The sequence below is a fragment of the Lithobates pipiens genome, unplaced genomic scaffold (assembly GCF_037356315.1).
Source record: "Lithobates pipiens isolate NorthernLeopardFrog02 unplaced genomic scaffold, aLitPip1_a1.2 Scaffold_19, whole genome shotgun sequence".
In the NCBI taxonomy this organism is placed as follows: Eukaryota; Metazoa; Chordata; class Amphibia; order Anura; family Ranidae; genus Lithobates; species Lithobates pipiens.
In genome coordinates this window covers 56,948,995-57,021,083 of record NW_027507764.1, presented here as the reverse complement: position 1 = coordinate 57,021,083, position 72,089 = coordinate 56,948,995, and the positions used below count along the sequence as shown (strand labels likewise).

At 45.1% G+C, this 72,089-nt stretch overlaps 1 protein-coding gene across 1 annotated transcript; it reads left to right on the top strand.

Moving 5' to 3' along the window:
- Window positions 1-34,517: 34,517 nt before the first annotated feature.
- Window positions 34,518-70,783, top strand: GNGT1 (G protein subunit gamma transducin 1). The gene is made up of 3 exons (XM_077490775.1): window positions 34,518-34,823; window positions 34,929-35,027; window positions 70,375-70,783. The coding sequence occupies exons 2-3, from the start codon at window positions 34,932-34,934 to the stop codon at window positions 70,498-70,500; spliced, it is 222 nt and encodes a 73-aa protein (XP_077346901.1). The 5' UTR covers window positions 34,518-34,823; window positions 34,929-34,931; the 3' UTR covers window positions 70,501-70,783.
- Window positions 70,784-72,089: the final 1,306 nt, after the last annotated feature.

Genomic DNA, 72,089 nt, shown 5'->3' with positions numbered 1-72,089 from the left:
ACAGCACAGGGATTGTGGGAGCCCCTCATAATGAGCATAGCACAGGGATGGTGGGAGCCCTTCATAATATGCACAGCAGAGGTACAGCCCCAGGAGGAAGTCAGTACAGCACAGGGATGGTGGGAGCCCCTCAAAATAAGCAGCCCCAGGAGGATGTCAGCATAGCACAGGGATGGTGGGAGCCCCTCATAATAAGCAGCCCCAGGAGGAAGTCAGCACAGCACAGGGATTGTGGGAGCCCCTCATAATGAGCATAGCACAGGGATGGTGGGAGCCCTTCATAATATGCACAGCAGAGGTACAGCCCCAGGAGGAAGTCAGCACAGCACAGGGATGGTGGGAGCCCCTCATAATAAGCAGCCCCAGGAGGATGTCAGCATAGCACAGGGATGGTGGGAGCCCCTCATAATGAGCATAGCACAGGGATGGTGGGAGCCCCTCATAATATGCACAGCAGAGGTAGAGCCCCAGGAGGAAGTCAGCACAGCACAGGGATGGTGGGAGCCCCTCGTAATAAGCAGCCCCAGGAGGATGATGTCAGCATAGCACAGGGATGGTGGGAGCCCCTCATAATAAGCAGCCCCAGGAGGAAGTCAGCACAGCACAGGGATTGTGGGAGCCCCTCATAATGAGCATAGCACAGGGATGGTGGGAGCCCCTCATAATATGCACAGCAGAGGTGCAGCCCCAGGAGGAAGTCAGCACAGCACAGGGATGGTGGGAGCCCCTCATAATAAGCAGCCCCAGGAGGATGTCAGCATAGCACAGGGATGGTGGGAGCCCCTCATAATGAGCATAGCACAGGGATGGTGGGAGCCCCTCATAATATGCACAGCAGAGGTAGAGCCCCAGGAGGAAGTCAGCACAGCACAGGGATGGTGGGAGCCCCTCATAATAAGCAGCCCCAGGAGGATGATGTCAGCATAGCACAGGGATGGTGGGAGCCCCTCATAATAAGCAGCCCCAGGAGGAAGTCAGCACAGCACAGGGATGGTGGGAGCCCCTCATAATGAGCATAGCACAGGGATGGTGGGAGCCCCTCATAATATGCACAGCAGAGGTACAGCCCCAGGAGGAAGTCAGCACAGCACAGGGATGGTGGGAGCCCCTCATAATGAGCATAGCAAAAGGATGGTGGGAGCCCCTCATAATATGCACAACAGAGGTACAGCCCTAGGAGGAAGTCAGCACAGCACCGGGATGGTGGGAGCCCCTCATAATAAGCAGCCCCAGTAGAAATATGACACCGCTCAACCTCTTCAAACAGGAGGGTACAGGCATATAGTACGGTGTGCTTTTTTTGGACAAGGAAGTGAGCCAAATGAAGAAAGAAGGTCTGTGTGCTCGATTAAAAAAATTGTTTCTAGACATATACATGGTCTACTGGTCACATGTGTTGAATTCCTCCGAGATCCATGCCTCATTCATTTTTAGAAATGTGAGGTAGTTAACACTGTCATGAGCTAGGCGAGTACGCTTATCGGTCACGATCCCCCCTGCTGCGCTGAACGTCCTTTCGGACAGGACACTGGACGAGGGGCAAGCCAACAGTTCGATTGCAAATTGGGCAAGCTCTGGCCAGAGGTCAAGCCTGCCCACCCAGTAGTCCAGGGGTTCATCACTCCTCAGAGCGTCCACATCGGCCGTTAACCCGATGTAGTCGGACACCTGGCGGTCTAGGCGTTCCCTGATGCTGGATCCGGGTGACACCTGTCGATGGGTCGGCTGAAAGAATGACCTCATATCCGAAGTCACCAACACATCTTCAAACCGGCCTCTTCTTGCAGGCGCTGTTGGATTGGTACCCACAACTCCTTCGCTGGGAGTGGGAATTGCTCCTCTGCCAGTGCACGCAAAAGCAGAATGCAGCATTTCTCGAAGCAAGGCCTGGAAGTGCTGCATTCTGACAGCCCTCTGTGACGGCGGTAACATTTCCGCCATTTTGTGTTTGTACCAGAGGTCTAAGTACGTTGCCACCCAGTACTGGTCCTTGACCCTTATGCTTTTTATACGGGGGTCCCTATTAAAACACTGGAGCATGAAGGCCCCCATTTGCACTAAACTGGAAGCGGTGTGGTGGCCTGGCTCCTGCTCATCATCCAGGATAATGTTGTCCTCTTCATTCTCCTCTCCCCATCCACGCACAACAACAGGGATCCCAGAAAGGTTTAAAGCATGCTCTTCTTGCTCCTCCTCATCCGCCCCGGCACCATCCTCCTCTGACTCCTCTTCAGACTCCTGTTGTTGACTTGTCTCAGATAGAGTAGCCCCCCCTGGGAATTCATCCAGCATTGTGACATCCTCATCTTCCCACTCCTGCTCCTCCACAGCTTGATCAATGACACGACGCAATGCACGCTCCATAAAGAAGGCATAAAGTACCATGTCACTGATGGCGCCATGGCTGCGACTGACCAGTTTGGAGATCTCCTCAAATGACCGCAGAAGTCTGCATGCATCGCGCATGAGCAGCCACTGGCGCCGTGAAAAAAAACCCAGCTCCCCAGAACCTGTTCTGCCGCAGAGTTCATACAGGTAGACGTTAACTGCACGTTTCTGCTGGAGCAGCCTATCAAGCATATAAAAGGTTGAGTTCCATCGCGTCGGGCAATCGCAAATAAGACGTCTGACCGGCAGATTGTGTTGCCGCTGAATGTCAGCAAGGCGAGCCATGGCCGTGTAAGATCTTCTGAAATGGGCCGAGATTTTCCCTGCCTGCCGCAAGATGTCCTGGACCCCAGGGTATTTGACAAGGAATCGCTGCACGACCAAGTTTAAGACGTGTGCCATGCATGGCACGTGCGTGATTTTGCCCTGTTTCAATGCTCTAAGCAGATTGGCACCGTTGTCACACACCACTTTACCAACTGTCAAATTGAGCGGTGTTAGCCACTGATCTGCCTGTGAACGCAAAGCTGAAAGGAGTGCCGGGCCAGTGTGGCTCTTGGCTTCCAGGCACAAAAGACGCAGCACAAAAGACGCAGCATGGCATGGCAACGTCTCACCTGGCATGTCGAATAGGTTCTGGGGAGCTTGGGCGGCGCAGCGGAAGAGACGCTAGCAGCGGCAAAGGAGGAGTCAGCCGAGGAGGAGAGGGAGGAGGATGGAGTAGGAGGAGGAGGAGAAGAAGAGCCAGGCCTGCATGCAATCCGTGGCGGTAAAACCAAATCTACACGGGTGCCACGGGTTACATGCTTGACGGTTGTCAGAAGGTTCACTCAGTGGGCAGTAAAAGGGATATACCTTCCCTGCCCGTGTTTGCTAGACCACGTGTCTGTGGTCAGATGTATCTTGGCACTGACACTGTGTGCCAGAGATACATTCACTTGCCGCTGAACATGGCCATATAGCTCTGGTATGCCCTTCCTTCCTGGGACCTTCCATTGTGGTGTTTTCGAAAGGCCTCCGAGTCCACCAGTTTATATGGCAGTAGTTGGCGGGCTATCAGTTCTGACAAGCCAGCCGTCAACCGTTGGGCAAGAGGGTTATCCGGCGTCATCTTTTTTTTACGCTCGAACATTAGGCCCACGGAAGCCTGCCTTTTTGCAGAAAAACGTGAGCTTGGCGTGATGGAAGGTGGAGTGGAGGACAATTGTGAGGAGAGAGGAGAAGGAGAAGTAGAAGACGAGGCTGGATGGTGAGAGCCTGGAGTGTGGCTTTGTGTGTTCCGTTGCTCCCACTGGGCTCGGTGATGGCTGCTCATGTGCCTTCTTAAGGCGGTCGTCCCTAGGTGAGTGTTGGGCTTACTGCGACTAATGTGTTGACTGAAAAGATTGCAGATGGCAACGCTATTGTCAGCAGAGGACACGTTGACTCGCTCCTGATACATTAGCAGTCTGCTTTGTCCCTCCTGTGCAATGTAAGTTATTCCTGCTTCTCCTCCCTATCTGCTGGTCCATATCTCCCTCTGATCTCCCCTCCTCTTCTTCTCTTGTGGGCACCCACGTGACATCACTAGACACGTCATCATCAACGTCACCTTCCCCACCGCTATAAGTAGAGATCTCGGAGTAGGCAGCAACACCGGGGACCAACCTCCTCCTTGGGCTGATCTGGGTACTGTCGTCAGACTGCTGAGTGGCGGTTGTTGCTACCCCCTCTTCCTGATCAAATACCAAGAGTGGCTGCTCATCAGAAATGTCTTGGTATGGATCGGAAAATAATTCCTGTGACTCAAGCGGAAGGTATGTGGTGGTGGTGGTGTTGTTGGTGGTAGTGTCTTTGGCGGTGCACATAGCAGAGAGTGAAGAAGAGGGTGCAGATCGAGAGGATGAGGAGGGTGCAGAAAAGTAAGGCTGAGTGAGACACTCAACCAAGTCTGGTGCGTCCTTTAAAGTAATTGAACGCACCTTCTGCAACTTCCCACTTTGGCTCAAGCCTGTTGCTCCTGCCCTACCCCTACCACCCCTGCCTCTTCCTGTGCCTTTCATTTTTTAAATGACCCTGTGACAAAACTCTCAGTCCCTATACTGATAAAGGACTGCTGCAGCAGAAGGGCAGCAGTCAGCAGTAGTGCACCTCAACCTTATATATTGTGAACCTATACCAGTCTTTAAGGAATAGCAGACTGTACCTCACTCAACCCTATGTACTGTAGTACCCTATACCTTACCAGTCCTTATAAGGACCTTTGTGGAACTAGTAGGTTGTGAATGATTAGCAGACTGTACCTCAGTCCCTATACTGATAAAGGACTGCTGCAGCAGAAGGGCAGCAGTCAGCAGTAGTGCACCTCAACCCTATATATTGTGGACCTATACCAGTCCTTAAGGAATAGCAGACTGTACCTCACTCAACCCTACGTACTGTAGTACCCTATACCTTACCAGTCCTTATAAGGACTTTTGTGGAACTAGTAGGTTGTGAATGATTAGCAGACTGTACCTCAGTCCCTATACTGATAAAGGACTGCTGCAGCAGAAGGGCAGCAGTCAGCAGTAGTGCACCTCAACCCTATATATTGTGGACCTATACCAGTCTTTAAGGAATAGCAGACTGTACCTCACTCAACCCTATGTACTGTAGTACCCTATACCTTACCAGTCCTTATAAGGACCTTTGTGGAACTAGTAGGTCGTGAATGATTAGCAGACTGTACCTCAGTCCCTATACTGATAAAGGACTGCTGCAGCAGAAGGGCAGCAGTCAGCAGTAGTGCACCTCAAACCTATATATTGTGGACCTATACCAGTCCTTAAGGAATAGCAGACTGTACCTCACTCAACCCTATGTACTGTAGTACCCTATACCTTACCAGTCCTTATAAGGACCTTTGTGGAACAAGTAGGTTGTAAATGATTAGCAGACTGTACTTCTGTCCCTATACTGATAAAGGACTACTGCAGCAGAAGGGCAGCAGTCAAGTATAATATTCTTTCTATATTTGGAAGAAAGAATATTATACGTGTACAAGCCTATTACCATACCAGTCCTGAAAAGAACCTTTGTGGACCTAATAGTAACAGCTACTGATTAAACTGACTGTCCCTCACTGCCTCACACACAGCTTCCTGCCTGTCCCTATTTAAACTGACAAAACACAGGCTGCTGGAACAATAACTTGAATAGCACTTTTGTGGACCTAATAGTAACAGCTAATGATTAAACTGACTGTCCCTGCAGCACACAGCATCCTGTCCCTCTCTCTACACTGACAAAAGACAGGCTGCTGCAACAATCAGTAGCACAGCAGTGCCTCAAACCTATATCCTGAACTACACCTAACACCTATACCAGTCCTGAAAAGAACTTTTGTGGACCAAATAGCTAGCGATTTGGGTCACTGCAGTCTCTCCCTGCTCCACACAGCAACCTCTCCCTATAGTGACAGAAGAAAGAATGTAAAATGGCCGCCGGATCGGGTCTATTTATAAGTTAGGGGGAATGTCCAAGTGTCCATGTGCTGTAATGTCTTAATTGGCTGCCCTGTACCCCATGATGGATGTGTCATCATAGGTCAAAGTTCTTTTACATAGTAAACACGGAAGTCCGCCGGGCGAACGGCGGCAATAGTCCGCCGATCGGGCGGACGGCGAACAGCCGAAATTCGCCGCGAAATGACCGCCGGGCGAACCGTTCGGCCATCCCTACTCGTGTCCTCATCAGTCCTTAGATCTGGTGTCTCCATCAGTCCTCCTTACATTTGGTGTCCCCATCAGTCTCCCTTACATGTCTTGGTGTCCCCATCAGTCTTCCTTACATGCTGTGGTGTCCCTATCAGTTCTCTTTACATGTGGTGTCCCCATCCATCAGTCCTCCTTACATGTTGTGGTGTCCCCACCAGTCCTCCTTACATGTCGTAGTGTCCCCATTAGTCCTCCTGACATCTGGTGTCCCCATCAGTCCTCCTTACATGCCTGTGGTGTCCTCATCAGCGGAGTCCTCCTCACATCAGCGTCCGTCCCCAGTAGCAGAGCCGGCCTCACATCAGTGTCCCCATCAGCAGAGTCCCCCTGTGTGTCCCTGGCAGCAGAGCCCTCCTTCATGCCACGTCTGTCGTATTCCTTCCAGCGGCAGCTAGTGCGTTCCCGGGTTTCTCTGTGTATTCAGTGGAGAGGGGAGGGACCTCCCCTCTCCACTGAACACAAGGCGATTAGTCCTCATGGTAGCATCTTCTTGTAGCCCGTCGGCTGTTTTTGCTAAAACATTCCCGATTTTGGGACAAAAAGCAAAATCCCAGGAATTTAATTGGGACGAGCTCCAATTTGGATGAGGGTCCCACATCGGGATTACCCGGGAAAATCTGGACTGTTAGTAAGTATGATGGTATAGACACATGTTGGGGAGGGGACAGGATGGTGCAGGAGACAGCTGATCTATATCAGAGCGGAGAGACACACTATTTCAGCTTTTTGGCATTTTGTTTGGCTTTCTATAGAGTGGTGCACTGAAGCACCCAGCAAATGTGAGTACCCTGACAGCGGGGTTATGGTTTATTAATAAAATTATTTTACAAAACGGTATCACACTATCAATACCTTTTGTGATTTGCACGAGTGTGGAAGCAGCAGAACTGAGCAGCCCAGGACTCCATAAGGCCGGGTTCACCACGACAGTCGGACCACTTTGGATCCGACTTTGCCCTGCGACTTGAAGTCTGACATGCATGAACAGGGATCTGACTTTGATCCTCGACAATACCAGGGACTGTGTCTGCTATGAATCTTTAGGGGGAACTCCACACACAATGTAAAAAAAAACAGGCACGGGTTCCCCCTCGGGAGCATACCAGTCTGGCATGTATTTTAAGGGGAGCCCCCACGCCGAAAAAACATACAGAGAAGACCCGGAGAGAGGAGAAGAACCGGCAGAGGCAGAAGACATCGGCAGAGCAGGCAGAAGAGCTGGAGAGGGGAGAGGAGATCGGAAGAGACAGAGCTGCCTTAATAAATTACTTTAAAAATATGTGTAATGTGTTTTATTTTTGATTTTATTTTTAGGTGGATGGGAAGGGGTACAATGTACCCCATACTCATTCACATAGGGTGGGGGACCGGAATCTGGGGGCCCCCTTGTTATTTGTCACGTCAGGAGAGGGGAGCGGACATTGAGGGCTGATTGCGGTGACCCCGGAGCGGCGCTGCATGGACCACAGCTCTTCATTCAATCTCAAAGGCAAAAGGTTCCCTTTCCTACATCCACACCACAGGGACCGGTGAGAAAGAGCGCACTGCTCAGTACTCACATACTGATAGCAGAGACCTAGCTGAGACTGAGTCACTGGAAGCAGGATACTCAGTGCATAGCACCTACACTGTGTGCTGGTTTACCAAGACTGTTGTTAAGTGCACCAGCACTGCTTATGGGTCCCAACATTAGCAGGCAGAAGAACACTGTAAAGGACTACAGCCTATAAAGCCATTCTGCAAGCCCCCCATTAACAACTCACATAAAGATTACTTCTATCCAGTTAGCCTAGGCCTAGCATAGTCACCCTTAATGCAAATTGGCAGTATAGCCTCTTGAATGCAGTAAACCTATTAATATTACTGTACATTGCTGCATTCACATTGATCTTGACACTGTTTCCTGACCCAGCATTATTATTACATACCTGGTATTGCCAATTTCTGTAATATTGTAAGCTTATCTCACTTAACCTAGTGTGTCAGAGAGGCTGAAGTCATTCAGAGGGTCGAGGCAAAGAATAAAGAACCCATCCTATCCATGCATTTTTCATTGAAATAAATGTAAATGCATCAAAACACATGCAGCTGTCGGGGTCTAAAGGTGACATGAACTCCATTTGGATGGAACAGTCATGACGGCATTCATTTACAATGTTCAAATGTTCCAATGTTCATTGCAGGCCACAGTGACACAGGACATGTTTCTACAGAATCTGGAGGTGTTCCCTATATCGATTGTGACATCATACATGAACAAGATATTTTCAGATGCCAACAGCAAGTTCCTCTAATCTAAGAACAAAGAAGGAGTGAAGATTCACTTCCGCATATCATATATGGTGTACAGCAGCAGGAGGCTATCAGCACAAGGTTTCCTTTCCTGATACATTTTATAGAACTTTGCCAATAGTTGTTCACCTCAAGGGTCAGTCCGCCAAAAAAAAAACATATTTCAGGTTTAGGTAGGTTTAGCATCTACAAAACTCCTTAGACCCAGTCTGCCCAGACCAGCCTTTCTCAAATCAACACAGAGGAACCCTTGAAATTGTTCTCCGGTCTCGGGGAACCCCTGCTAAAAATTTGAAATCTGGAACTCATAATACATTAGTGTGATGGTCAGTGGGAAGAAAGGTCCTTACACTTGTGGTCATTGGGAAGAATTACCTCCTTACAGATAGCTAAAAAGATCAATGGTGTCAGTGGGAACTTATCTGAGAGGCAGAAATTGCCCAATGCTGAAGGAACCCTTAGAAACCTTTGAAGGAACCCTGGTTGAGAATCACTGGCCCAGACAGTACGGTCAACTGTTGACTTGGCACCATCCATGGGCAGCTTAATGCCACGTACGAATTTCGGCCAGCAAAAGACAGATGAGAGCTTTTCATCGGAAAATGCGACTGTGTGTATGATCCATCGGAATTTAGCTGGCCGCAAAAATTTGAGAGCATGTTCTCAATTTTCCTGACGGAAAAACTTATCGGAAATTTGTGTGTATGCAATTCCGACACGCAAAAACTCACACATGTTCAGATTTGACTAGGAGACGGAAGCTATTGGCTACTGGGTAATGAACTTCCTTTTTTTAGTCCCGTTGTAGGTGTTGTATGTCACCGCATTCTTGACGGTCAGAATTTGGTGTGACCGTGTGTATGCAAGACAGCTTGAGCGAAATCTCCTCGGAATTCCTTCGGGAAAACCATCAGATCTTTTTCTGACCAAAATTCCGATCGTGTATACATGGCATTACTCTTCAATACAATAAAGGAGTCAAATCCAACACAATTTTACTTCAAATAATTGCCGTATAGAGAATGTTTTTTTTTCCAGTCTTTTGTGTAAGTATAAGAAGACAGTGACTTTCCTAACCCAGACCCCATGAAGTACTAAACAGACTTAAAAACAAACCTAGTGCTCATAGGCACAGCCTAACGCCTCAGGATTTTTAGGACAGACCAGGTGAGTATTTAAAAAGTATTGTTTATTGAAAACATTTAATAATCTATACAGTAGAAATAATGTATAAAATCAATTACAGTACAAAAATACAGGCATGAATGTAGGTGCCCTATGGTATAAAGGGCTATTGCACATAGCTATAGGAGATGACGCCTGACATGTTTCCGACCCTAGGTCCTTCTTCATAGGCTGAATGTCATCTAAAGCATACATACCTCTATAAAGTAAACATATTTAAACATTAGTATAGTAGTACATTTTGAACATTGGTCAACCTATTGCATGGAATTGAATATCTGTGCAATTACAAGACATGAGCATGGAAGGCTAATACTCACTTGCATGAACCGACCACCAATGAACCACAAGGGAGACCTGGCAGGGATGGAGTTGACCTGCCATGTAGTTGTTACACGGTGGGACAGATGGTAAGCTCTGAGATAACAAGACACCAAACAACAGAGGGCAGGAACTGGATATGCCCAGTGTGACTGCGAGAGCTCCCAATGATAGAAGTAGCCACTCCTGTTAGGATAGGGTCAGCCATAAAGTCCAAGATCTTGAACTAATGACTTCCTGTCTGTAGAAGGCAAAGAAATATAAAATAGTAGATATATATTCCCTAAACCGACTTAGGGAATATGGTGTGAGGATTGTGTGCGCTTCGCTATAGCTGCTGGTTCTAGCATCCTGGTTTTGGCTGTGCCATTCTCCTTGTCTGTCTGTCCACCTGCAAGATAATTACTGTGGACAGACGCTGGGCGGAGACTAAACTTGATTTAAACCAGCCAAGCCTGCAGTCTCATGCTTGTGATAGAGTGTGTAATACCTGATCAAGTTCCCTGTCTGTCTGCCCTGCTCTGCTGGATTGGATTTCCCTGTGTAGGATCTTGGATTGGATAAGGACTATTCTCTGAACTCTGCCTGCCTTTTACCTGGGCTGTCATTGAACCACTCTGCCTGTCTGCCAAATGCAAGTATCTGTTTGCTTTGCTCAGTTTACGCCTGCCCTGGCGTGGAAGCCAGGCACTATAGCATTGTGTGTAAGTCCTGGGGGCAACCGAGTACCGGTAGTACTGCTTGCCTTATTGCAAAAGGGGCTGCTATAGGTGGAGAACAGAGTACCGAGCTATTGTGTCTGCCCTCCTGCGTTAGGGGTAAACATGACACATGGAAGAAGCGGGAAGGGTCTAGCTAGGACTGAACTAACTAGCACTAAACAGAAGGGGGGCAGTGGGAGATGCCAAATCACATAAGTAAACAAGTTGTATTGGCTCTAAACTGCCACTAGTTATCAGCATACTACAGAACAATGATAACCTGATGCAGTTCAATACAACACAGAAAAACTACACACAATGGGGACAGAGCAGTGATGTAAACCACATGAAAATTACATTTGTATGTATGTATATAGTAGTGGTGAGCCTCCAAGGAAACTGTAATTTTGGACACCACAGTTGACTGTCTGAAAAATGAATGATAAAATACATTCATATGAAAATTCTAAGTACATTCGATGACTCGATGAATATATGTAGGTATGTCGTCTGCCCCCTGGTGAGATCTCTGCACAACTGCAGCAGGCATTATTAGGTCCTTATGGCTTTTCTTTCTCTTCAATAAAATCCACCTTCATTACAAATGTAAAGCAATTCCTTTCACTGACTGAGGTCTCATTTACACCTGTGCCTTTTAATGTGGTTGTAAACCCAGACATGAATTATGACCAAAGCATATCCCACCATAGTGTGTACTTGTCTCAGTCCAGAGCACTAATGCCGCATACACACGATCGGAATTTTGGCCAGCAAAAGACTGATTAGAGCTTTTTGTCAGAAAATTAGACCATGTGTATGCTCCATTTGACTTTTGCTGCCCGAATTCCCGTCAGCAAAAGATTGAGAGCTGGTTCTCAATTTTTCGGTTGGAGAAAGTTCCTATGGGAAATTCCGATCATCTGTACCAATTCCGACACACAAAATTCCTACGCATGCTTGGAAACAATTTGACACATGCTCGGAAACATTGAACTTAATTTTCTAGGCTCGTCGTAGTGTTGTACGTCACCGCGTTCTTGACGGTCGAAAGGTCAGCAAACTTTTGTGTGACCCGTGTGTATGCAAGCCAAGCTTGAGCGGAATTCCATCGTAAATCCATCCAAGATTTTTCATACGAGAATTCCAATCGTGTGTACGGGGCATAAGTGTCATTTCTGTCTGCTGTTTTCTTGTACACCAAGAGAAAAAAAGGAAAAAAAGGGATGAGGAAGAAGCTTCAGCACACAGCCTGTGATTGACAGCCTCAGCTCTGTTCCTGTGTGCTAAAAAAAAAACTAAAACACAATTTAACCCAACTTTAAGTCAGTCAGTCATCATTTTTAATGAGCTGCCACTGCACCACAATGCACCCAAAATTGGACACAACCCATATACTGCGATTCTGTACTTGCCAAATATGCTGCAGAAATCTCCCTCCACTGTCTGGCTCCATCCATTTTAACTGTGGGCAGCTGAAGCTGCTGCCGGTTCACTTCCTGGATTTACACAGACACACAGAGGCACCTCCAGCTCTGCAGCTCTCATTGCTTTCATCTAATAGGCTTCAAAAAAGGGTGGGCTCAGGGTGCAGAACATTGTGCCATGAGCCCACCCAGTTGTGTAACAACAGCAAATGAACATTTGCTATTGTCACACTGATCCTCCTCTCAGCCAATCAGGAAGCTGGTCCTGAGACCGATTGGCTGAAAGGACAGGTGATTCTATTGGGCACCTAGGGGGAGGAGGGAGGAGACGCACAGCAGAAGCTGCCATGAAGAGGAGGAGGAATCGGCTGTAGCCCGTAGGAGGGATGCCGGGCTGCGACCTAGATGGGGTAAGTGAAGGATGACCGACTGACATCTGGTTGGGGGGGTTGTTTGCCGCCCCCCCCCCCCCCCACAACAAAAAACACCAGCGCTCACTGGTATACATTGGGCATAAAAGCATTCCTCCCAACTTTTTGAGATGGAAATGAGGGACACCCATTAGCAAAAGTATGTAGGCATAGGACACGCCCCCTGCCACACCAATTAAAGGAGAATTACACACAAAAAAAAGATTATTTAAACCCACAAGTACTCTTTTTTAACCACTTCTATTCCTTTATATTGGCTTCGCAAATTTACAAATGCAGCAATTTAGAAATCAGATGAAAGGTTTAGCGCTGGGAAACACTTTTCGATAGATAAAAAGTGCATTTTATGTACAACTATATGGATCAGACCAAAATGAGGGACAAATGAGGAGGAATGAGGGACAGGAGGACTGTGTTCCAAATCAGGGACAGTTGGGAGCTATGCTAGAAGAAACATGCATAAGCTTGCGGACATACACCGCATACTGTTTGCATCCAGGACTTAGGCCGCGTACACACGGGCGGACTGTTCGCCCAACTTTGTCCGCTGAACAGTGTTTGGGCGGACAGTCCGCTCGTGTGTGGGCTTTCAGCGGACAGTTTCAGCGGACAGTTGGACGGACAAGGTTTTTCGGAATTTCCGAAAAACTGTCCGCTGAAACCTTGTTTGAGCGAACAGTCCGCCCGTGTGTAGGCTTATTCGTCAAACAAAGTTGCGCGCATGCTCAGAAAGGATTTTCACGCCGAAAGCTATAATGCAGTGTATAGGACGTCGTATTTTTCGTCCCGTCGTACGTGCCGTTCACGTCATCGCGCACGGTTTCAGCAAACTGTTCGTCCTTCGTGTGTGGCCATGTCCGTCCATGCTAAGTTTGAGCGGACTGTTTGCCGAAACTGTTGGACGGACAAAGTTGGGCGAACAGTTCGCGCGTGTGTACGCGGCCTTACACATGCTTATACTAGAAGCACCAGATACCTTTGTATAGTAAGGTGACCAGATTTTTAAAATGAAATCCAGGGACATATTTTTTATTTTTTTACTAGTAATGGCAGCAATCAGCGACTCATAGCAGGACTGCGATATTGTGGTGGACAAATCGGACACTAATGCATACTAATGTACACACGACCGGTTTTCCCATCGGAATAAGCTCCAAAGGTTTTTCAGACAGAGTTCCGACACAATCACACCAAAGTCCGACCGCCTAGAACGCGGTGACGTACAATACGTACGACGGGGCGAGAAAAATTAAGTTCAATAGCCAGTAGCCAATAGCTGCCATCTCGTACTTGCTTCAGAGCATGCGTCGCTTTTGGTCCATCGGAACAGCATACAGACGAGTTTTTCCAATAGGAATTAGATCCGTCGGGAATATTTAAAACATTTTCTATTTCTAGGTCCGTCAGAAGTTTGGAAAAAAAAAATCCGATGAGGCCCACACACGATGGCAATATCTGATGAAAAGATTCCGTCTAACTTTTTCTGTCGGACATTCCGCTCGTGTGTACGCGGCATTAGTGACACTTTTGACACTTTGTGGGAACCAGTGATACTAATACAGTGATCAGTGCTAAAAATATGTCACTGTACTAATGAAACTGGCTGGGAAGGGGATAACATCTAGGACAATCCATGGGTTAAACGTGTGCCTAACAAGTGTTTTCTCACTGTGGGGGGGGGGGGGGGGTGCTTTTACTAAGGGAAAACATAGATCCCTGTACTTGCTTTGCAGGAACACAGGATCAATGTCTTCCATACTGACAGAATGGCGAACTGCCTTGTTTACATAGGCAGACCACTAGGCGAGTCTGCTGGATCCACTGATTGGCTCTGATACATATGCAGGATCACGTATGTAAGTGATCCTGCGCAGAGCGACCCCCCTGTAGCAGTAAATCTGCTATCAGGCGATAGGAAAGTGGTTAAGATCATCAGCATTATGATAACTCACAGGCAGGGGGCGCTCTATCATGGCTCTGGCTGGCTCTGTCACAGTGTGTCACATAACATGACTGCTTGGTGCTGATTTTGTGAACTTATGACCAATAAGTGCCCCCCACTGCCTGTGAGTTCTGATACCATCCATTATGCCAGAGGGACAGGCACAGTGCAATGTAGTCTATTCACAGACACCCCCAAAGCACACCTGTGATAAAGCCTTGAAGGCACTGGCAGCCCCACGATTGGATCTGCTTCCCCTCTATTCCTTCTGCTGGACGTCATCCGCTGAGCTCAGCTGCCTCTCTCTGCCCATCGCCGCCACCTGCCTCACAGCCTCTCAGGTCTCACTCTCCAGCCCCCAACTACTACTAGGTGGGGAGCGGAGGAAAATGACTCTGCCGGGGAAGGAGATAAGCAGGCAGGCGGCTGGCCGGGATTTGAACCAAGGCAGGAGAACATGTGAGCGGAGCTGAATGAGTATGTGCCGGAAACTGAAGAAATAGTCCATCCGCTCCGACCAGCACATCATCATCAGAAAGGGACACAGATAATGGAAAACATACAGACCCCCTAAGCTAGTAGGAGTGGGGGTGTGTAATTCAGATTTTTTTTTTATTCTACACTGACTGTCTTTGAAAATTGCCCCAGCTCCTGTTGAAGTCAAATCCGGGGAAAAAAACGGGGACAGACTTGGTCCAGGGACAGTGTCCTCAATCCGGGGACTGTGCCCTGAAACCGGGGACATCCGGTCACCCTATTGTATAGCTGTAATTCATCTGTACAGGGGGCTGCGCTCAACACCTGTGGCTCCTAGGTGCCATAATAGAAATATGGTAGTACCTTGGATTACGAGCATTATCCATTCCAGAAGAATGCTTGTAATCCAAAGCAATCGTATATCAAAGTGAATTTCCCCATAGGAACTCCGCTAATTCGTTCCACAGCCACTGATTGTCTATGGCTATGCAATACCACATGTGGTCAGATGTGGCCAAATGAAGTACTGCACACCCCAGAGGCTTGAATCCTGCTCTTCTTGTGAGACAACGACAAGGGAAAGCATAATGGATGGCATCGCATAGTAGTCCATTATGTGTCACTTACCTGAGACAGGAGCCAGCGAAGTCACCGCTGTCCCCTGTAGTCCGGAGCATCCATCTTCATCTGCATGCGCACGGGAGCCGCCACTCACTCAGTGCGCCTGCACACCGCTGTCTACGGCGCATGCGCTGTAGACAGCGGTGCCTGTCTTTCGGCAAATATCTCCTAAACCGTATAGGTCTAGGAGATATTTCTTGGACCTACAGGTAAGCCTTAATATAGGCTTACCTGTAGGTCAAAGTGGTTTGTAAGGGTTTACAGCCACTTTAAACAAAACATGAATACTCACAAAACAAAGGGATTAACAAGCATCAAGCATGGGACAGACTGTATGGGCAGCACAGTGGTGTAGTGGGTAGCACTCTCACTTAGCAGTAAAAAGGGTCGCTGGTTCAAATCCCAACCCCGACACTACCTGCCTGGAGTTTGCATGTTCTCCCTGTGCCTGTGTGGGTTTCCTCCGGGTACTCCGGTTTCCTCCCACAATCCAAGGACATGCAGGTAGGTTAATTGGCTTCTGTCCAAAATTGGCCCTAGTATATGAATGGGGACCTTGGATTGTGGGCTCCTTGAGGGTAGGGATCGATGTGAGTGTGCGATGTACAGGGATAGGGACAACTGTAGACACTCACTCAGCATGCCATGGACTGGTGTCTTTATTCAACCTTACTAACTATGTATGAAACCATCGTTGGTAGCGTGCGTTCCAAATGACTGGAACTGATGTCAGTATTCCCAGAAACACAAATCAAGGACCTAGTTTCCAGTAGGTTGAGCCAGCTTAAATAGAGAGTGGAGGCGTGAACACCCCTCCATATACCCAATCAACATGAGCACAACGGCCATATTGTTGGTTGGATAAAAGTGTCACTCCTATGGATCAAAAAATGTGTCCATAGGAGAGACAAAAATGTTTCTGGTTTGATCACATCAATCAATTTCCAAGGAAACCATAGACGTCAATTCCGGTTTACTATTGGAACTAATAGTAAATGCATGAAAAATGAAATAAAATAAAATGACAATAAATACATTTTTTCAAGTTTATTATATTGCAGCTTACCAATTCTTTGATGTGATGTCTGCATTCGTTCTCTTTTCTAGGCTTTCTTTCCTTTATTTTCATCCGGTGATCCAGCCAGTAAATCTGCTGTTTTTAAACATAACAAGCTCTCCAGCAGAATGTATCAGTTTAGCGTTGAGACAAACCATTTACCACTGACTGGGGTGCTTACAATGATCAGCTTTTACTTATTTATTTATGTCAAATCTTTATCCCAAAAGAAAAAAAAACTGTTGCTGTAAATATAGTGTTTGACTTCAGTTTATTAGTGTATCCAAATCTGCTAGTCCATCTAACTTTCCACTCCCCCCAGGACTGGCAATGCTGCTGTGCTTCCTGTGCTCCTTCATTCAGAGTGGGGCCACTCTAATACAGGAGGTGTGTTACTGGCCAGATCACCCCTCTTCACATTGACTGTGGCTTTGAAATCATGCGACTTCATCTGAAATTGAGCAATTGCAAAGCCGCATTGTCCGTGCGACTTCGGGTGCAACTTGGAAGACATCAGCGCGGCTTCATGCACTGATGTCTATTCAAGTCACACTTGAAATCGCCGAAAGCAGTGCAGGAACTACTTTTGCAAATTGGTTAAGTACTGCAAAGTCGGCGTCATAGCGATTAGAAGAGTGCGATTGCTGCCAATAGGCTGCAACTTGTCATTAAAATCGCATGACAAGTCGTTTCAATGTGAACGGGGCCAAAAAAAGAACACATCTAAAGATTGGTAAGCTGTAATATATTACATTTTGGGTTTTAAACCACTTTAATGCTCAGACTGGTTGCACTGTTAGTACATATGGGACCCCTGCACAGCTTCCATCTAGCTGCTGCACACTGACATGTATTAGTAATTGAACGCTCACTTGGTATGTTTCGCTCATTGTGGCTATACAAAGGATAACGGAAAAGGGAAATACTTCACTGCGGCCAGGAAAGCTCCCTGCCCCCCACCACATCCTCTGAGACATCCGTGTCTAGTGAGGTCACCGCAGAGCTCCCATCCACTGCGGCCTCTACTGACACACATGAGACCAGGGTCCTGTCGTCATCTTCCAGATCCTGCGTTATTTTCAGTTACAGTTATTGCAGCTTACCATTCCTTAGAAGTGGTGACTGCATTAGTTTTTCTAACACTTTTTTCCTGCTTGATTTTTACCTAGTAATCCTGCTATTAATTCACTTCCTGTCCTAGGTGACAACAGTACTGAGCAGCATTATCACCCTAGGACAGAGAGTGTATTAGGACTACATTACACTGTGTTTGGACTACATACCACCTCCCTTATTCCTCCATTAAAAGTGGAGGTGTTATGTAGTCCACTGATATCAGGGAACAGTGCTAACCTGGGGCGGACTGACCATTCGGCCACTCGAGCACTGCCAGAGGGCCCCGAGCCACTAGGGCCCCATCAGGGTTGCCAGCCTTAGTAAAACCAGGGACAGTATGTAAAATTCTGTGTTTTTTTTATATCTGTCTCTGAAATGTCCCTTACCAACATCCTTTTGGTCTAAAAATCCCGAGATTATAGCTGCCCCACCTCTCCAGTACCTTCTCAGCCAATAGAAACATGTCTGTGTATACTGTGTGATTGTATACTGTGTATGTGTGTGTGTTTGTGTATACTGTGTGGCCCCTGATTGCCTGGGGGCCCCATAATCTCCTATTGCCCGAGGGCCCCATGAGTCCGCCCCTGGTCCTAACTGATAAGGGTCCAGAGAAAGAGAGTGAAGCCCGCTGTTGGCTGACGTCACAGAGCCGGTCAAGGCTGGGGAAAGATCGTGACCATATGGTCGTGCTCCACCCAGGATCCTGGACTGCCATCTAGCTAAGCCTCTCAGCGAGTCTCTGAGATCCTTCGCAGTGCATTGCTGGCTCATGATTGGGCAAGCATGCACTGTGACCCCGCATGCTTGGCCAATCACAGCGCCAGCAGCGAGGAGAGCCATAATTGGCCACAGGCAGGATGCCTGTGGCCAATTATAGCTCAGGGGGTTTAGTGCATACCCCACACTATATAAGGCCGCCAGCGTGGCAGCCTTGTGTAGTGTGCTCCGGTGTGCAGGGAAAGAGCTAGACAGGCAGGGACAGTGTGTTCTTTTCTCAGGCATCTGCAGGAGTTAGTGGGTGTTGTGTGCCTCCAGCACAGTATATACCTGTATCTACCCTTTATTGCTGGTGTTCTGTAATACAGGCATCTGCAGGAGTTAGAGTGGGTGTTGTGTGCCTCCAGCACAGTATACACCTGAAGATACCCCGTATTGCTGGTGTTGTCTGTTGCATATCTTGCATATCAGCCTTTAAAATTAGCACTTTTGATTTCGAACATTCGAGTCACATAGACTTTAATAGGGTTCTAAATTTCATACGAATTTTTGGTCCGTTCGAAGATTCTGGTGCGAACCGAACCGGGGGGTGTTCGGCTCATCCCTATTCCTGAAGAAGCGCTAAGTGCGTAACATGTAGAGCCCAAGACGCTATTACCATCTTTATCAGCTGCATAGCCTTCCTTTGGAGTTCAATCTATCTATGCTGGAATGAGTGTTACCTCCTACTTTAACCATTTATGTTATCTCCTGTGGCTATGTACTGGATGTATTATTAACCACTTCACCCCCTTCCTGCCCAGACCCATTTTTAGTTTTCAGCGCTGTCGCACTTTGAATGACAATTGCGCGGTCGTGCGACGTTGCACCCAAACAAAATTTACGTCTTTTTTCCCCAAAAATAGAGATTTCTTTTGGTGGTATTTGATCACCTCTGTGGTTTTTATTTTTTGCGCTATAAACAAAAAAAAGCAACAATTTTGAAAAAAAAACTTTTATCTTTTACTTTTTGCTATCATAAATACCCCATTTTTTTTTAAAACAAATTTTTTCCTCAGTTTAGGCCGATACGTATTCTTTTACATATTTTTGGTAAAAAAAAAAAAAAAATTGCAATAAGCGTGTATTGATTGGTTTGCACAAAAGTTACAGCGTCTACAAAATAGGGGATAGTTTAATGGCATTTTATTTATTTTTTTTACTAATAATGGCGGCGATTTGCGTTTTTTTTGTGACTGTGACGAAAATATTGGACACTTTTGACACATTTTTGGGACCATTCACATTTACACAGTGATCGGTGCTATAAAATTGCACTGATTACTGTGTAAATGTGACTGGCAGTGAAGGAGTTAACACTAGGGGGAGATCAAGGGGTTAATTATGGTCCCTAGGAGTTATTCTAACTGTGGGGGGAGGGGACTCAGGAGGGGAGGAGACCGATCGGTATTTCTCTGTACTGGGAACACACCATCAGTCTCCTCTCCTCTGACAGATCCACGGCCCTGCTGTGTTCCCGGGCAATCGCGGGTTCCCGGCAGACATCGCGGCACACGCATCGGGTCTCGAGTGACGTGGCCGGCCAGGGGGGGCGTCATATAGGAGATCCCATCTGCAGGCGTAATATTACTATGAGCGGGTAGGGGAAGTGGTTAAGATGTTGCTATATTGACTTGCTTTATTGATATTATGTATTTTATATGCATTATTTATGTCTAATAAATGTATAGTTTTTTATATCATCTACCCTTTGTGGTCGTGCCTAAAAAGTCCAAGGCCTCCAATTCTATCCTCTGTTTCGTAATTTAGGACGTGGCACAGAGTATTTTTTCCTGTATACACAGTACCACTCTGTGGTGATACAAAATTGTCTGATAATTGGTATATTTCACCTCACATTTGTTCTATTGTCAGAGACAGAACTGGAATCCGGGCCGGATTTTTCCAGCCTCTGTGGCAGGCTTGGTTCTGGTCCGGATGTTGTGGTCCACCTGAGTCCACGCTCTGGTGGACTTTAAATGAACAGGAAGAGAGCCCAGCAGTGCTCTGGCCTGAGACTCAGAAGGGAATATAATGTCGCATACACACGATCGGACTATCTGGGAGAATTGGTCTGGTGTCAGACCTAGCCTACTTCCTTCTCCCTCTTCTTATGGGATATGCAGCAGATTAGGGATGTGCAGCAGGCGGGGGATGTGTAGCGGATGGGGGGGGGGGGGGGGGAGACTGTGTTGCTTGGCACTGAGCGAGGCTCAGTATGACACACACCAGACAGGAGGAGTTTTGGAGTTCAGTGCCGGAACATGCCAGTGCCCCCCCCCCCCCCCCGACTGATGTGCACTCTACGCCAGTGCCTACCTTGTCTATAGGTAGCGCTGGCCCTGACTGGGATGCTTATAAAGTTCATGTGTGTGTAAAGGCAGGTGTCACAATACTTTTGGTAATATAGTGTATATACAGTATATATAGCATATTTTCTTTTTATTTATTTTATTATAATTCAAATTTCTAAAGATTCCCTTTAAAAGTAAGTCGGATGTGTCTAATACACCAGAACTGTTACATGAGTAAAAGTAACCGTTAACTGTAATTCTCATCTTTAGCTCAACAAAACACTTTCCTTTCCAGACGGTGACCCCAGACTAACACAACAGATGAGGACACGAAATCAGAAGATTATGTGAAGAGACGTAAATTAGCCTCCTTCACAGTGAATCACATTTCTACATAAAAGACCATATGGTACCATTTGGTGCAACTAACACCTACATTTCCAGTCCTCGCTACTGTTGTAGGACCTCTGTGTCATCTACATGAACACTATGAATTTCTGGCTTTTCATTGTATTTATCTTATCTTATCTTATCTAGTTCAGCCACAGTGGCTACTCAGTAGAGCCAGTGGGATGGGACCAGTGGAGTCTCTCATATAAGAAACCACTAACATCATTGGTCTTTTTAGATGTCTGTAAGGGAATGCTGACCGCCAACGTAACGGGGGGACCTCTCCCACAGAGTACCAATGTGACGGGACACCGCTCCCACCGAGTCTCAATGTGAAGGGACACCTCTCCCCCTAAGTACCAATGTGACGGGACACCCCTCTCACCGAGTCTCAATGTGACAGAACACCTCTCCCACTGAGTCTCAATGTGATGGAACACCTCTCCCACCGAGTCCCAATGTGATTGAACAACTCTCCCATCGAGTCTCAACAGGACGGGACAACTGTCCCAGCGAGTACCAATGTGACGGGACACCTGTCCCACCAAGTACCAATGTGCAATGTGACAGGACAACCCCTCCTACTGAGTACCAATGTGAGGAGACACCTTTCCTATCGAATATCAATGTGACAGGACATCTCGCCCACCAAATGCCAATGTAAAGGGACACCTATTCCCCCCCCCCGAGTACCAATGTGAAGGGACACCTCTCCTACTGAGTATCAATGTGACGGGACACCTCTCACACCGAGTACCAATGTAATAGGACACCTCTCCCACTGAGAACCAATGTGACGGGACACCTCTCCCACTGAGAACCAATGTGACCGGACACCTCTCCCACTGAGAACCAATGTGACCGGACACCTCTCCCACTGGGAATCAATGTGACAGATCACCTCTCCCACCGAGAACTAATGGGACAGGACAGCAGAGCCAGTGTGGTGGGACCAGTGGAGTCTCTCCAGCTCATATTAGAAACCACTTAGACCAATAGAATTTTTAACAGTTTGTATGGGAAAATGCTTTCCACTGACCATTTTTAACTCGACTCGCTGTGTTTGAAGGAAGAAAAATTATGACTATGACCTTAAGAACACCATCACTACAGTTAAGCATGGAGATAGAAACATTATGCTTTGCAGCTGTTTCTCTGCTAACAGTACAGGCCAACTTTGCCAAATTGAGGGGCAAATGGATGGGGCCATGTATTGTAAAATCTTGGATGAGAACCTTCCTCAGCCAGAACACTGAAGATGGGTTGTGGATGGGTCTTCCAACATGACAATGACCCAAAACATACTGCCAAGGCAACAAAGGAGTGGCTCAAGAAGAAGCACATTAACGTCATGGAGTGGCCTAGCTAGTCTCCAGACCTTTATCCTATAGCAAATGTATGGAGGCAGCTGAAACTTCGAGTTGCCAAGCGACAGCCAAGAAACCTTAAGTATTTAGAGAAGATTTGTAAAGAGTGGATCAAAATCCCTCCTGAGATGTGTGCAAACCTGGTAACCAACTACAAGAAATGTCTTACCTCTGTACTTGCCCACAAGGGTTTCTCCACCAAGAACGAAGTCATGTTTTGCTTGGGAATCAAATACTTATTTTACCACTGAACACTGTGAACAGCAACTCGGTTTATAACAATTTATATCATGTGGGTTTTTTTTTTAATGGGTTTTTGGTTAATATTCTGTCTCTACCATTTTAAAATACATCTATGATAAAAAAATTATAGACTCGTCATTTCTTTGTAAGTGGGCAAACTCACAAAATCTGCAAGGGATCAAATAATACTCTCTCACGGACCACAATATAAAGGGGCACCTCATCCACTGATCAGTGTAATGGAGCACTTCTCCAACTGGCCACCAATGTATGGAGGTCCCTCTCTCTCTCTCTGACCATAATATAAGGGGGGCCTCTTTCCCATTGACTACAATATAAGGGGGGACCTCTCCCACTGACCACAATATAAGGGGGCTTCTCTTCCACTAACTACAGTGTAATAGGACACTTTTCCAACTATTTACCAATTTAACGGGGCACCTCTCTCACTGACCATGATATAAGGGGGGCACTTCTCCCACTGACCACCAATGCAACGGAGCACCTCTCCCATGTATCACAATGTAAAATGGGTAACTCTCTCACTGACCACCAATGTAGAGAGGTGATTCTACCACTAATCACCAATGTAAAAGGGACACCTTTCCCACTGCCCACCAGTGTAAGGGGGCACCTCTCCCACTGACCAATCATGTAAGGGAATCACAACTACCTGGCCACCAGTGTAATAGTGAAATTCTACACTTAAAGCACTACCATGCATTATAGTGTCCTGGATTACCAAAAGCCCTTTCAAATAAATGGACGGCCTTAACACAAAGCGCAGTAACATTCGGTATAATAAACGTTAATGCATGTGCGATAATGTGGTGCAACAGTCTGAATGGGCCCTAACGCACGAGAACACACGATAGGTGTTCCCATTGATTTAAATGGAGAACACTTGGGGGAAAAACATATACAGTGCCTTGAAAAAGTATTCATACCCCTTGAAATTTTCCACATTTTGTCATGTTGCAACCAAAAATGTAAATGTATTTTATTGGGATTTTATGTGATAGACCAACACAAAGTGGCGCATAGTTACATCATTGTGAAGTGGAAGGAAAATGATAAATGGTTGTCAACATTTTTTACAAATAAATATGTGAAAAGTGTGGTGTACATTTGTATAGCGCCCCCCTGAGTCAATACTTTGTAGAACCACCTTTTGCTGCAATTACAGCTGCAAGTCTTTTTGGGGATGTCTCTACCTTCGTTGCACATCTAGGGAGTGAAATTTCTGCCCATTCTTCTTTGTAAAATAGCTCAAGCTCTGTCAGATTGGACGGAGAGCGTCTGTGAACAGCAATTTTGAAGTCTTGCCATGGATTCTCAATTGGATTTAGGTCTGGACTTTGACTGGACCATTCTAACACATATACCGTATTTATCGGTGTATAACACAAACTTTTTTCATCCTAAAATCAGGGGAAAATCGGGGGTGCGTATTATACGCCGATCGCCCTCCTTTCCTAACCTTCTGTGCTGCTCTCGGCGGCTTTCGGGTATTTTCGGCCATTCTCGGGTATATTCGGTCGTTCTCTGCTATTTTCGGCCGCATTCGGCCATTCTGCGGCCGAAAATAGCAGAGAACGGCCGAAAATAGCAGAGAAGGGCCTAAAATAGCCAAGAACACCTGAGTGCGGCCGAAAATACCTGAAAGCCGCCGAGAACAAGCGGCGCCGAGATACACAGGACATCCTCTCTGTTTCTCGGTGGCTCCATTTTTAAAATGACACTGATAAGTCTGCAAACGACTGACAAGGCTGCAATGCAAGGCTGCAATGGAAGGCTGCAAATGACACTGATAAGGCTGCATTGATGGGCATTTAAATGTAAGTTTTTTTCCTTAAACTTCCCTCCTAAAAGTTTTTTTCTTTAAAATTCCCTCCTAAACTTGGGGTGCGTGTTATACGCCTGCGCGTGTTATATGTCAATAAATACAGTAATATGCTTTGATCTAAACCATTCCACTGTAGCCCTGGCTGTATGTTTAGGGTCGTTGTCCTGCTGGAAGGTGAACCTCTGTCCCAGTCTCAAGTCTTTTGCAGACTCTTATGCCGCTTACACACGACCGGACTTTCCATCGGAATGAACTCTTGACGGACTTTTCAACTGACTTTTCAACAGAGTTCTGCTGAAACAGACTTGCCTACACACGATCACACCAAAGTTTGATCGTTTAACGCGATGACGTACGACGGGACTAGAAAAAGGAAGTTCAATAACCAGTAGCCAATAGCCGCCCTTGCGTCATTGTTGGTCCGTCGGACCTGCATAAAGACGAGCGGTTTTCTTTATAGGAACTGGTTCCAGCAGAAAGATTTGAATCATGTTCTATTTCTAAAGTCCATCAGATTTCTAGACAAAAAAGGTCCAATGAAGGCCACACACGATCGAATTGTTCGACTGATTCGTTCCGTCGGAACTTTGCTGTCAAAATGTCCGGTCGTGTGTACACTGCATTTGCTTTGTGTCCTATTATATGTAAAAATATACTAAAGCGCTGATGTGAATAAATATTAAAATATGTGAGAAATAAATATTAAAAGATAACTAAATAATATAGCTTCAATTATATATGTGAACTGGTACACAAAATGTAAAACACGGCATAACAGGTTTTCTTCTAAGATTGCCCTATATTTGGCATCCATCCATCTTACACCCTTAACAGGTGTGATTGAACATAAGCGATGAATGAAAACCTCACCAGACTCCGGAATATAGCCTGAAGCTGATTTACAAACATGAAATGCTATATATGTCCCGGCTAATCCGGATGAAGCAGTCTGTTAGTTAAATGGATTAAGTCATGATGCTCAACTGACCCCAATAGGCTCAGGGAACCGATATTTGGAATCTGAGCATTGCAAAACATGAGTGATATGATGCCTCAAAATTACAAATGGTAGGTGAGTCTATAGCTCATTACTCACCTATAGGGTTCTTTCACACTTGCAGTGGAGTGATGTGCCCTCTGAAGAGTGGTAAAGATCCAGATCGCTTTTCACTGGACTTTTTTAAGGCAGTGAGAAGGCATTATATTGCCTCCTTATGGCCTGATTTAACTCTATAAGCTGTACCACCATACCACAATCACATGCATTGCACATGGATGAGTTCAATGGGCGAGTTTAACAAGCAGTGGCACTTGTCAAACGCTGCAACCCAAGTTACAAATAAGCAAGCGTCAAGGCTGCAGAATCTGAACAGCCCTATCTGGTTGTAAATTTACAGTTCAGGTGGGCAGCCAGGAGGCAGTAAAACCATGGCTCATCACCCATTTTTTACTGCCCCCCCCCCCTCAATCATCCATCTGAAAGAGACCTAGGATCTACCAAAAAGTATGTCATGCAAGAGCCTGCCTAGTTGGATACGGATGGATTGGTTACAGGGGCGGACTGACCATTCGGGCACTGCCCGAGTGCCCCATGCCACTAAGGGGCCCCATCAGGGTTGCCAGCCTCAATAAAACCAGGGACAGTATGTAAAAATCTTTTTTGCTTTGTAAAACATCCCAATATTATAGCTGCCCCGCCTCTCCGGTACCTTTTCAGTGTGTGCATATGTGTATTCTGTGTGTGTATACTGTATGTTTATATTGTGTGTCTGTGTGTGTACATTGTGTGTCTGTGTGTGTATACTGTGTGTGTATATTGTGTGTCTGTGTGTGTATACTTTATGTGTGTGTGTGTGTGTGTGTGTGTACTGTGTGGCCCCATAATCTATTGCCTGGGGGCCCCATAATCTCCTATTGCCCGGGGGCCCCATGAGTTGTGAGTCCGCCCCTGATTGATTAGATTCATTTTGGTAAAGTTGGCTGTATAAAGATTGTATAGTGTAATCGTAATGTGTATGGTGACCCAAAAGATAGCAAGCCATACCACAAACCATGAGAAGCTATTGTATATCACAAGCAAACACAGACAATATGGTTGGGTGGTTTATGTAGTAGGAGATTCAGGTTTCAGAGAGACCAGCTGTACTTCTGCCATATAACTACAAGTCCAATCAGCCCTGACACCGTAGATGACCTGGAACAAGTATGCTGTTGATTAGAGCAGCATTCAGACTGTCGGAGGGCCGGGCCACTTGTAGGCAGGTGCAGACTACTTTCTTGCACTGCAGGTGGTGCTCAAATGCAGCGACATTGCAGAAGGAGAGGAAGTCAAAAGGAACATGGTTCCTCTATGGTTTCCTGGGTCACTGGGGAAGCTATCCGATTGGATGCTGCCACCCCATGTGACTCTGGTGGCCATCTTGGGTCAGTCAGGGTCATTTTAGGGCCCTGGCTCCCAGGCATTGGTTGGAACCACATAAATATTCAGGCTGCTCATCTGATTCTTCCACCCATTATATTCTGGAAGCCTCCAGAAAACATGGGGAAGCAATCAAACCTGCAGAGCCCAGAGCGGCCTAATGTAGTCACAAGCTGCTCCACTGATTACAGGAGAAACCCAACAGAACTAAATGTGCCAACAGTACCTTGAAAAAGGATGCATACCCCTTAAAATATTCCTCATTTTGTCATGTTACAACCAAAAACGGAAATGTATTTTATTGGGATTTTATGTGATAGACCAACACAAAGTGGCACATAATTGTGAAGTGAAAGGAAAATGATAAATGGTTTTCAATTTTTTTTACAAATAAATATCTGAAAAGTGTGGCGTGCATTTGTATTCAGCCCCCTTTACTTTGATAACCCTAACTAAAATCTGGTGGAACCATTTGCCTTCAGAAGTAACCAAATAAATAGAGTTCACCTGTGTGTAATTTAATCTCTGCATAAATACAGCTGTTCTGTGAAGCCCTCAGAGGTTTGTTAGAGAACCTTAGTGAACAAACCGCATCATGAAGGCCAAGGAACACACCAGACAGGTCAGGGATAAAGTTGTGGAGAAGTTTAAAGCAGGGTTAGATTATAAAAAAATATCCCAAGCTTTGAACATCTCACAGAGCTCTGTTCAATCCATCATCCGAAAATGGAAAGCGTATGGCACAACTGCAAACCTAACAAGACATGGCTGTCCACCTAAACTGACAGGCCAGGCAAGGAGAGCATTAATCAGAGAAGGAGCCAAGAGGTCCATGGTAACTCTGGAGGAGCTGCAGAGATCCACAGCTCAGGTGGGAGAATCTGTCCACAGGACAAATATTATGACACGTACACATGGTCGGAATTTCAGCCAGCAAAAGACAGATGAGAGCTTTTCGTCAGAAAACACGACCGTGTGTACGCTCCATCGGAATTTTGCTGGATGCATTTCCACCAGCAAAAGATTGAGAGCAGGTTCTCAATTTTTCCGATATAAAAAATTATTATCGGAAATTCTGATCGTGTGTATGCAATTCAAATGCGCAAAAACTCAGGTATGCTCAGATTCATGGTGTGACCATGTGTATGCAAGACAGCTTGAGCGAAATCCCAGTGGAATTCCGTTGGGAAAACTTTTTCTTACCAAAATTCCAATTGTGTGTATGTGGCATTAGTCATGCACTCCACAAAGCTGACCTTTATGGTAGTGGCAAGAAGAAAGCCATTGTTGAAAGAAATCTGTAAAAAGTCCAGTTTGCAGTATGCGAGAAGTCCCGTGGGGGAAACAGCACATGTGTGGAAGAAGGTGCTCTGGTCAGATAAGACCAAAATGTAACTTTTTGGCCTAAAAGTAAAACGCTATGCGTGGGGGAAAAACTAACATTGCACATAACCCTGAACACACCATCGCCATCCTGAAACATGGTGGTGGCAGCATCATGTTGTGGGGATGCTTTTCTTCAGCAGGGACAGGGAAGCTGGTCAGAGTTGATGGGAAGATGGATGGAGCCAAATACAGGGCAATCTTATGCCGCATACACACGACCAGACTTTTCGAGGGATTAACTGACAGAATTTCGACTGAGTTCTGACGGAGTTCTGACAGAGTTCTGACGGACTTTACGAATGAGCGGACTTGGCCACACACAATCACACCAAACTCCGACGGATTCGAACGTGATGACGTACGACTGGACTCGAATAAGGAAGTTCATAGCCAGTAGCCAATAGCTGCCCTAGCGTCAGTTTTAGTCCGTCGGACTAGCATACACACGAGCAAATTTCTCGGTAGGAACTGGGTCCGGCAGAGTTCTGGCGGAAAAATTTGAAGCATGTTCCATTTCTAAAGTCTGTCAGACTTTTGCGAATCAAAAGTCCGTTGCAGCCCACACACGATCGAATAGTCTGCCGGAATCATTCCGTCAGACTTTGGATGTTGAAAAGTCCGGTCGTGTGTACGGGGCTTTAGAAGAAAACCTGTAATGCCGCATACACACGATCAGACTATCCGGCGGACTTAGTCCGGCAGACGACCTGCCGGATTTTGCAGCTGAGGTCCGCCGGACTTTCCGAACAAGCGGAACTGCCCACACACGACCGGACTTTTCTGGCGGACTTTTGAAATGAACGGACTTGCTCACACACGGAGAAAAGTCCATTCATTTTGAACGTGGCTCCAGATAGACGGGACTAGCAAAGGAAGTCAATGTCGCCACCTCCATCGGCGAGATTGACAACTTGCCGGCCCCGTCACCTGGTATGGATTTAAAGGGGAGCCCCTACGCCGAAAAAACGGTGTGGGGGTCCCCCCCAGAGTCCATAGCAGACCCTTATCCAAGCATGCAGCCCTCCCACTCCAAAGCACCTTGTCCCCATGTTGATGAGGACAACGGCCTCTTCCCGACAACCCTGGCCGTTGGTTGTCGGAGTCTGCTGGCGGGGGGCTTATCGGAATCCGGGAGCCCCCTTTAATAAGGGGGCCCCCAGATACCGGCCCCCCACCTTATGTGAATGAGTATGGGGTACAATGTACCCCTATCCATTCACCTGGTGAAAAAGTGTAAATAAAAAAACACAAACACAAGTTTTTAAAATAATTTATTAGACAGCTCCGGGGTCTTCTTCCATCTTGGGGGGTCTTCTGGCCGGACTCCTCTGCTATCTTCTGCTAGCTCTTTTACTAGCGGAGGAGCCCGGCTTTCTTCTTCGTCGTCGCCGCCGCCCTGGGGTCTTCTTCCGACTTCGGAGTCTTGTCCCGCTCTTTGGTTCTTCTTGCCGGGCGTCCTCTATCTTCTGTTAGCTCTTTTACTAGCGTTGGCCCGGTCTTCTGCCACCGGTTGGTTTTCTAAAAAGTATTGACTCAGGAGGGCGCTATACAAATGCACACCACACTTTTCACATATTTATTTGTAAAAATGTTGAAAACCATTTATCATTTTCCTTCCACTTCACAATTATGTGTCACTTTGTGTTGGTATCAAATAATACCCAATAAAATACATTTATGTTTTTGGTTGTAACATGACAAAATGTGGGAAATTTTAAGGGGTGTGAATAAAGTGAATACTTTTTCAAGGCACTGTATCTTCCCTAGCAGCCTATCTGGGAGGAAGCTAAACACATGTCGACCTGCAGTGCATTGTAATTAATGCTACAATGCACAATAATGCATTTACTTTCATTGCGGCCAAAACACACAAAAATGGTTCCAGACCAGCCTCCTCCTGTGTGCAGGCAGCCCATATAAACTGAATGCATACACATTCTGGACTTACCCACAATTTTACAAGTACACAAGGATGGGTACTTGGACCCAGACTCAGAGGCTGTGCATCTGGGTGCATGCACCTCTATCTGCGCCATGTCAGACTCAACTGTGGGGGTGAGTTTGCACAGCCAATGCATGTCCATTGACTTTATATGGTCTCTCTGCACACAGCTCAGCGCTAGTACAAAAAGGTAGACAAATGGCTCTGTGCATTGCACAGGTTTGCGAATAAGCCCTAATAGTCCAACTAATGCACTCAATAGGGTGTACAGGTGCAGTAAACCTTGCTCCAGTGCTGATACAAGCATTTGCATAACAAAAAAGCAGCAATGTTTCCTTAAAAAAGTCAGTCAAACCGAAAACTGATATTTTAGTATTATTAGTAGTATGCAGGATTTATATAGTGCCAATAGTTTACGCAGTGCTTTACAATATAAAAAGGAGATAATACAGTTATAATACAATAAAATACAAAAGGATTAAGAGGGCCCTGCTCAGAAGAGCTTACAATCTAATAGGGTGGGGCAGGTGGTACAAAAGGATTTAACTGTGGGGAATGAGCTGATGGAAGTGGTTGAAGATTAGTTGGAGATGTGATAGGCTTTTCTGAAGAGATGAGATTTCAGGGATCGCCTGAAGATAGCAAGAGTATAGTATTGTGTAGTAGGTAGTATTGTGTAGAGGCCAAATTACTTCCCAGGTCTTGCTGTGCCCATCATGAGGGGTTCCCACCGTTCCTACTTGATTTTTTTTTTATATACTGTATTTTATATCACGTAGCAGGAGGAGCTGGAACACCAAAGGTGGGAAAAGTAGGGAATTATGTCAGAGAGATATAACTCTTGTGCCGCGTACACACGGTCAGATTGTATGACGTACTTAGTCCGTTGAAACACATTTCAACGGACAATCCGCTCGTGTGTGGGCTTCAGCTGACTTTTTCAGTGTGAAGTCCGGAGTACTAAGAATTTCGGTTTGCACAACAATCTTTCCGTCGTACTTTGGTTTCAGCGGACAATACGGTCGTCAGTATGCTAGTCCGACGGACTAAGAATGGCGCATGCCCAGAAAGGATTTACAGGGCGGAAGCGCTCTGTCTTGTAAAACTAGTGTTCGTATTGAAGCTAGCATATTCGCCATGCTGCTAATTTTGTGATTTTTTAATATAGCCCATTCTTTTCTTCTTCATAATGCAAGAAAAGTGAAGTTGCTTTGCTGCTTATATTCACACAGAGTTATCACAAATGTCTTTATTCATCCTCATCTTATTCGAGAATAAATTAAAAAAACAAAAACGGACGAATTAAGCTGAAGTCTGAAAAGCGCAAATCGTCTCTAACAAAACTTCCACTAACGCAAAGTCAGCAGAAGGAGCCCAAAGGGTGCTTTGCTGTGTCTTGCTTGGACTTCCTATTTCTAGTCCCGTCGTACGTGCTTTACGTCATCGCGCAAGCTTTCGGTGGACTGTTTGTGTATCCGTGTGTGGTCAAGTCCGTTCGGTAGAAAGTACGCCGGATTGTCCGCCGGATTGTATGACGGACTAAGTACGTCATACAATTCGACCGTGTGTACGCGGCATTGGAGTAATGAAGAACTTTAAGAAGTTGGGCGCTTAGTCATCTCACAAGGTTGCACTCACTTTTTTGGTAGACAACCTCCACTATATCATGTAAAGCCAAGTTCCACGTATAACATATTTCTTTTGTGTGGACTTCAACTTTAAATAAACCCACTGTGTCAATTCAGGTCAAGCTCCACCTATAAAATAACTTTTGGGTGAGCTGTCCCTTTCAATAAAGCCAACTATGACAACTCAAGCCAAGCACCACCTATAACATCACTTGTGGGTGGACTGTTCCTTTAAATAAAGCCTACTAAGTAAGATGGTGTTCTGTAATATAGAGAGATAATTGGAACAGTTCTACTTATCGGCTATAACAAAACACTTTCAATTATATTTATATACTGTCTGTTGTATATTTGAAGCTGGTCAGAGATGGTTTGGTGGTTCAGCAGGGACCAGCCAAATTTCAAACCATCCATGGTCATTCCCTCTCAAGAGAAGACAATCTAACAATCGACTTCTCTTGAGTGGGAATGTTGGAAAATTTAAATTCGATCAGTAGGCGCAGCGTATTCTGACGGGGAGGAGTCCCCCAGTCAGAATACAAAAGCACAGCGGTGAGGATCACCTCACTTGCACCACTGGCAGTAATTGGACGTTGAAAAATCCAACAGGCTGGTTATACCCAAGCTGATTGATGGATCAACTTGGGTACAATCAGCCTACCCATACATGGATCAAAATCTGATCGGTCAGTGCTGAGCATAATTTTCGCCCCATGTATGGCTGGCTTGAGCCAGAGGGACATCATATAATCTGCATGAACCAGAAAACCAAGAACCAGAGGGACATCTTGGAATCTACAGTACATGAACTATAGGGACATTGTGGAATCTAACACATAAGAACCAAAGGAGCATCTAGAATTTAACACACGAGGGAGAGGGACATTATGTAATCTAACACACATGAACCAGAGGAACATCATGAAAACCAAAACATTTGAACCAGAGGGACTATGTGGACTCTTAAGACACATGAACCAGAGGGACATTGTGGAATTCATCGCACATGAGCCAAAGGGACAGCATGGAATCTAACACACATGAAGCAGCAGAATATAATGAAATCTAATACAAATGAACCAGAGGGATGTCATGGAATCTAACAAACATCAATCAAGGGAACCTCATTGAATCTAAACCAGAGGGACATCATGGAATCTAGCATACATGAGGCAGAGGGACATCATGGAATTTGACATACATCAGGCAGAGGGGCATCATGAAACCTAATGCACAAGAACCAGATGGACTTCATGAAATCAAGCACACATGAACCTGAGGGATATAGTGAAATCTAACACACATGAACCATAGGGAGAACATCATGGAATCCAACACACATTATTCAGGGGGGCATCGTGGAATCAGAAGGACATCACAATATCTAACACACCTGAACCAGAGGAGAACATCATTGAATCCAACAAACATGAACCAGAGGGGGGGGGGCATCATGAAATCTAATAAACATGAACCAGAAGGGGACATCATGGAATCCAACATATATAAACCAGAGTGTGGGACATCATGGAATCCAACATACATGAACCAGAGTGGGGGACACCATGGAATCCAACACATATGAATTAGGAGGACATCATGGAATCAGAAGGGCATCATGAAATCTAACACACATGAACCAGAAGGGAACCTCATGGAATCCAACACACATGAACTAGAGGGGGGCATCATGGAATCCAACACACAGGAACTAGAGGGGAACACCATAGAATCCAACACACATGAACTAGAGTGGAACATCATGGAATCCAACACACATGAACCAGAGTGGGACATCATGGAATCCAACACACATGAACCAGAGTGGGACATCATGGAATCCAACACACATGAACCAGAGTGGGACATCATGGAATCCAACACACATGAACCAGAGTGGGACATCATGGAATCCAACACACATGAACCAGAGTGGAACATCATGGAATCCAACACACATGAACCAGAGTTGGACATCATTAAATCCAACACACATGAACTAGAGGGGGACATCATAGATTCCATGATGTCCCACTCTGGTTCATGTGTGTTGGATTCCATGATGTCCCCCTCTAGTTCATGTGTGTTGGATTTCATGATGTCCCACTCTGGTTCATGTGTGTTGGATTCCAATACACATGAACTAGAGGGGGACATGATGGAATCCAACACAGATGAACCAGAGTGGGACATCATGGAATCCAACACACATGAACCAGAGTGGGACATCATGGAATCCAACACACATGAACTAGAGGGGGACATCATGGAATCCAACACACATGAACCGGAGTGGGACATCATGGAATCTAATGCACGTGAACTAGAGGGGGACATCACAGAATCCAAAACATCAGGTAGGAATATCTAACACACATGAACCAGATTGACATGGTGATGTATTTTGTCAGCAACAAAAGCTCAGGACATTTTCAGGGACAGCAAATTCCAAAAAAACAAAGGCAGGAACTTCCCTACAGCTAATCACAGTTTCATATGTGTCCAGGAAAGGGACTGTCCCTCTAAATGAGAAATAAGTGTCAGAACGATGGGACTACCACCTCTAGCAGGCACCACAGGGCATGCTGAGACTTGTAGTTCCATCCTTTGAAGATGCCAAGGACAGTACAAGCACAGGAGTGCCATTTAGCCAGTAATTAGGGTGTGTGGCTGCGGTGACAGTGGCATTGGAGGGGAGCTGCGCTCCTTGATGAGATCAGATTAGTCCAGATTATGCAGATGACTTTAAAAAAGCGCTAAGTGCCTATTGTTGGACTGGCTTTGGGAAGGTGGACGGAGAGCCTGTGGCAGAGGAAGCGGCTACTTCAGGGACCTCGGCTCAGGGACCCCTGAAACACAAGTAAGTTGTATGTGTCGGCAGACGTGTCCTCAACGCCCTCCCAGCGCTATGACCAGCTCCAGAAAGGCTTCATCGGCGTATATTGTCCCCTTTTTTCCCCACCAGAAAATGCCGGTCATCAATATAGAAGATCTGACGGAGAAAGATAAAGCAAAGATGGAAGTGGAGCAGCTGAAGAAGGAGGTGAAGCTGGAGAGGCAGCTGGTGAGTGCGGAGGGGCTGAAAACTTTATCATTGCGATGACAGGGCAATTCTTCTTTCTGGGCAAAGCTGGGCAAAACTTTGATTGTTCTTTTTTTTTTTTCTTTTTTTTTATATATTTTTTGTTTATTAGTTTTTTTTCCCCCAGACATTGCAATATTAATTGTTTATTTTCTAAAAAAAAAAAAAAAAAAAAAGTTGAACTTTTGCTTAACTCAAACTCTGCAAACTTTATTTTCCTTTAAACCACAAAAACATCAGTACAGTCTGCTTTTTTTTCCCTTAGAAAGAGGAAGCTCTTTTTTTTTAACTATTTTTTTAACTATAAACTTTTAGCTATGTTGGCATTTTTTTTTCTATGCAGAACAAACCTTGTGGTGGACATTGACCTCTTTATTTATTTTTTATTTTTTATGCATCTGCATTGCATAGCTAAAACTTTTAATATTATTTTTTTTTTTTTGTTTTGCTTTGTTTCTGCAAATTGCATTATTTTAACTATAAACTATTATCGAGTTTGGCATTTTTCTTTTAATGCAGAGGAATGCTTGTGATGGACATTGACCTCTTTATTTTTCTTTAGGCATTTATGCAAATTGTGCAAAGGTTAATTCCAAAACTATCTGCAAACCTAATCCAAAAACAGTAGCAAAAGCTGCATTTTTTTCCTTTGCAAAGGTAAAATGTTTCAATTTTTTTTTTTCTTCCTTTTTTTGTTTGTTTTTGTTTTTCTATTTTATTTTTTTCATTTTTTTTTTTTTTGCTTTTGTTTTTATAAACTGCATTACTTAACTACAAACTATTATCGAGTTTGGCATTTTTTTTCTAAGCAGAGGAATCATTGTGTTTTTTTTCTTACTTGACCCCCTGAGGGACTTTGTGCGTTTAGCTTTAAAATGCTCAACAAGCCAAATCCCATTCACTTCAATGGCCACCTGAGCGTTCTGTTGCCTGGAGCATAACTGTTACTTGAAAATGTAAATGAGCTTCTTTTTGGAAGATTGGAGGCAGATTGGGCACATACTATTTATTTACTTAATTATTTACTAAAGGCAACTCCACTTTGCACTGCAAGTGCACTTGGAAGTGCAGTCGCTCTAAATCTAAGGGGTAGATCTGAAATGAGGGGAAGCTCTGCTGATTTTATCATCCAATCATGTGCAAGCTAAAATGCTGTTTTTTTCTTTTCCTTGCATGACCCCCTCAAATCTACAGCGACTTTACTTCCAAGTGCACTTTCAGTGCAAAGTGAATTTTCCTTTAGTAAATAACCCCCATAGACTTCAATGGGAAAGCCTGAAAATGTGTGACATGAGCATTTTACGTGCATTTTGTTGCTCGTTTTTCTGTTCAAACAGCAGCCCCCCCCCCCACCCCCCCAAATTGGTAAAATACTTGTAATACACTTCCAAAAACGCTCAGAAACTCTCGAATAAAAACGCCAGTAAATCGCTACACACAGGTGTGAATGCAGCTTGGGGCATTTTTGTAAGCTGTGCACAGGTTCATTCCAAAAGTTTCTGCAAACTTAATCTACAGTGACGCAGCTTTTTATTTTTTTCCTTTGCAGAGGTAAAACTTTTTTTCTTCCTTTTTTTCTTTGTTTTTTTTTTTTGGAAATTGCATTCGTTTAACTATAAACCATTATTGAGTTCTATGCAGAGAAAATATTGTGGACGTTGATTTTTATAACTTTTTATTTCTTTAGGCATTTTTTATTTTTTTTTGCAAAGGTCAACTTGGAAAGAGGGGCAAACGTTTATTTTCTGGGCACCGTCTTCCTGCAGAAATGTGATGCAAACCTTGCATTGCTTTTTATTTTATTTTTTGTAACATTGCCGCCATATGGATTATTGCAATGGTTTCCAAAGTCACCCAGGGATGCTGACTTCTTTATTTGGTACAGGAATTTATATAGCACCAACAGTTTACACGGCACTTTACATACTGTACATTCACGTCAGTCCCTCACTCAAGAAGCTTACAATCCAAAGCTGGCCAAATGCTAATAGATTTTTATGAATGAAAAAATAAAAAATAAATTAAAGTTGGCCCAAGGTGGATCCAACCTCTGCTGGTTCAGCAGGGACCATCCGAGATTCGATTCATCTATGGGAAGGCTGGTTGTACTAAATTCGATACATCCATCTGACCCATCTGTCGGATTTTTTTTGCATGCAGTCACTGCCGGCAGCTATAGCAACCAGCAGTAATCGTTGTGTTCTGCCGCTGGCAAAACACAATGGTGCTGCGGGAGGAATTCCACTATCAAAATTGGCCGTGTTGATGGGGAAATCAAGCCATTTTCTTTCCCTCCACCCATGGTGGAAGGAAAGAAAGTTGTATAATCGATGGCTTGCTTACCAGTATGCTTCCATCCAAACTATACATAGTGGATTTACAAATCCCTCTCTTGGGCGATTGTATTCTGACAGCTGCTGGCAGAATATCCAGGCAGCGGTTGCATCGGAGTGGATGTAGTCATTGTTTGGAGAAGAATTTTCCACCCGAATCCTTTGATTTATTCAGTCGAAGATGAGGTGGGAGGGGCCAACAGGACCACCAACTGAGCACATTTTGGCTGGTTTATCTGGAACCAGAAAGAATTCAAGCAGCCCATGACAGTGAAGTGAACAGCCTCAGATGATACACAGGGATGAAACAAATCTCCCTACGTAAGTTGTACATGTATATCTGCTGTCTTCATCTTTATATACTGTTTAGAAAGTTCACATTGTGTTAGATTTTCTCTTCCTGTTCAACACTGCAGTGAAGTCTGGGCATACAGCCAAGATAGCTGATTGGAGGAAAGGCACACACCCCCTCACCTCATAGGTAGAGACTTTCAGAGCTGTTCTTTGAACAGTTCAGGGCCCTGCTAATCTATTTATAGCATCCCCCCAACACAAGGCTGCTTTTATCATATGTGATGGAGAACTTGTCAGACGTTATTAGCCTGATAACAGAAGAAGAGCAGGAGACAGCTACAGGACATAGTGCTTTGAAGAGAGATAAGAAAACACTGCAGATATATGTGCCCAACTCAAGTTTCATGAATCGGGTTTACATCCACTTTAAGGTCCCTATCTCACAGGCATATACTAGAGCTAGACAGAAGCCAGTTAACCCACCAGCCTGTCTTTGGAGTGTGGGAGGGAACCTGGGCATGCACATGAAGAACCTGAAAACTCCATGCAGATAGTAATTTGGTTGGGATTTGAGCCAATTACTGTGCTGTCTTATAATTGGATGGTTTGGATAACTCTGCAGGAGTTCCCCCTCCAAAGAACTGACACCTAGGAAGGCCCCTCCTAAAAATTGGAGCATGAGCATCACAGAGGGATGGAATCTGAAGGTATTGGGTTTAAAGCGGAACTCTGAGCAAAGTTAAAAATTACATATATGCTCAAGTTTGTCACTAATATTTAAGCCGGCCATACATGGATCAAGATTCGGCTGATTCATCAGGGACCAGCCGAGATTTGATCCATGTATGGGCAGGCTGATCCATCAATCAACTTGGGTACAACCAGCCTGTCAGATTTTTTACATGTGATTACTGCCAGCAGCTAACAGTAACCATTGTGTTCTGCCTGGGAAGGCTCCCTGAACCCCCCTGCTGGCAAAACACAATGGTGGAGATTTACTAAAACTGGCACACGCAGAATCTGGTGCCGCTCTGCATAGTAACCAATCAGCTTCCAAGTTTTATTGTCAAAGCTTAATTAAACAAGCTGTAGTTAGAAAATGATTGGCTACCAGCACAGCTGCACTAGATTCTGAGTGTGCCAGTTTTAGTAAATGTCCCCCATTAGTACTGCGGGAGGCACTGACCGCGTTGATGGGGAATCAAGCGATTTTCTTACCTTCCACTCATGCTGGAAGGAAAGAAAATCAAATCATCTATGTGCTGCTTAATGACCCCCCCCCCCCCCCCCCCAGAACATGGTTCCATGATGTGCTGATCCTGCCAGCAGATCTGTTATTTCTTACACTTCCTTTTATCAGGTCAAGCTGTTGAGCGAATTTGATACAAACAAACCATATAACATATAGAGCTCTTTCACACTTGCAGCAACCCTTGCCATCCCTCTGAAAAGTGATCTGTGATGGCTTGCTTTTCAGAGTACAGTTGAAAGCCAGCTCATCACTGCCTATGTTAACCCTGAAAAGCCTTCACTACGGGTTGCAGGGTGGTTGCTGGGGGGTAGATGGAATCTAATTTTGTCTGCAGGGGGGGGGGGGGGGAGCAGTGGCGGTGCATCCATAAGGGCGCACGGGCACTGCCCCCTCTCTCCAGCCACCCCTCTAGCACCAATAGATAAATTCATGGCCGCCGCTGCCACCCTTTATTCAAGCACCCGGCCCCTTTCCGGTGCTTGAATTACAGCTGCAGGTTTTTTTTTTTTTTTAAGCTTCTGATTAGAGCCATAGTCTCTAATGCTGCGTACACACGATCGGACTTTGAGGGACTAGGTCCGACGGTCTTTCGGCAGAGTTCCGATGGACTTTCCGAATTAACAGACTTGGCCACACACAATCACACCAAAGTCCGACGGATTCGAACGTGATGACGTACGACCGAACTAAAATAAGGAAGTTCATAGCCAGTAGCCAATAGCTGCCCTAGCGTCACTTTCTTTGGACAGCCTGAAGGAGAAAAAAACTATATTACCAAAAGTATTGGGACACCTGCCTTTACACGCACATGAAATTTAATGGCATCCCAGTCCTATGCCCCATACACACGGTCGAACTTTCCAACGATAAAATCCGTCTGATTTTTTTCTGATGAATTTTGGCCGAAACTTGTCTTGCATACACGCGGTTGCACAAAATTTTTGGAAAATCCGATCGTTCTGAACGCGGTGATGTGGAACACGTACGATGGGACTATAAACAGGCCAGTAGCCAATAGCTTTGGCACTTTGTAGGAATTGTCTACACAGGATCGGAATTTAAACGATCGGATTTTGTTCAGAAAACTGTAGATCCAGCGCTCAAACTTTGTGTGTCGGAAAATCCGAGGAAAAAAGTCAAATGGAGCCCACACACGTTCGGATTTTCCGACAACACGATCTGATCACACCGTGTGTACTACAGGGCATTAGTCCGTAGGGTTCAATATTGATTTGGCTCACCCTTTGCAGCTATAACAGCTTCAACTCTTCTGGGAAGGCTGTCCACAAGGTTTAGGAGTGTGTCTATAGGAATGTTTGACCATTCTTCCAGAAAAGCATTTATTAATAATAAACTCGCTCATCCATGTCTTTATGGACCTTGCTTTGTGCACTGGGGCGCAGTCATGTTGGGAACAGGAAGGGGCCAAACTGATCCCACAAAGTTGGGAACATGAAACTGTCCAAATTGTCTTGGTATGATGATGCCTTAAGAGTTTCCTTCACTGGAACTAAGGGGCCAAGCCCAACCCCCATAAAACAACCCCACAGCATAATTCCCCCTCCACCAAATGACTTGGGGGGTGGCCCAATACTTTTAGCAATATAGTGTGGATGAGTGAGTTTGGAGTGGAGGAACTTGGCTGGCCTGCACAGAATCCTGACCTCAACCCAATAGAACACCTTTGGGATGAATTAGAGCGGAGACTACGAGCCAGGCCTTCTCAACCAACATCAGTGCCTGACCTCACAAATGCACTTCTGGAAGAATGGTAAAACATTTCCATAGACACACTCCTAAACCTTGTGGACAGTCTTCCCAGAAGAGTTGAAGCTGTTATAGCTGCAAAGGGTGGGCCAACTCAATATTAAACCGTACCGACTAAGACTGGGATGCCATTCATGTGCATGTAAAGGCAGGTGTCCCAATACTTTTGAGAATATAGTGCAGTTGTAGCGCTGTTTGATCCTGCCAGGTGCGGTGCCTGGAATCTCATGTGATTTGGACAGGAATCGCACCACATTCCTGTTCAAATCACATACGATTCTTTGCAGTGCGATTTGAGACTCTTCATTTTGTATGGTTCAAATTGCACCACACCTGCAGGAAAAAGGTGCATGCACCTTTTTTTTTTTTTGCTGCACTGAAATCAGATTGCATGGGTGTGAACACCCATGTGATCCGATTCAGCCAATTCCACTGCGTTTTGCAAAAAATTTTTAGGGTGTTGTTAACATAACATTGACGCCTGCAGCCGTTTGCATGAAGGGAGTGCGATTGTGATGCGGTGCGGGAAGCACACAGGAATCACTGCGAATCCCGCACCACATCAGTGTGAACCAGGATTTAAAGTATGTCCTTGTGTGCTAAGTGAGGGAAATCACATCTATGCATTTTTCACTGCATTTGAAGATTTGCATAAATGCATTACACTCCATTTAACAGTAATTCCTATGGAACCTGTTTACGTCTATGCAGATTTTTGGAAAGGTGCAGGGACTCTATTACACGCAGCACAATGCGTTTTTAGCTCCATAGACTTCAGTGGACTAAAAAAAACAAAAACATAAAATGCATGTAAATGCGTTTGTGGTGTGTTTTCTGCATTACATCAGACACCTCCTTGTAACAGTAACACATCCCAAAAACGCATTAAAACGCAACAAAAAAATGTATGAAAACACAAAATGTGCTGGAAAACGGGCCTCAAAAATGAATCAACCGCACATGCAGAGATGAGAACCATTGGAAGATTTTATTCTTCTATTCCTGTTCTGCTGACAACTCATATTTTTAGATTTCCATTTACTTTCAGTCCTAGTAAGAACGGTCACCAGGGCCAATAGTGAGGGGGGAATCTCCATGACAGGAACACGACATTTAAAGCCCGCAGCTTAGTGACCTTTGTTTCTTTCCAGCCAAAAGGAGGACAATGATTGTGCATGGAGAGCAATACACCATAGTCCCCAATCCTCCTAAACCATATATATACCATAGTCACCAATCCTCCTAAACCATATATATACCATAGTCACCAATCCTCCTAAACCATACATACGCCATAGTCCCCAATCCTCCTAAACCATACATACACCATAGTCACCAATCCTCCTAAACCATACATACGCCATAGTCCCCAATCCTCCTAAACCATACATACGCCATAGTCCCCAATCCTCCTAAACCATACATACACCATAGTCACCAATCCTCCTAAACCATACATACACCATAGTCACCAATCCTCCTAAACCATACATACACCATAGTCACCAATCCTCCTAAACCATATATATACCATAGTCACCAATCCTCCTAAACCATACATACACCATAGTCACCAATCCTCCTAAACCATACATACACCATAGTCACCAATCCTCCTAAACCATATATATACCATAGTCACCAATCCTCCTAAACCATATATATACCATAGTCACCAATCCTCCTAAACCATACATACACCATAGTCACCAATCCTCCTAAACCATACATACACCATAGTCACCAATCCTCCTAAACCATACATACACCATAGTCACCAATCCTCTTAAACCATACATATACCATAGTCACCAATCCTCCTAAACCATACATATACCATAGTCACCAGTAAGTCTAAACCATAAATATACCATAGTCACCAATAAGCCTAAACCACAGATATACCATAGTAACCAATAAGCCTAAACCATACATAGACCATAGTCACCAATAAGGCTAAACTATACATAGACCATAGTCACCAATAAGCCTAAATCCTACATACAACATAGTCACCAATAAGCCTAAATCCTACATACAACATAGTCACCAATAAGCCTAAAGCATACTTATAATGTAGTCACCAATAAAACCTCGTACACACGATGCAATTGTTGGCAAACCAAGCATCTGATTTTTGTCAAAAGAGAGTGCGCCAGGCTCTTGGCATGCACACAAATACAATTGTGTGCAATTTCAACTACACAATTGTCAAGCAACAAACACAAACTTAGTGACGTACTATGGGGAATTTCAGCTCTTGAGCACCACCCTCTGGCCCTTTCTGCCAATTTCGTGTTTGGTGAACATTGCTTCCAATCATGCGTGTTTGTACTTTTAACTTTTGTGTGAGGGTCTTGTGTACTGACCATACGAAAATCAGAAAACGACCGCTGTCCGCTGAAAATTCACTAGCCTGTCATTCAACATTTGTTGGCCGAAAGTTGGACAACTGTCAAAAGGAGCATACGAACGGTCAGATTTTAGGACAACAGTGTCAACAGACAATCCTCTGCCAGCAATTGTACCGTGTGTACAAGGCTTACGCCTAAACCATACTGTACATATACCATAGTACTCAAAAAGCCTAAACCATAAGTGTACCATAGTAACCAATAAACTTGGGCCATGCAGAATCTCACAAAAGTGAGTACACCCCTTACATTTTTGTAAATGTTTTATTATATGTTTTCATGTGACAACACTGAAGAAATGACACTTTGCTACAATGTAAAGTAGTGAGTGTACAGCTTGTATTAGCCCCTGTACACACGGTCAGAGATTCTGCCAACCAAATCCGTCGGATTTTGTCCGTCAGATTTAGTCTGACGGATTGTGTCCGAAACTGTTGCATACACACGGTCGGACTAAGTTGTCGAAAAATCCGATCTTTCAGAACGTGATGATGTAATTTCATTACGATGGGACTACATTCAGGCTAGTAGCCAATAGCTTTGAAGTAGGAATTTGATCTGAGCATGCGTGGCACTTGGCCCGATCAAAATTCTCTACACATGATCGGATTACGTCCGACCGGCCCAGTTGGTCGGGAAATATTTCCAACATGTTGGAAAATTGGGTCGGACGGAGATTCGGACGGAATCAGTCCGATGCATACCACACACAGTCAGATTATCTGACGACACGGTCCGATAAGATGCATTCCGACGGATTCTCCGACCGTGTGTACGCGGCTTAAGAGTGTAAATTTGCTGTCCCTTCAAAATAACTCAACACACAGCCATTAATGTCTAAACTGCTGGCAACAAAAGTGAGTACACCACTAAGTGAAAATGTCCAAATTTGGACCAAAGTGTCAATATTTTGTGTGGCCACTATTATTTTGCAGCACGGTCATAACCCTCTTGGGCATGGAGCTTACCAGAGCTTCACAGGTTGCCACTGGAGTCCTCTTTCACTCCTCCATGATGACATCACAGAGCTGGTGGAGGTTAGAGACCTTGCGCTCCTCCACCTTCCATATGATGATGCCCCACAGATGCTCAATAGGGTTTAGGTCTGGAGACATGCTTGGCCAGTCTATCACCTTTACCCTCAGCTTCTTTAGCAAGGCAGTGGTCATCTTGGAGGTGTGTTTGGGGCTGTTATGTTGGAATACTGCCCTGGGGCCCAGTCTCTGAAGGGAGGGGATCATGCTCTGCTTCGGTATGTCACAGTACACGTTGGCATTCATGGTTCCCTCAATGAACTGTAGCTCCCCAGTGCCGGCAGCACTCATGCAGCCCCAGACCATGACACTCCCATGCTTGACTGCAGGCACTCTCCTTATGTTGTGGTCATCCAATAAATAATCCGTTTGGATGCTACTTTTGTCGATCCATGGTGTTCTGGCAAATATCTACTTTGTAACTGTAGGCAAAACACACTTGTCTTTGTACTCCTCACCTGGTTGCCACCACACATGCTTGATACTATCTGAACCAAATACGTTTATCTTGGTCTCATCAGACCACAGGACGTGGTTTCAGTAATCCATGTCCTTAGTCTGCTTATCTTCAGCAAACTGTTTGCAGGCTTTCTTGTGCATCATCTTTAGAAGAGGCTTCCTTCTGGGACGACAGTCATGCAGACCAATATGATGCAGTGTGCGGCGTATGGTCTGAGCACTGACAGGCTGACCCCCCCCCCCCCCTCCCTTCAACCTCTGCAGCAATGCTGGCAGCACTCATGTGTCTATTTCCCAAAGATAACCTCGCGGAGCACATGCACTCGACTTCTTTGGTCGACCATGGCGAGGCCTGTTCTGAGTGGAATTTGTCCTGTTAAACCGTCGTATGGTTTTGGCCACCGTGCTGCAGCTCAGTTTCAGGGTCTTGGCAATCTTCCTAGGCCACCTTTATGTAGAGCAACAATTCTTTTGTTCATATCCTCAGAGAGCTCTTTGCTATGATGTTGAACTTCCAGGGACCAGTATGAGAGAGTGAGAAGCAAATGTAACACACCTGCTCCTCATTCACACCTGAGACCTTGTAACACTATCGAGTCACTTGACACCGGGGAGGAAAAATGGCTTATTGGGCCCAATTTGGACATTTTCACTTAGGGGTGTACTCACTTTTGTTGCCAGCAGTTTAGACATTAATGGCTGTGTGTTGAGTTATTTTTTTATTGTAGCAAAGCGTCATTTCTTCAGCGTTGTCACATGAAAAGATAGAATAAAATATTTACAGAAATGTGAGGGGTGTACTCACTTTTGTTAGATACTGTACATAAACTAGAGTAACCAATTAAGCCTAACCTATACATATACCATAGTCATCAATAGACCTAAACCAGACATAAACCATAGTAACTAATCCGCTCAGACCTGTCAGAAACGTCAGGGAAACTTTCTGATTGGTTGACATATTTTTCCTTCTTTTTTGCACTTTTTTTTTTTTTTTAAAGGCAAAGGATATATTTTGCCTTCATATTGTATACCAAATTAAACAGTACAATATACATAATTCTTATGCTACGGGTGAATTCATTTAGTAGACAGAAGGAAAGGATGGGGTACAATTAAATGTCTCTTCATCCAATTCTATGCTGATCAGAGGGAATGGGTGAGGATTAGTGACAGTCAGCTCAGTGGTATTGCAGGGTGGAGAGTCGGGATTAGGAAAGCCATACCTCCAATCCTATTACCATAAACCCTTCAGCCTTGTCCTATATAAAGAATGTCTTCTCAGTTTACATCAGGTCACCCAGGAGAGGGGAATAACGGAGAAGTGATACAGATGTATCATTTATATGAGGTTACATTGTTACTTTTATAGAACTGATTATCCATTCTATAAAAAGGATACAATATTGCAGTATACTACTAAAAATAGATTTTAAAGATTACATTTGTTTGTATATTTTTTCCTTTCCTTATTACTCTTAAGCCTCATACACACGATCGGATTTTCCGACGGGAAATGTTCGATGACAGGCTGTTGGCGGTAAATCCGACCGTTTGTACACTCCATCGGACAATTGTTGTCGGATTTTTTGCGGACAAATGTTGGATAGCAGGTTTTAAAATTTTCCGGACAAATGTCTGTTGTCTGATTTTCCGAGCGTGTATACACAAGTCCGAAGTACAAACACGCATGTTCAGAAGCAAGGACGAGCCGGAAGAGGCTGGTCTTGTAAACTAGCGTTAGTAATGGAGAATTAACATTTGTGCTGCTCCAAATTCTGAAATCTGGAAATGCAGCGCAAAATTCTCTTCTTCTTTAACCACTTCAATACCAGGCACTTAAACACCTTCCTGCCCAGACCAATTTTGAGCTTTCAGCGCTGTCGCACTTTGAATGACAATTGCGCAGTCATACTACACTATACCCAAATGAAATTTTTATAATTTTTTTTCCCACAAATAGAGCTTTCTTTTGGTGGTATTTGATCACCTCTACGGTTTTTATTTTTTGCTAAACAAATAAAAAAATACCGAAAATTTTGAAAAAAAAATATATGTTTTTTTTTGTTTAAGTTCAAAACTTTGTAAATAAGTAAGTTTTCTCCTTCACTGATGGGCACTGATGGGGTTACACTGATGGGCAATGATAAGGTGGCACTGATGGACACCGATGAGGTGGCACCAATGAAGTGGCAATGATGGACACTGATAGGCGGCACTGATAGGCGGCACAGATGGGAACTGATAGGCGGCACAGATGGGAACTGATAGGCGGCATTGTATTATAATATACTGTACTAATGGATGCCAATCAGTGCCAAACAATAATGCATGCCAATCAGTGATGCCCATTGTGGGCACTGATTGGCATCCATTATGGGCACTGATTGGCATCCATTGTGGCACTGACTGGAATCCCTGGTGGTCTAGGGTGGCATACCTTGTCCTGGGCTACCCTGGTGGTCTGGTGGTGTCCCTGGTGGTCCAGTGTGGGCATCCTTGGGGGGGGCTGCACTGATAATCGATCAGCACAGACCCCCCCGTCAGAGGAGCAGCCGATCAGCTCTCTGACAGACGCGAGTGAGGAATTCCTATTCCTATTTACACTGATCAGCCATGATTGGACACGGCTGATCACGTGGTAAAGAGTCTCCATCGGAGACTCTTTACCGAGATCGTAGTTGCAGGGTGTCAGACTGACACACCGCAACAACGATTGCCGCGATGCGTGCTCCCGGGGCAGCGCAGCGGCTCAAAATTCTGATCATGTCATATGACGTCCGGTCAGGATTTTGAAACCACTTTGCCGCCGTGTATCTGTTATAGGGCGGGCGGCAAGTGGTTAATGAGATAATGAAGCTGCTTTGCTGGTGATACTGATGGAGTTGTTGCAAATGAATTTTCAAAGGCTTTTTATTTCTAGCGATATGAAGAATAATATTATGTTTTTTTTGTTTTGTTTTTTTATTTGGGAAGTTACCACAACACCATTATCCTGTAGTTTTTAAGATCAAAGATCTTGGTGTCCCTTGTCAATTTTACATTGCATTTTTTTAAATGTAACTGCCTACTCCCAACACAAACACATAGCCAAGTATTATTTTCCACAATTGTTTTATTGTGCATTAAAAAAGAAAACAAATAAAATTAGACATGATATCTGCCAATAGAACTTAACCAAAAAGTGCATTCTCTGCATCCAAAAATATAGAAAATATACCAAATCAAATCATTATTATTCAACCAAAAAAATAATGTCAAAAGCAATAACTCCAAGGCCAATAATAAATAACACGTTCTCTCCTCCGATTCCGCAACATGGCTGGTTGAAAAGCGTGAAATTAAAAGTTTGAAATGAAAAGCGCAAATCAACACTCACCAAATTTCTACTAACATGAAATTAGAAGAAGGAGCCCAACAGGTGGCGCTAAAGAGCTAAAAAAAACAAACAAACACATAGCACGTCACTACGTTCGTATTTGTTGGCCAACAATTGTGCGGCCGTGTGTATGCAAGACAGGTTTAGGCCAATGCACTTCGGACAAAAGTCCACAGTAGGGATGAGCTTCGAGTTCGAGTCGAACTCATGTTCTACTCGAACATTGCCTGTTCGCCTGTTCAGCGAACCGTGAACAATTTGGGCTGTTCGCAGCAAATTCGAAAAGCCGGAACACCCTGTACAAGTCTATGGGAGAAATCTAAAGTGCTCATTTTAAAGGGTAATATGCAGATTACTGTCCTAAAAAGTGTTTGGGGACCCGGGTCCTGCCCCAGGGGACATGGATCAATGCAAAAAAAAGTTTTAAAAACGGCCGTTTTTTCAGGAGCAGTGATTTTAATAATGATTAAAGTGAAACAATAAAAGTGTAATATTGCTTTAAATTTCGTAGCTGGGGGGTATCTATAGTATGCCTGTGAAGGGGCGCATGTTTCTGGTGCTTAGAACTGTCGCTGCACAAAGTGTCATTTGTGCAGGAAAAAAAGTCCTTTAAAATCACTTGCGGCTAAATTGTCCATCGCTGGACCCCGGAGATCCATCGCTGGATAGCAAGAGTGGATTAGCACCGCTGGAATCTTTTTTTTTTTTTTTTCATTTTTAATAAAGGAATTTTTCAAAAGTGTGTTTGTCTTATTTAACCATTTTGACACTTTCTTTGTGAAATGGTAGGGGTACTTTTGTACCCCCTTACCATTTCAAACAGGGGGGGGGCCGGGATCTGGGGGTCCCCTTGTTAAAGGGGGCTTCCAGATTCTGATAAGCCCCCCGCCCGCAGACCCTCACAACCAACGGCCAGGGTTGTGAGGATGAGGCCCTTGTCCTTATCAACATGGGGACAAGGTGCTTTGAGGGGTCACAGACCCCCAAAGCATCCTCCCAATGTTGAGGGTATGTGGCCTGGTACGGTTCAGGAGGGAGGGGGGGCCGCTCTCTCATCCCCCCCTCTTTTCCTGCGGCCTGCCAGGTTGCGTGCTCGGATAAAGGGTCTGATATGGATTTTTAGGGGGACCCCCACGTCAATTTTTTTTAAAAATTTGATGCAGGGTTCCCCTTAATATCCATATCAGACCTGAAGGGTCTGGTATGGATATTTGGGGGGACCCCCACGTCAATTTTTTTTTTAAATTTGACACGGGGTTCCCCTTAATATCCATGTCAGACCTGAAGGGCCTGGTAATTGAATTTAGGGGAACCCCCACGCTTTTTTTTTTTTTTTTTAATCAATGAATGAATGAATTGTCGGCTAATACAGAGAACACTCATTGAGTGTTCTCTGTATTACGGAGACCCGACAATTTAGCCGCAAGTGATTTTAAAAGACTTTTTTTCCTGCACAAATGACACTTTGTGCGGGGACAGTTCTAAGCACCAGAAACATGCGCCCCTTCACAGGCATACTATAGATACCCCCCAGCTACGAAATTTAAAGGAATATTACACTTTTATTGTTTCACTTTAATCATTATTAAAATCACTGCTCCTGAAAAAACGGCCGTTTTTAAAACTTTTTTTTGCATTGATCCATGTCCCCTGGGGCAGGACCCGGGTCCCCAAACACTTTTTAGGACAGTAACTTGCATATTACCCTTTAAAATGAGCACTTTAGATTGTGAACGTTCGAGTCCCATAGACTTTAATAGGGTTCTAAAGTTCACACGAAGTTTAGGTCTGTTCGCAGGTTCTGGTGCGAACCGAACAGGGGGGTGTTCGGCTCATCCCTAGTCCACAGTTTTGTTGGCCAACAATCCGATTGTGTGTATGAGGCTTAAGGCTCGCTTCATACCACAGAAACAGTGTAAAGGTGTTCCGGATGCGTTTCTGCAAGTGTGTTTTTTTTATGCATATTTACTGCATTCTGGTGCATTTTTTTTATACACTTTCAATGTGTTCTTCCCTCTTTTTTTCCAAAGTTTTCTGGAGGGATTCTGAATGTAAGGCATTTTTGATGCGTTTAGATGAGATCCGGTGCATTTTCATGCATTTTGTCACATTCTGATACAGTTCTGTGCAGAAAAATTGCAGCATAATCTACTTTTTTTTCTGCACTGGAACTGACCACACTGGTATGAACTAGGCCATAGGAACCCATATAATCTACTGTCCATATGTTTTTAATGCAGAAAAAAAATGCACTACACTGCATCTGAAACCACAGAAACAGTCCTGATGCGTGTTCCAGATGCGTTATTGCATGCAGGGTTTTGATGCATTATGGTGCGTTTTTTAAGTGTTTTGATGCGTTTCATTGCTTTTTCCTTTTTTTCCCCTTTATCCTCAATAGGGGCATGTGCGTTCTGGTGTGTTTTTGATGAGTTTTGCAGTACAGTTCAGGGCAGAAAAATACAGGATTTTCTACATTTTCTTTCCTGCACTGGAACTGACCGTACTGGTGTGAACTAGGTCATTAGAACCCGTTTAACCTGCTGTCCATGTGTTTTTCATGCAGAAAAATGCAGAGCCTTAGGCACGGTTCAGACTTGTGTGACTGGTTCCCGCTGGGGGGTCCGCACTCATTCCCACAGCTGCAACCACCTACACAGAAATGCAGGAGATGCGTGCGGGTGCCATTAATCCTAATGGCACCTGCAAGCATTGGAAATCGCAGCAGCTTGCACTGGGAACCGCACTGCACTTGTGGTTTCTGTGCAGGATGTGAGTTTAGAAAATAGAGTAGGGGCCTTTCCCCTGCGTTTTTAGGAGGCTCGCAAAGCCGCAGAAGTGTGAACCAGGCCTCAGGGGCATCTGGCATGTTAGCCTATGTGTCCATGCAATCATTGGGGGTTCATACTAGAACATGGTGCGTTTCATGTGCGTTTCCTGCATCACATTTAAAATGCAATGAAGTTGCAATCTGCATCAGTTAATGTGGTGAGTTAATGACCCCCCCCCCCCCCCCAACTGCAGATCTTAAAGTCAGTGCGGTTGCCTGCACCGTATCGGATGGTACAGAAGTACCATGTGATCCGATTGAAGTGCGGTTCCAGGATTTGGTGCAATGCAGTGCGAATTTCATTGCACTGAATTGCATGTGAATCAAATGAGCAGCACAGGTCCTGTGTGATTTATAGTGTGAAACGGGGCTTAAAAGAGATTAGAGGCGAATTTCGATCTGCCTATGGCCAGCTTAACCACTTCAATACCGGGCATTTTCACCCCCTTCCTGCCCAGGCCAATTTTCAGCTTTCAGCGCTGTCACATTTTGAATGAGAATAGTGCGGTCATGCAACGTTATACCCAAATTAATTTTGATAATTTTTTTCCCCACAAATAGAGATTTCTTTTGGTGATATTTGATCAGCTCTGCGGTTTTTATTTTTTGCACTATAAACAAAATAAGAGCAACAATAAAAAAAAAAAAAAAAAAAAAACATTTATTACTTTTTGCTATCATAAATATCCCAATTTAAAAAAAAAAAAAAAAAAAAAAAACAATTTTTTTCATTAGTTTGGACCAATATGTATTCTACATATTTTTGGTAAAAATAACAAATGCAATAAGCGTATATTGATTGGATTGAGCAAAAGTTATAGCGTTTACAAAATAGGGAATAGGATTATGGCATTTTTATTTATTTTTTTCGTTTTTTACTAGTAATGGCGGCTGTGATTTTTATTGTGACTGCGATATTGCGGCGGACATATCGTACACTTTTGACACTATTTTGGGACTGGTGACCTTTATAGATCGATCAGTGCTATAAAATGCATTGATTACTGTATAAATGTGACTGTCAGGGAAGGGGTTAACACTAGGGGTGATCAATAGTTAACTGTGTGTCCTAGGGAGTGATTCTAACTGTAGGGGAGGGGACCGATCGGTGTTCCTCTGTAATGGGAACACACGGATAGGTCTCCTCTCACATGACAGGACGTGGATCTGTGCGTTTACACACACGGATCCACATCCCTGCTCTGTGATGAGCAATCACGGGTGCCCAGCGGACATCGTGGGCACTGGGCATGCGCATTGGGTCCCAAGTGATACGGCGCACGCACTCTGCACAATGCAGGGAATCCCAGGATGTCATATGACGCCCGCTCAGAGGGACGAAGGGTTCCTGCGGGCATCATGACAATACAGTGGTAGGGAAGTGGTTAAAGTGATTGTAAAGGTTCTTTCTTTAAATAACAAACATGTTATACTTACCTGCTCTGTGTAAGGGTTTTGCACAGAGCGGCCCGATCCTCATTCTCCGGGTTCCCCGGCAACGTTTCTGGCTCCTCCCCTTCATCAGGTGCCCCCATGGAGAGCCGCGGTTCATTAGGGCACTCACGAGGGCGCTCTCCCGAGTCCTGCTGCTGCATCCATTGACACACACAGCAGGACTCGGCCCAGTCCCCGGCTCCCGTGTCACTGGATTTAATTGACAGCAGCAGGAGCCAATGGCTCCCACTGCTATCAATCTGTCCAATGAGGACCTGAGACATTGGTTAGAGCTGCCTGGCTCCTCCCTGTCGCTGGAACGATCGGGTTCAGGTAAATAAAAGGGGGGCTCTGGGGGGCTGCAACAGAAGGATTTTCTTCTTAATGCATAGAATGCAAACCTTGAAGGTTTACAACCCCTTTAAGTCATGCTCAGTGGTTGTACTGCCTCCGAATGCCAAAAGGGGGTTCATTTTGGCCGCGGTCACAAATACTCTCGTCTGCTGCATTTGCAGCTTAAAGTGGTTGTAAACCTCAGACATGAAATATGAACAAAACATATCCCTCTACAGTGTGCACTTGTCTCCATCCAGTGCACTAAAGGGGGATGTTTACTAAAGGCAAATAGACTGTGCATTCTGCAAGAGCAATTGCTCCAGAGTTTAGTAATTGAGAAAAAGCTCTGCTGACTTCCATCATCCAATCATATGCAAGGAAAAATGCAGTTTTTTTTTTTCAGATTTCCCTTGCGTGTGATTGGGTGTTCTTTGCAGAGTGCACAGTCTATTTGCCTGTAGTAAATCAACTGCTAATAGTGTCATGTCTGTCTGCTGCCTCATTCCTCTGCTATCAGCACGAGTCACTTCTGACAAGTTTTTCCGACACCAAGAGAAAAAAGGTGACAGGGGAGGGACCTCCAGCACACAGTCTGTGATTGGCAGCCTTAGCTCTGTTCCTGTGATCTATGTGCAAGGGGGGGGGGCTCTCCCTCCAATCATCTCTTCTCACTGAGCTCTACAGGGTGTAATTTTAGCACTCAGTCTCCTTTTCTCTGAAAGCTCAGATAGTCTTTATAAAGGCAATGCTTTGAATAGATGTAGAGAAGAGAATACTGCAGAAAAACAGATACAACTTATGTAGGATGACTTGTTTCATCTTTGTGTATCATGTGTGACCACTTAATGGGGGTTGATAAAATCGCAGCTCATCCATGTGTTTTTACCCCCCCCCCCCCCCCCCCCAGCCTCAAGTCTAAGAATGCGCCTAAAGAGAATGTACAGTCAGATTGTAACGTGTGTGTTAAATTTAAGAGATTTGCTCTCACCACCTCTTGCATCTTTGGGAAGTAAGGGGAAGACCCTCCAATGAGACACAGTCAGCAAGAGATAACTTGACAGAGGCTCAAAGTGATTATAAACCCTTACATTTACCCAGCGCAGTGACTGGCCTCAGGTGATCTACAGAGATATAAAAAAATCCTTCTACATACGTTGTACCTGTTTAGCCATCTTCTCCTCTCTACATCTGTTCAAAGTCCAGAATTTATAAAGCTTGTCTGAGCTGTCTGAAAAATGGGGGGGGGGGGCTGAAGTTAAATACTGCAGAGCTCAGTGCTGATTGGATGGAATGGACCAACCCCCCTTTACACAGCACAGAGGAGCAGAGCTGAGGCTGACAATCACAGGCTGTGTGTGCTGGAGCTCCTTCCTCCTTCACCATTGCTCTTATAAAGTCTGAGCTATCAGAGAAAAGGAGACAGAGCTAAAATTACACCCTGCAGAGCTCAGGGAAAAGAGCTGATTGGACAGAGAACCCCCATGCACATAACTCATAGGAACAGAGCTGAGGCTCTCAATCACAGACTGTGTGCTTGAGGTCCCTTCTCTGTCACCTTTTTTCTCTTGGTGTCAGGAAAACATGTCAGAAGTGACTCATGCTGATAGCAGAGGAACGAGACACCAAACAGAAATTACACTAATGCCCCGTACACACGATCGGAAATTCCACCAGCAAAAGTCAGATGAGAGCTTTTGTTTGGAAATTCTGACCGTGTGTACGCTCCATCGGACTTTTGCTGGCGGAATTCCCACCAGCAAAAGATTGAGAGCAGGTTCTCTATTTTTCGGTCTGAAAAAGTTCCAATTGGAAATTCCGATCGCCTGTACAAATTCTGACGCTCAAAATTCCTACACATGCTCGGAAACAATTGGACGCATGCTCTGAAGCATTGAACTTCATTTTCTCAGCTCGTTGTAGTGTTGTACGTCACCGCGTTCTTGATGGTCAAAAGTTCAGAGAACTTTTGTGTGACCCGTGAGTATGCAAGCCAAGCTTGAGCGGAATTCCATTGGAAAAACCATCCAAGTTTTTTCCCGACGGAAAATCTGAACGTGTGTACGGGGCATAAGTGCTCTGAATTGGGATAGAGCAGAGATATGCAATTAGCGGACTTCCAGCTGTTGCAAAACTACAAGTCCCATCATGCCTCTGGGTGTCATGCTTGTGGCTGTCGGAGTCTTGCTATGCATCATGGGATTTGTAGTTCTGCAACAGCTGGAGGTCCGCTAATTGCATATCCCTGATGTAGCGGGATATGCTTTGTTCATGTTTTCCTGTCTGAGATTTACAACCACTTTACATCTTTTATCTGTCTATAAAACAAAAGTTTTTTTGATTTATACACTTTGTAGTCTTGCAGTCCGCAGATATGCAAACTCTGTGTCTCTTTTAACTCCAATTTCATAGGGACAGAGCCTCGCTCTGCCACACATCCCCCCCCCCTTTGTTTCGATCTGGAGGAACACCAGCACCCATCACGATGGTTGGGACACCTCTGTGCTGGCTGTCAGCCACGTAGGCCCAACCCTTTTTCCGGGTGCGCTTCCAGGAACATTCCCCCCTGGACCTTAACAGATTCCTATATTGTCCTATACTCAGCCTTCCTCTTCTTTTGGGGTCCCTGGGCTTATTCACTTTTCTTGGGGGAACTCTGCCTTCCTTGAGCCCTCCTTTCACCTTACAAATACCCATTTTCACCATCGGTATTTCAGGTTCAAAACAGTTTCTCTTGTTACCCATGGCAACCAAATCATTGTTTGCAGAACAAACTCTTAACAGATCACAGCTTTCCATATCACCAGTGCTTTCCAACTCAGTGGTTGTTAGAAGAAGACCTGAGGAGGGACTACATCCCACGGGACCATAGCACAGCGCCACCTCACACGTTGTCCAACACTCCATGGGTATCTGTTCTAACAAACTACCCTGACCCAAACATAAACCATTTTTTCCAGGTGTACACATTACATTGTTACGGCAACCAACATTAACACTTTCTCCCACAGTGTCTCCGGGCACCTTAACTTGTACCTCTGGGCCAGTGACAGAAAGCATCTCTGCTACTACCGAGTCTATTCTGGGCCGTTCCTTCTCATGAGGCCTAGCAGGTAAGGCAGTATCTGCGCCCTCTACTGACCACTGCTCAGCCGCACCTCGGACCACACCAGCAGAGATGTTTCTAGTCACCGCATCAGGCGGAGAGACCTCTGATATCTCAAACAGTTCTCCTGCGTGCCTTCCATACCAATCAATAACTGGAAGTACGCTCACAGAGAATCTGTAGATCCTGTGCCAAATGGTTAACCATTGGTCCCACCAATTCCACTCTTGGTCAAGGTTTCCCAGCACTGCCTGTACCACCTGGCACCATCCATTGGTGCTACAAGGCACCACCTGGTCCAACTGCGGTGGAGATACCCAAGTATACAATAAGTTCATTTTTACCAACTCTAGCATTTCCAGTAGTGTTTCTGTCATCTCTAAACATCCCATGTCTAAACACCAGAACTTTCTAGGGTCTTCTACCCTGTCCAAGACATGGAGGGGCTCATCAACTGCAGGTTGAGAGGGTGAGACATTTGAAGAGACCTCATCCTCCTTGGAGATGCCCATCATCACAGTCTGTTACTCCCCTGGAGCGCTGTCAGACACATGTCTCACACTTATCCCTTCTGCACCTGTGTTAGTGAGCCACTGCAGGTCATTACAAGTCACACTATTGCTTTGATACTCAACATTATTTATCTGTGGGGCTTCAGACTGGAGGGCATCAACCTTTGCAGGGACCAAGACGCCCTCAACCACCGGCGGCTCTGCGATCCCCCTGTCTGGCATAGCAGTTGTGTCCACACCCTTGTTACTTAAGCTAGCCTTACCCAGCATGGCTAGCAATTGTGTGGCCCAGCTGTCCCAGTCCATTGTGGTTCCCTCATGGGCGTTCCACAGCGTTGCATCACCTGCTGTAGAAGGCCGTACAGAAACCTGGGATTCATTAGCTTCAACTGTACATTCGTCACTTCTATATATATCATTTTGTGACACCATACTTTTACCAATGTTGCATTGGGGTGATGCTTCATCACCTAAAGCTTGGTGCAGTACACCATTTTGACCACCTTTTTCTGGTAGCACTACGGACACATCCAGCATTGTACAGTCAGCGTTTGCAGGCTGAATTAACCCCTTGCCCACTGGGCTACATGTAGGGTTGTGGGGTTGCGCCCGCACTCTCTCACTGTGTGACTCAGTCAGAACATTACAGGAAACACATTTTTCAACGTCATCATTACCAATAACATCACATTGGCCAACACTATTGTCGGCATGACCATCAATATTCTCATTACATGGAGACAGAGCTACTGCTTTTGTGGGTTGTCTATGAGCCACCACAATCTCTGAGTGACTCCTCACAGCGCCCGTTATCTGTAAAGGAGCACTCTTACCTACTTGGGCAGCTCCATAGCTGACCTGGAAAAAAACTCTCGGCTCCATCACTGTGGGCTTCTTGGAAGTTTCCCTGGGCAACCCTGCAGCAGCTGTCACTAGGGAACATGGTTCCAGCACTGTTTTGGTCACCCCTAGGTCAATTTTCTCAGCCATCTGCTGGATCATAGCAGGCACATGCAGAGTCCCCATGTCGTTTTCAGTATTTAGCACTGCGGCTAGTTGGGCTTTACGCTGCGCCTCCCCATTGCTCTGGGTAGCACACTGCAGCAAGTCTATGTCCATTTGTACTGCGGATCTCCCCACTGGACATACTCCCACTTCACTGGGTTCAGCATCATAAACTGAAACAGTCTTACCAGTTCCTGCAGCTGGTGTCATAGCCTTCACTTGAGTGCATTGTCTAACAGGTGTGGTGTCTCCAAAGGCTGGCTCCCCCATGTGGCCATGGAGCAACACTGCAGCCTTTCTGGACGCACTGACGCCCCCTGTAGGTAACACAAGATCCCAGTTTCTAGGGGTAACTGCAGACTTGTACTCCAAATCTGGTGGCCTATACCTCTCAAGCAGGATTCAGGCTGATGTGTTCTCCCTTCTGGGCTGACCCCTTTCCCCAAGCGGCCATGACACAAAACCTTGCATTTCTCTGGATTTCCAAAACCTAGGTCTTCCGGTGACACTTCTCCCATCCTGGAGCATTACTGGTGGCCCATGATACGATGGAACTCTCCTCTAAGGAGGATTTCCTCTTTAGTGTTGAAAATATTTTTATTGAAACATTTCAAGTAAAAACAATAAACAGTAACCACCATGAGGCAAATGCAGACAGGAACATTAACAGGAGTACATTTACGGGAGGCTGGCTAACGACTATTGGCCATAACCGGTCCCTGGCGGGAAGCTTGGAGAGTAGAGTAGACGGCCTGCTCACCGATCCACGAGGCCACAGTAGTGAGAAATACTCATGGGTTACTACATGAGGCAATATTTAAACAATAACATAGAAAAGATAGAAAGAAAGAGAGAAGAAAGAGGAGCAAAGTAAAAAGGAGCAAGGCGGTATAGGGGAAAGCTAAATAGCAAGAGGGGAGGAGAGGAAAGTGGGAGGGAGGGGGGGAGGGGGAAGGAATATGGGCAGGGGAGGGGGTAGGGTAAGGAAGAGCCCACAGTGTCCTCATGCGTTCAAGATTTGGTTCATTAAAGTGTCAGAGGAAGAGAAGCGGAGCCAGATCGACCATTGAGAAAGAAATTTGGCGTAAGTGTCATTGTCCAGTGCCAACATCTCCTCCATTCTCATAGTGTCATTCATAATCGACACCCACCGTGACAATGGGGGAGTGGACGTCGTCTTCCAATAAGCAGGTATCAGCTGTCTAGCAGAGGACATAAAGAAACGGAGCAATCTTTGTCTCTGTGATTTAATAGACCCGGGCAGTATTGAGAGTAATGCAATTTTCGGAGAGATAGGAACCGGAATATCAGCTAAGAGATTATAACATTCAAAAACCTGTGTCCAAAAGGGGCGGATCCTCTCACAGTCCCACCAGACATGCATGTAAGTGCCGACTGAAGCTTCACAGCGCCAGCAGGTGGCTGGTGTAGACGGGAAAATCCTGTGTAAAGTAGCAGGGTCCCTGTACCACCTTGATAATAGTTTGTAGTTCTTTTCTTGGGAGTAGCAGGAGATTGTTGACTTATGTGTGAAATGAAAAGAGGTATGCCATTCCGGCACAGAGATGTCTTCACCCAAATCCGCAGACCACAGCCTGGTGTAATGTGGGAGTTGATCATGTGCTAAAGTCTGCAGTAAGTTATATAAGGAGGATAGTAAGTGTTTGGGAGTTTCTGGGAGCGAGCACAGTTCCTCGAAGTCGGTAAGCTTGCGATGTATTTGAGAGGAGGAGTGTAGGCGTTTGGCAAATGTGGACACATGTAAGGCTGTGAGCCAATCTCCGGAGTCTGTCACGGAGACCGGGGTCCCCTGAGAGGGATGCACAAATGTACGGGCTTGTGGCCATTCTGTACGCTTAAAGGGTCCTAGGGAGGCTGCCCCTATACTTTGTGGTAAAGCAGGATGGTCAAAGAGGGACGTTAGGGGCAGAGCTGGACTGGGACAAAAATTTGGCCCTGGACTTCATCCAGACCGGCCCACTTTAATTTTGCAAACACACAAAAAACTGTATTTAAACTGTACGCAATTGGGCCCCTAGAGAGCCCCCTTACATCAGGGTCCCCAGAGAGCCCCTCCTTACATCTGGGTCCCCAGAGAGCCCCCCACTTACATCAGGGTCCCCAGAGAGCCCTCCACTTACATCAGGGTCCCCAGAGAGCCTCCCCTTACATCAGGGTCCCCATATAGCCTTCCCCTTAGATCAGGGTCCCCAGAGAGCCCCTCTTACATCAGAGTCCCCAGAGATCATCCGCCTTACATCAGGGTCCCTAGAGAGCCAACCCCTTACATCTGGGTCCCCACAGAGCCCCCCTTACATCCGGGTCCACAGAGAGCCTCTCTCTTACATCAGGTTCCCCAGAGAGCCTCCGGCTTACATCAGGGTCCCCAGAGAGCCCCTCCTTACATCAGGGTCACCAGAAAGAGGGCAGGTAGTGGGCTGCGGTTGGGGACTCCTGGACTGACTCGGGGCTATAGCCCCAAAAGTCCCCCCCAGCAATGCCACTGGCTGTCACTGAAACCGGCCCACTGAGCCATCGGCCCACCGGGAAACTCCCTATAGTCCCTATGGCCAGTACATGCCTGGTTAGGGGGCCCGGGTCCGAGGAGAGAGTGGTGTTCAGCCCCGTCCTGTACCACATCGTCAGGGAGGCCAGAGTCAGTGGGGACAAGGATGTCATACGAGAGTAGTCCTGTTTATAACCCCATGGAAGAGCTCGGAGATCTACCGGAGAAAGGTCCTGTTCAACAGACACCGAGGCCTTGCAGGAAGGGCGAGAGAACCATTCTATGATGCGAGTCAGGTGAGCGGCCTTATGATAAGTCTCAAAGTCAGGGAGGCCTGTTCCTCCCATAGTCTTCGGGATCGTTAGTAGTTTAAATTTAACCCTGGGGAGGCCCCTGTTCCACATGAATCTGATTGCCAACGAGCGTAGGGAGATAAAAAATGATTTGGGGACGTGGATGGGGATTGTTTGAGATAAATACAGGAACTTGGGTACAGTGTCCATCTTCAGGGTATTAATCCGTCCGAACCAGGGTAAGGGAGATCCCCCCCACTCCTCGAGGTCCTTCCGTATACGGTTAAGCAGGGGGATATAATTCAGGGAAAACAAATCAGTTAGGTTGGAGGGTATAACAACCCCTAGGTAAGAGATCCCCTTGGCCTGCCATTTAAATGAGAAGTTGGATTTCAGAAGGGACAGCGTGGAGGGGGTAAGGGATATGTTAAGGGCTTCTGTCTTAGAGATGTTGAGCTTAAAGTTACTATAGATACCAAAACGTTGAAATTCACTGAGTAGGGCTGATAGGGAGATGTGAGGATTCTGAATATACACAAGGAGGTCATCAGCATACAGGGAAAGTTTGTGATGGGCAGACGGAGTTTGAATACCAAGAATGGAGGGGTTTTGTCGTATGGCACATGCCAAATGCTCAATGATGATGACAAAGAGGAGGGGGGACAGGGGGCAGCCCTGTCGAGTACCGTTTGCAATGTCAAAGGGAGCCGATGTGGTACCATTGACCAGGACCGTAGCTGAGGGGCGGGAGTAAAGGGACATAACTTTAGAGATGAAGGGAGCTCCAAGGCCAAGTTGTGCTAGAGACAGCTGTAGAAACCTCCAACTGACCCTATCGAAGGCCTTTTCAGCGTCGAAGGATAAGAGGCAAGCTCTCAGACCTTTACGTTGGATCAGGGAAATGAGATGTATCGTCTTGGTGGTGTTGTCCCTTGCCTCCCTGCCAGGGACAAACCTCACCTGATCATTATGAATAATTTTAGGTAATAGAGGGGACAGACGGGTGGCTAGGACTTTTGCAAATAGCTTAATATCTATGTTGAGCAGGGAGATGGGCCGATAGCTGCTGCATTGGGATGGGTCCTTGCCTGGTTTAGGGATAATAGAGATGTTAGCAGATAAAGATTCCTTGGACGGGAGGTTAGAACTGTCCACCGAGTTAAAGGCTTTCGACAGAAGGGGAGCAAGCTGGGGGGCAAAAGTTTTGTAAAACCGGGGTGTAAAGCCGTCAGGGCCCGGGCATTTTCCCACTTTAAGGACTTTAATAGCCTGTAGAAAGTCAAAGGTAGTCAGGGGCTCGTCCAAGGTCGCTGCGTCCACAGGAGGTAGAGCGGTAGGATTTCCTCTTTAAACTTGCGGTAGTCATCCTGGTCCCCATCCATCAAATGGTAAACCGACCGAAACTCTATACGCAATAAGGTTTGCAGCAGTTTTGGCCACCGGTCCCTAGGCCATTTTCCCTTTACAGCAACTTTTTCAAATCTTACAAGGAAGTCCCCCACCACCTCTGTAGGCAGCATGGGTTGCATATAGTCAGAGGCCAAGATCTGAGCCCCTTGCACTGCACCCCACTGCACTGCACCCCATTCCGCTTGAACCATTCATTCACTGTCTCACACATCACTGGCCCCTTTTTACTGGCCCTACAAGGTGGAGACATCTTCTCAGGCCACGCTGAGCTCACTTCTTGGCATCTCCTCCATGACTGGCTCTCACTCGTTGCCATGGGATACCATTTCTGAGGACACAGCTGATCACAATCATTAGTAGATGAGTTCCAGAATTCATCAACCTCCCGTCCAGCTTGGTTATTCCATGAACATTGCTGTGACAAGGGGCAATGGGCAACAGCATGTCCCCACCCACTACAACGCATGCAGCGCAGAGGCCTCCTTGTCTCATACTGTGGCACCTTTGGGCTCAGGCTCCCAGGGACAACATCCTCTTTCACTTCCCCTTCAACTGGGGGTGACATGATCAATTTACCCAGGGTCACAGCAGTGTCACACTCAGACCAATTCTCTGGTATACGTGGCGAAATACCTTTTAACCACAATAGCCGCTCCCTGGCTTTAGCAAGGATTGCTTCCCTTTTCTTCTTTGACCGCCCCATCCTTGCGGTCTTGCACACAGCAGCTTGTAAAAGTTCTCAGTAGAGGAAAAAAAAAATATGATGTTTGATTCTTCTTTCACAGGTACATAACCTGCATGCAACACAGTCCATCAAATACTGCAATGCTGTTCGCCTGGCTGCCACACACAGCTAGCAGTAGTTCCTGATGCGACTCACCATGGAGCAAGGACCCGGATTCCACCGTCTACATGCCCGCATTCTCCACCACTTGTGACATTGGGGTGTTTAGCTCAAGTGGTTAGATGCATTTTTTTGTGCAGTGAGTCCACATCAGACAGGCATTTCTAGTCAAGGGCCTGGTAGCCCACGTTTATTAAAGGGAAAACAAAACAGTCCATCCAGGAATCCCACGCAGGGGTTTAACTTTGTTCAGCACACATAAATGAAAACATACCAAGCCACCTGGCTCTCTCTTGTCAGCAGTTCCTCTGCTTGCTCCCAACAGACTTATCGATTCTTTCCAGCCCCCTGGACTCACTGGCTTCCGTAGTCTTCCCGACTCAAGGCTGGCCAGCCTTTTCCAGTCCCTGAGCAAAGAATCCCCCTTACACAGGCTACAGTCTCCCACAGGGCAGACCACTCTCCAAACACAGGTTTGTCTTCAACCAGCAGCAGCAAGCTGCTCACACTCCACCATCCTCCACACTCTACTCCCAACAGCCCCTCGTTATATGGGCTGTGTGCAGATGGGCACACACCCTGCTCGCTATCCTCAAGACCCAGACACAGGGTTGGAGATCCCGTCCCACCCATGACTCTCAGGGATCTCCAGACTACAGAATCCCATCCAAAACTAGCAAAACCTGGAGAAAACTGACGGAGCAGTTTTCTCCATTTAAATTCTACACTCTGTAGTCCTGCAGTCTGCAGATATGCAAACTCTGTGTCTCTTTTACCTCCAATTTCATAGGGACAGAGCCTCGTTCTGCCACACATTTAAAAGCAGTTAATTTGATTGGCTGGTGGTGTCTTCAAAGAGGTGAGTTGGCTAAGTAGGTTGTCAAGCAGAGAGTCCTTTGACAGCCAGCTTATTAGTGTGTCCTAAAAGCACTGGACTCCAGGGGGGGCCAACAATTCAAGGGGTAAAAGGTTTAGGAGATTTTTACAAAAAGACAGCCACTGCTGTCTACGGCGCGCAGGTGCACTGGGCAGGCCGCAGATCTCGGCGATGTGCCGGCCATGTCGGCTCGCATGCGCGGGAGTGACGTCATCGCGGCTCCGGCGAATCACAGTGCCGGAGCAGGGAGACCCGGAAGTCACTACGGGATACATGGCAGCGGTGAACATGAAGACGGAGGACCGCTTCAGGGGCTTCGTTCTCAGGTAAGTTATTCATAATGAGCTAGTATGCTATGCATACTAGCTCATTATGCCTTTGCCTTGGAGGTTGCATTATTTATTTTTTTTAAATGCCTTTACTTCCTCTTTAAGTATTACATATACTGAATGTTATGTGAGGCCCTATGGTGATGTCAGGAGCCACATTTGAGGCCCCCTTTAGTTCATAGGTTGACAACCACTGGTCTAGAAGGTATTCAAACGTCAAGAGCACCACGACAATTGAATACTTCCAGTAGAACGTTTATTGAACAGGATACAAAATATAAATAAAAAAATGATCATTTTAAAATATAAAATATTGTTTTCTAAAAAATAAAAATAAAAAAATGACTACCTTTTATCATTCAAAGGCAGTCAATCTGACTGCCCAGTGATGTCTTCAAGGAGGTGAGTTGGCCAAGTTGGCTGTCAAGCACAGGGTCCTTTGACAGCCTACTTGATATCTTTGTGGTAGATGTACAGTAGCTTGTAGGAGTGCTGGACTTGAGATGATAGGAAGGGTAAAACTTTTTTTGGCTGCTCTTCATCGATGCAGGGTGTCTCGTGAGGTCCCCAGGAAAAGTCTAGTGCAGGGATCTCCAAACTTTCTAAACAAAAGGGCCAGTTTAGTGTCCTTCAGACTATAGGGGGGCCAGACCGGGGCCATCGGGAGTAGAAAATGTCTCAGCATCAGTGGGAGTAAACAATGCCCCATCTTTGGTGTCTTTGAGATGAACTGTGCCCCATTGATGGTGTCATCGAGAGGGAGTGTGCCTCATCATTTGTGTCATTGGGCCCCAATGTTGGTGTCATTGGGAGGAAGTGTGCCCCATCATTTGTGTCATTGGGCCCCATTGTTGGTGTCATTGGGAGGAAGTGTGCCCCATCATTTGTGTCATTGGGCCCCAATGTTGGTGTCATTGGGAGGAAGTGTGCCTCATCATTTGTGTCATTGGGCCCCATTGTTGGTGTCATTGGTAGGAATTGTGCCCCATAGTTGGTATCAGTAGATGAAATAGTGCCCTAAGGGCCAGATGAAAGCGAGCAAAGGGCCACATCCAGTCCCTTTGCCATAATTTCGAGAACACTGGTCTAGAGGGTATCCGAAAGGTGAGACCGCCACAACAATTGAATACACCCAGTACAATGTTTATTAAAGAAGATATAAAATATAATAATATAAAAGGATTTTTAAATATAAAATATAGTTTTCCAAAAAAATTACTACCTTTTATCATTCAAAGGCAGTCTACCTGACTGGCCGGTGTTGTCTTCACGAAGGTGAGATGGTAGGTAGGCTGTCACGTAAAGAGGGTCCTTTGACAGCCTACTTGATATCTATGGGGTAGATGTATGTTGCAGGAAAGTTGGATTTCAAAATGATCAGGATTCAGTGGAAAGGGTAAAACTTTTTTGGGGCTGCTCTGCATTAATATGAGGTAACACACAAGGTCTCCAGGGAAAAGTATAGAGATTATCCACTTAAAAGAGAAGTATGTTTTTTTCTTTTGTTTTTTTTTCTAATCATATTTACCTTGGTGGATGGACCATCAAACCGATGCTGCAGCTGTCCCCCGGCGTCTCTGCACTGAGAACCGAACCACTGAACATCGCCGATGACTCGGTTCTCACTGCTTCCCGAGCAGAGTGATGCTGACTGTCAGCCAGCATCGCTCCTGGTCTGCTTCTCCACACTTGAAAAAGTTTTATTAACTTGTAAACACCAAATCTCAGAAAGAGGCTTGGTCCGTAAAGGAGAAGTGCAGCCTGAGCTTTTTAGGCTGGGCTTCTCCTAAGGGTCAAAGGAGGGCAATTTGTTTTGCACTCCTGTGACCCGTTTTCAGTGGAGAGTGTGGTCTGAAGTCTGCTCTCCGCTGACATCCCTGCCATCAGTCGAGGCAACGCATCAGCCCAACTTCTCAAGTCTGACTGAATTTTTTTTTTGCTAGAAAATTATTTAGAACCCCCAAACATTATATATATATATATATATATATATATATATATATTTTTTTTTTAACACCCTAGAGAATAAAATGGTGGTTGTTGCAATACTTTCTGTCACACCATATTTGCGCAGTGGTCTTACAAGCGCACTTTTTTTGGAAAAAAATATTTTTTTTTGCATTAAAAAGTAAGACAACAGTAAAGTTAGCCCAACTTTTTTTAATATTGTGAAAGATAATGTTACGCAAAGTAAATTGATACCAAACATGTCACACTTCAAATTTTTGCCCGCACGTGGAATGGCAACAAACTTTTACCCTTAAAAATCTCCATAGGCGATGTTTAAAACATTCTACAGGTTGCATGTTTTGAGTTACAAAGGAAGTCTAGGGCTAGAATTATTGCTCTCGCTCTAACGATCACGGCAATACCTCACATGTGTGGTTTTCATATGCGGGCGCTACACATATGCGTTGGCTTCTGCACACAAGCTTGTCGAAGAAACTACTTTTATCGGAAACTGGACCGCTCTGAAGAAGAGGATACCAGAGTAGCTAGCTGCTGCCATAACAATTATATCCCTCTTCAAAGTACCGACGCATATCGGTGTGAGCCAGTCCAGAAGTGGTGATACAAAAGGTCAGCATGCCACAACAATTAAATATGTTTAGCAGAAGGTTTATTAAACAGGATGCAAAGTATAAAATATTTTTTATATCTTTATTGTAATTTAATAGTTTTTTGGTCACTGATTTGCGTGGGTTTGGAAGCTATTGATTCCTATATTTTCTTTCATAAAATATATATCAGACCAGTCGTTCTTAAAGTAGGTGAGTTGGTTACAGTGCCTTGAAAAAGTATTCATACTCCTGGAAATTTTCCATATTTTGTCATGTTACAACAAAAATGTAACTGTATTTTACTGGGATTTTATCTGATAGACCAACACAAAGTGACACATAATTGTGAAGTGGAAGGAAAATGATAAATGGTTTTCTACATTTTTTACAAATAAATATGTGAAAAGTGTAGCATGCATTTGTATTTAGCCCCACTTACTCTGTTACCTGATAACTATAATCTAGTGAAACCAATTTCCTTCAGAAGTCACCTAAATACTAAATAGAGTCCACCTGTGTGTAATTTAATCTCAGTATAAGTACAGCTGTTCTGTGAATCCCTCGGAGGTTTGTTAGAGAACCTTAGTGAACAAACCGGATCATGAAGGCCAAGGAACACACTAGACAGGTCAGGGATAAAGTTGTGGAGAAGTATAAAGCAGGGTTAGGTTATAAAAAAAATATCCCAAGCTTTAAACATCTCACGGAGCACTGTTCAATCCATTATCCGAAAATGGAAAAAGAGTATGGCACAACTGCAAACCTACCAAGACATGGCTATCCATCTAAACTGACAGACCGGGCAAGGAGAGCATTAATCAGAGAAGCAACCAAGAGGCCCATGGTAACTCTGGAGGAGCTGCAGAGATCCACAGCTCAGGTGGGAGAATCTGTCCACAGGACAACTATTAGACGTGTTCTCCACAAATCTGACCTTTATGGAAGAGTGACAAGAAGAAAGACATTGCTGAAAGTAAGCCATAAGAAGTCCCATTTGCAGTCTGTAATGCTGCGTACACACGATTGGACTATCCGGGGGACCAGAGTCCATCGGGACAATTCAATCGCGTGTGGGCTCCAGCTGACTTTTTCTTCCCAAAAGTCCGGCGGACTTCGAAAGAAGACTTGCTTCAAAATTGGCGGCCGGGCTCGGCTTTTAGCAGACAATACGTTAGTCTGTGTGCTAGTCCGGCGGACTAAACCAGACACTAGGGCAGCTATTGGCTATGAATTCCTTATTCTACATCATCACGTTCAAGTCCGCCAGACTTTTGGAGTGATCGTGTGTGGCCAAATCCGTTCAATTGAAAGTCTGGCGGACCTCAGCTGCAAAGTCCGTCGGATTGTGTGCACACGGCATGACAGGTTTTCTTCTAATATTGCCCTGTATTTGGCTCCATCCATCTTTCCATCAACACTGACCAACTTGCCTGTCCCTGCTAAAGAAAAGCATCCCCATATGATCCTGCCACCACCATGTTTCACAGTGGGGATGGTGTGTTCATGGTGATGTTCAGTGTTAGTTTTCCGCCACACATAGCTTTTTATTTTGAGGCCAAAAAGTTCAATTTTGGTCTCTCCTGACCAGAGTACCTTCTTCCACGTGCTTGCTGTGTCCCCCACATGGCTTCACACTGTCCATCCAATCTGACAGAGCTTGAGCTATTTTGCAAAGAAAGAATGGGCAGAAATGTCACTCTCTAGATGTGCAAAGCTGGTAGAGACATCCCCAAAAAGACTTGCAGCTGTAATTGCAGCAAAAGGAGGTTCTACAAAGTATTGACTCAGGGGGGCGCTATACAAATGCACCCCACACTTCACATATTTATTTGTAAAAAAAAGTGAAAACCATTTATCATTTTCCTTCCACTTCACAATTATGTGCCACTTTGTGTTGGCATCACATAAAATTCCAATAAAATACATTTACATTTTTGGTTGTAACATGACAAAATGTGGAAAATGTCAAGGGGTATGAATACTTTTTCAAGGCACTGTAGGTTGGTTGTCAGGCCTACTTGATATAGTAGATGAGGGTTGCAGGAGCACTAGTGGCCTTCCAAGGTGACCAGGATTCAATGATACATGCAAATTATAAAACTGTTTGAGACTGTTCTTCATGGACATAGAATATTCCATAAGGTCCTCAGCGAAAGTCTATATAATATATGAAAACCAGAGGGCCACAACAACTGAATATGTACAGTGCAAGGTTTATAAAACACAATACTGGGCATCTATTGTGTTTCGGTGGTTCAAAAACACCCCTTCCTCAGGGATCATATGGATCAAGCCCTAGGTTTAATAAACCTTCTAATGGATGAATTCAGTTATCGTGGTTCTTTCATCTTTAGTATGCTTAATATCTATAGCTACAGTGCAGATCAATGTGTGGAGTGGCACCCTAAGAAATATTTATCCCATAGAGGATGAGATAAATAGCTCAGTCTCAGTTTTTCTGGATGACACAAAGTTAAGCAGAGTAATAAACTCTCATCAGGACATGGACATTTTGCAGAATGACCTGAATAAAATAAAGGAGTGGGCAGACATGGAAAATGAGGTTTAATGTGGAGAAATGTAAAGTAATGCACTTGGGGTCAAAACACATAAATGTAAAATATTCACTAGGTGGAGTACAGCTGAGGGAGTCAAGGATGGAGAAGGATCTAGGGGGTACTAGTATAGGACAGGTTGTGCAACAGCATGCAGCGCCAAGCTGCAGCTGCCAAAGCCGGAAAAATATTAGCATGCATAAAAAAGGGATATACTCCAGGGACAAAACCATAACTCTGCCATTTTATAAAACTCTGGTTAGGCCTCATCTGGAGTTTTCAGTCCAGTTCTGGTCACCAGTCCTCCGAAGGGATGTGGATAATGACAGAACTCTGAACGGCCGCACTCCAATGCTAAAACGATGCTTTATTCAAATAGTATTTAGGACACAGCAAAAGATGCTAACCACTGACGCGTTTCGCACCGAGGCTAGTGCTTATTCATAGCTGGTTCAGCTATGAGTAAGCACTAGCCTTAGTGTGAAACGCGTCAGCATCTTTTGCTGTGTCCTAAATATTATTTGAATAAAGTATCGTTGTAGCATTGGAGTGCGGCCGTCCAGAGTTCTGTCATTATCCCCATCCCTTCGCCTGGAGCAATTATCTCTGAGTTCCCAGGACCTGCCTTTGAGCGGTGGTGTATCTCCCTCTGAAGGGATGTGCTGGAGCTGGAGAGAGTCCACGGAAGGACAACAAAACTAATAAGGGGACCGGAGGACCTCAATTACAAGGAATGACTGCAAACACTAAATGTATTCTCGCTGGAGAAAAGACGCTTGAGAGGAGATATGATAGCAATCTACAAATATCTCAATGGGGATCCCAGAATAGGAAATAAACTAGTCAGTCATAGGAAGTGTAAAAGGACACGGGGCCACACAATGAGACTGGAGGAGAAGCCGTTTAACATTAAACTGGGTAGGGGGTTCTTCACTGTTAGGGCAATACGGATATGGAACTCTCTCCCACAATTGGTGGTGGCTGCGGGGAGTATGGATATCTTTGAAAGACTTTTAGATATACATCTTAAAAAGGGCAGACCATACAGGGATATGGGAAAGCATTATAGACACTGATATACATGCATCCACACAGGTTGAACTGGATGGACCATTGTCTTTTTCAGCCTTATCTACTATGTAATAAGGTAGGTATAGTCCAGTAGGGACAGGTCTTATATCTAATTAAATCCCTTCTTGTGCTCGGCTTAATGATGATAATGACATATTACAAGGGACAGAAGGCCTTAAGGACCCATTTAGTATGAATGTTAGTCTGACGTCAATGAGCTTTAGTATGGTCATTAGAATGGCATCAATTAGCTTTAGTATGGGCGTTAGACTGCAGGTTTACTGATGAGTTAAGAACATTCCCTAAATGCCCTATGTGCGATTTTGATGCAATTAATGAGCGTTAAAACTGTTCCACGGCACACTAGCTACTTGACCTCCAGAAGGTTTACCCCCTTCATAACCAGGTATTTTTTTGCGTATGGCAACCCATTGATGTTGATAGGCTGCCAACCCATCAAAAGAGCCCAAAAATCAGAAGTTCCACAACATTTTGAACATTATGTGCTGCAATGTACTACAGTATGTTGCCTTAGTGCTTTTCGGGGAATATTCAAAATGAATGGCACCGCAACATTTTTTAACGTTGTATTCCATTGTGGTAACATACACATTGCCGCACGTGTTCCCGCAACACATAGATGTAAATGGTCCATAACTGGCCAATCTCTTTCAAGTTGGCAAGTCATTTCCCACTATTCTGATCATCAATATCTTTTCTTCTCCATGAAGGTCTCCAAAATGTGTGAAGAGATCAAGACCTACATTGAGGGCAACTCCGGAGAGGACCCTCTCGTAAAGGGCATTCCAGAAGACAAGAACCCATTCAAGGAGAAAGGAGGATGTGTCATTGCCTAATTGACCCCCCTCTAGGACTGTTTTCATCAGTCATACAATGGTGTAGATAACTCTTTGGCTATATTCTGGCTCATTTATATAACCCGATGCTGTACCAAGTGGATATTTACGGGAATCCTGAGGATTTGCACTGCACTCACCCATACTCTGAGGCCCAGCGATCGACCTGGGCGCCAAACTCAGAACTGAGAATGTAACTAATTTTACCTCTACCTTAGGGTTAATGTGTTGCTTTATGGGTTGTACTAGTTTGTTTTAATAAAATATGTGTCTGTAAATCTAACCCATTACCTTTTAGTGTTTAAAAATCGAATGCATATCATAAATGCTGGTGGCGACATCAGATTAATCAGTTTTTTGGTAAATCTGACACTTATAAAATGTCCATAAAGGGCGAAATAAATAGCCGCTCAACCATGTGACCATCCAGAGTAGCCAATCCATGCACTGGCTAAAGTGTCTCCACACTCCAAGAAAGATCCATGCAGCAAAGTGAAGCTGGTAACCAGGTGTCATCCACAAATATGAACCCTTTATTGACTACAGCAGTGGTCATCAACCCCGTCCTCAGGGCCCACTAACAGGCCAGGTTTGCAAGATAACTGAAATACATCACAGGTGATATCATTTGCTGTTCAGTGATTGCAGTATTCTAGTCTGCATCTCCCCAAGGTAATGCTTAAAACCTGGCCTGTTAGTGGGCCCTGAGGACAGGGTTGATGACCACTGGACTACAGGACAGACGGCTAACACGTTTCGGCAACACAGCCTTACTCATAGCACATAATGTGTAGCTGAAACACATTAGTCTTCTGATGGTTGAATTAATTTTTACATGCCAAAGAGTTGCCACCAAGTAAAATCAATTAGTGAATGGCTAATCCTATGGTCGGAACACAACATCATAAGATCAAATATATTGCTGACTTTCTTAGGCCTGATGCACACGGACAGTAGTTTGGCCCATCAAAGTCAAATCCCAATCTTATCAGGTGCTCAGGAGACAAAGGTGTAGCATCCAGACTTCCAACAGTATCTATGGCTTATGATTGGCTGATGTTGGTGCCAACTGGTATGAGTGCCTGCCCCCACTTTTTCTTACTAGAACAACCACCCACCTGCTTAGAGCCCTGAACCTCCACCATTTTGTGCCCACGCAAGCAAAATGAATCCAGGTGAGTGATTAGCAATCCATCCACTGCCCACTTAGGGTGAAGCACACTTAGCACAGCTCATCTGCAAAACTACAGGTGAGAAGAAGATCCGGAATCTGCTGCACCTCTTTAACCTTTATTGCATGTTCCATTAAAGAAAGAAGTCACAGAGAGAGTGGGGTACAGTTGAAAGTTAACGTGTTTTGGGCTACAGCTGGCACCTACTCATAACCTCATAAGTACAAAACACAAGACCAGTTTGCCCATGGGACTTTTACAGAGTGGTGCTCATTAACAAGTACAACAGGCTATTTAAAAAGTACACATTTTTATTGAGGTTAACAAAAAAAGAATAGACATAACATTAACATGTCCACATGAATATGGAACAGAATAAAATTCAGTTATTCACCAATGTACATTCTGAATACCAAC

Coding starts and splice junctions, on each gene's coding strand:
- GNGT1 (XM_077490775.1), top strand. CDS start 34,932: ATGCCGGTCATCAATATAGAAGATCTGACGGAGAAAGATAAAGCAAAG. Junction 35,028..70,374: donor TGAAGCTGGAGAGGCAGCTG/GTGAGTGCGGAG, acceptor TTCTCCATGAAG/GTCTCCAAAATGTGTGAAGA.